The sequence below is a fragment of the Carassius auratus genome, unplaced genomic scaffold (genome assembly GCF_003368295.1).
Source record: "Carassius auratus strain Wakin unplaced genomic scaffold, ASM336829v1 scaf_tig00217539, whole genome shotgun sequence".
NCBI classification, from domain to species: domain Eukaryota; kingdom Metazoa; phylum Chordata; class Actinopteri; order Cypriniformes; family Cyprinidae; genus Carassius; species Carassius auratus.
In genome coordinates this window covers 1-62992 of record NW_020529114.1, presented here as the reverse complement: position 1 = coordinate 62992, position 62992 = coordinate 1, and the positions used below count along the sequence as shown (strand labels likewise).

General features: G+C 39.5%; 1 pseudogene; it reads right to left on the bottom strand.

The window, feature by feature from the left end:
- Positions 1-5126: 5126 nt before the first annotated feature.
- Positions 5127-60292, bottom strand: LOC113101112 (zinc finger protein 91-like; annotated as a pseudogene).
- Between the last annotated feature and the right edge of the window lie 2700 nt (positions 60293-62992).

Sequence of the window (62992 nt, the reverse complement as noted above, 5' to 3'; positions counted from 1 at the left end):
TACTTTCCGCGGGAGACAAACGGTGAGAGTAAAACACGCAAGGGTGCATCTTGTTATCTGAGGGAGACCGCTGGGAAAGAACTGCTCCTACCCCCACCTCTGACGCATCGACCTCCACCACGAACTGAAGTGAGGAATCAGGGGCAATCAGAATGGGAGCCGAAACGAAGTGACTCTTCAGTTTAGCAAATGCAGCTTCGGCTGCATCTGACCACCTGAAGGCCGTTCTGGGGGAGGTCAAGGCAGTCAGAGGTGCGGCTAGTTGGCTGAAGTTGCGAATAAAACGCCGGTAGAAATTGGCAAACCCCAGAAACCGCTGTAGGACCTTACGGGAATCTGGACTTGGCCAATCCACCACAACCTTAACCTTATCAGGATCCATGCGAATTCCCTCAGACGAGACGATGTACCCTAGGAAGGAAACAGATTGTGCATGAAATTCGCATTTCTCCGCCTTGACAAAAAGACCATTCTCTAACAGCCGCTGAAGCACATTGTCTGACATGTTGAACATGTTTCTGGAGAGACGAAGAAAATCAGGGGTGCTCCGATCGCGATCGGCCGATCGTTATTCGCATCTCGTCAGTAAAGCCGGTTCTCTAATCAGCCGTTAATTCCATCAGGTGCGTGATTGCACATAGAGCAGCTGTTACTACACAGAGCCGTTGTTAATAGAGAAGATGCGCAAATCCACTTCATTTTCAACGTTTTTTGGCGCATCTTCTCTATTAACAACGGCTCTGTGTAGTAACAGCTGCTCTATGTGCAATCACGCACCTGATGGAATTAACTGCTGATTAGAGAACCGCTTTACTGACGAGATGCGCATTAACGATCGGCCGATCGTGATCGGAGCACCCCTAAAGAAAATATCAGTATGTCATCCAGGTAGACATATATGAACTGATCAACTATGTCTGACTCTACTGTGATATACGCTCATTAAAGAGATATTAACTTGCACTTGCATCCAGTCTTCTTTTCTGTGACAGAACGATCTGACCATTATCATGGATGCAGCGAGTTCAGCGGCTTTCACCGAGTTCATCAGCCACAGCATAACTCGTATAGATCAGCAGCAGGAGAGCATCTCTTCCACCGGACGCGCCGTCCAGGCGCTGGTAACACAGGTGTCCAAGCTCTCCCAACAGATGCAACAACTTCGCGCTCCCACTGCGCCAGCCCCGCCGACTGTTTCCCCACCACCTTCAGAACCACGGGACATCTTGTTGCTTGAATTTGTTACAAGAGAAAGAAGCCGCTGCGTGTGGTTTTCAATAGTTTCAAAAATTTACTATAATACTAAGCTAACCAAGTAAAATGTCGTAACTGAACATGAACTGAACGAATGAATCAAATGTAAAATCAGCAAAATCATGTGGAATTCAGCTTCTTGATCAGTTTCAGTAGTGAAGTGAAGTGAAGTGACATTCAGCCAAGTATGGTGACCCATACTCAGAATTTGTGCTCTGCATTTAACCCATCCGAAATGCACACACACAGAGCAGTGAACACACACACACACACACACACACACACACACACACACACACACACACACACACACACACACACACACACACACTGTGAGCACACACCCGGAGCAGTGGGCAGCCATTTATGCTGCGGCGTTGGGGGTTCGATGCCTTGCTCAAGGGCACCTAAGGCGTGGTATTGAAGGTGGAGAGAGAGAGAGCTGTTCATGCACTACCCCCACCCACAATTCCGTCCGGCCCGAGACTCGAACTCACAACCCTTCGATTGGGAGTCCGACGCTCTAACCATTAGGCCACGACTTCCCCTACTGCTCTGATTCACTCCGAGATCCTACACAATGATATTTGGACTTATGGAGGAACAAAGCGCTGTGAATGAAAGGTAGAAGGAATGCAGCACAATTATCAATTCACCTCAAATATCTTCTTTTCATTATCATTGGAAGCCAAACTCAAACTCTATTAATTGCACAGATCTAAAGAGATCTCTCTTCTGCACTGTCAATAGCAGACACATAATAATGTCTTGGAAAGACAACTACTTTCCTTCATAAAAAGAGTAAACATGATAAAAAAATGAACCTCATAAAACCCAATGATATAATTAAAATCATGAAGTAAAATGACAAGAATAAAACTTGTAGATATTGTTTATTAAGGAGGAACTCCATCTTTAAGTTGATCTGAATCTGACAGATGAAACTGTAAGGTTTCTCTGCAGTGTGAATCATCTGGAGCCGCTTCAGATCTGCAGCTGTCATAAAAGTCTTCTCACACTAAAAGCACACATGATCTCTCACACCAGTGTGTATCTTCTGATGAACTTTTAAACTTTAGATGTGAAAAACTCTTTCCAGATAAAGAACATGAATGTGGTTTTTCTTTCGTATGAACTTTCAGGTAATTCTTCAGACCTGAAGCCTCATAAAATGTTACAGTTGAAACTTTGCTGGTCTTAAAGATGGACTTTATTCACTGTGACTTTAGATGATGTTTCTTTGTTAGGACAGATTTATACAGAAGATATTTTATTGCTTGATGCATTATTGCGAGGATGAGTCATCAGACCTGAAAGTGCTGGATCTGAAGATGATCTACTGACTGAGGTTGAACGACTTCTGATTTTTTTTAAGTCAACTTTTATGTGATGAAAGTCTAGTCGAAGTCGACTAGTCGCTGATCACGTCCTTAATGAACAAATAAGCTTGGAGCTGAAAAAAAAAAAAACAGATTGTACACATCTATGGCCCTCTCTACCTTACACACACCACGCCCACTTAAATCAGATATCACATCACATCAACATGTCAGCCTGAGAGGTACCGAGGGTCATCGCTTTTGTCTTCAATAGTTCGCGACTAAAAACGCGTGGAAAACACTAGTCGCGCCGCTTTCTCCTTCTTTCCAAAGCGCTCGGGCAGAAGTGCTCCTGGGGCGTCTGTCGTTGCTAAGCATCCATGACACGCTCTCTCTCAATGAAGACGTAGAAATTTCAGCAAAGGATAAATGGATTTGCAGCACTAAAAATCGCTTGCAGTAGCTCTGCTACTAAATTCATTTCAAAATGGCAATCCATATACAGCTATGAACAGCTGTTCCTTCATCTTAGCTGAGCTTTCAACGTTGATACGGGAAAGGGTGAAGCTGATTGGTTAGTTATGGTCACATGACCTGCGGTGCGCTTGCGGCATTCTGAAAAGTTTAGATGTTTTTAACTCGATGCGGTGCACGTCGTGAGCGCGTTGCTTCCATTATGAGCGCGCATACCGCGCGCCTACATTGGAAATAACGAACTTGCGCGCGAAAAAGACGTGACGTGAACGGCCCTAAAGATCCGCTAGCAGGCCGTCAAAAAAACGCATTCCGCGGGCGGCGCTAGGGCTGGGCTAAGGGGGCATAAGCCCCGAATATTTTGTTACCTTGTCTTTCTCATAGAGCAAAACAATTAATCAGAAAAACAAATGTAGCTGCCGCGATTACCCAATCATGAGAAGTGCATATTACATATATATATATATATATATATACAGTACAGACCAAAAATGGACACACCTTCTCATTCAAAGAGTTTTCTTTATTTTCATGACTATGAAAATTGTAGAGTCACACTGAAGGCATCGAGGGCTATTTGAGCAAGAAGGAGAGTGATGGGGTGCTGCACCAGATGACCTGGCCTCCACAGTCACCGGATCTGAACCCAATCCAGATGGTTTAGGGGTGAGCTGGACCGCAGACAGAAGGCAAAAGGGCCAACAAGTGCTAAGCATCTCTCGGGAACTCCTTCAAGACTGTTGGAAGACCATTTCAGGAGACTACCTCTTGAAGCTCATCAAGAGAATGCCAAGAGTGTGCAAAGCAGTAATCAAAACAAAAAGTGGCTACTTTGAAGAACCAAGAATATTACATATTTTCAGTTGTTTCACACTTTTTTGTTATGTATATAATTCCATATATAATTCCACATGTGTTAATTCATAGTTTTGATGCCTTCAGTGTGAATCTACAATTTTCATAGTCATGAAAATAAAGAAAACTCTTTGAATGAGAAGGTGTGTCCAAACTTTTGGTCTGTACTGTAAATAACAAAAAAAGTATGAAACAACTGAAAATACGTCATATTTATATTCTATACTCTGAGAGAGAGAGAGAGAGAGTGTGTGTGAGAGAGAGAGAGAGAGAGAGAGAAGAAATGTAACGGTTTAATGTTGTATGTAAACTGTGTTTGAGAGAGAGAGAGAGAGAGAGAGAGAGAGGTGTTCAGAGAGGAGTCTGTTGGATGTTAAGTTTTATGAAATCAATGTTGAAAATGTAAAACATTTCAAACACTGTTGGCAGAAGTGAAAAATAAATAATTTTAGGAAGTTACAATTTTGTTTGATTCCATGATGTATTTTACTGAACATGAGTATTTACAATGCAAATCCAAATTATTTTAATTTACTGACAGTTACTTATATTTTGTCTTTTAACTTTATTAAGATCAGATTCTGCAGGTAAAATAACAATATTAAGGTGACTTGACTTGACATAGCTTGTGACTTGACTTGACTTGCCCAAGAAAAAAATACTTGGGACTTACTTGAGACTTGAAGGTTAAGACTTGAGACTTACTTGAGACTTGCACATGTGTGACTTGGTCCCATCTCTGTCTATGGCACATGACACATCTATTGCTCCTATAACAGCTCATTTGTATCAGTTCTTTTGCCTTTGTGTTGATTTCTCACAGATTTCTGCTCGTTCTAAATCAGATATAGATAACGCAGCACAGTAAAGATTACATTTGTATGAATGCATTAGTGAGAGCGATTGTGTGTGTGAATTATTTCTACATGGCTAGGGTGACCATATGAGCCATTTTCCCAGGACGCGTCCTTGCCAGGATTTCTATATTGCCTGAAACACCCAAAGTAGTTTGACCAATAACATGCAGGTATGGTACATAATCAACCAATCGTCCAGCATCGTGGCGTGTGACAAGGTGAGATCTACAGAGAACGATCAAAGGAATGCAAATACACGTACATGTTAGGTGTTTGTTCGTTCATTCAACTTGAAGCGTCGCTGTGCACCGATCATTGTATGACACCAAAGTACCAAGAGAGTGATTTGAATTCATGAGGAGCCGTCTGCTCTGCTCTCTATAGCTCTTATGAATGTCATACAATGATCGATCTGCACAGCACAAACAGCCAAAATCTGGATATTTTAGACAATATAACAATCCTAGCAAGGACATGTCCTGGGAAAATGGCTTATATTGTCACCGTATACATGGCAGTGTCTCTCTAGTAGTAGTGACGCTGTGGGCTTTAGTTATTAAGAAATATATTATTTAAATTTTCAGTTTCTAAGCTATTTTATTGAGAAAAAACAGAACAGAGATGACAGTACATTTCCTCACTGAATGATTCTGTGCATGTGTGATGTACGAGCTACTGTCTGTAGTCTATGTGTGTGTGTGTGTGTGTGTTACAGTGCAGCAGCGCATTAGATTAGAACAGTGATTAATTTACCTGTACAATAAGCTGTTTAAAATGTGCATTCTCCCGTTCAATTTCAAGCATCCAGTATTATAATCATACATGTCTTGTGGAGCTTTCAGAGCATACATTTATTTGACATTTTAACTGTTTGGAAAAGGAGCATAAATGTGGAAGTCCTTCAAAGGTTTATTATCCTGTTGTGCCATCTATAGGACCAGCGACTAATCAACATCAAGCTTAAAGCGTCATGGCAGAACATTGATGTAGAGTAGTTGATAAGTCTGTGTATCCCCTAATACTGACTGTGAATGTTTTTGATATGCATGAGTAGATTAGATGATTGACTGAAACTCTTCCCACATACAGTGCAGTGATACGGTTTCTCTCCAGTGTGGATCCTCTCATGTGTTTCCAGGTCTCCTAACTGACTGAATCTCTTGTCACAGTGTGAACACTTGTATTCTCTTCAGTGTGGATCCTCTCATGTGTTTTCAGATGTCCTAGCCGACTGAATATCTTGTCACAGTGTGAACACTTGTAAGGTTTCTCTCCAGTGTGGATCCTCTCATGTGTTTTTAGGGATCCTAACTGACTGAATCTCTTGTCACAGTGTGAACACTTGTAAGGTTTCTCTCCAGTGTGGATCCTCTCATGTACTTTCAGGTCTCCTAAATGACTGAATCTCTTGTCACAGTGTGAACACTTGTAAGGTTTCTCTCCAGTGTGGATCCTCTCATGTATTTTCAGGGATCCTGATCGACTAAATCTCTTGTCACAGTTTGAACACTTGTAAGGTTTCTCTCCAGTGTGGATCCTCTCATGTTTTTTCAGGTCTCCTAACTGACTGAATCTCTTGTCACAGTGTGAACACTTGTAAGGTTTCTCTCCAGTGTGGATCCTCTCATGTCTTTTCAGATGTCCTAACCGACTGAATCTCTTGTCACAGTGTGAACACTTGTAAGGTTTCTCTCCAGTGTGGATCCTCTGGTGCAGTCTCAAATGTTCAGATGTAATAAAAGTCTTCTCACACTCAAAACACATATATTCTCTCACACCAGTGTGTCTCTTCTGATGAACTTGTAAACTATGCAGACGTGAAAACCTCTTTCCACACAAAGAACATGAATGTGGTTTCTCCTTTGAATGAACTTTCAGGTGATCCTTCAGGTATGAAGCCCTCAAAAATGTTTTGCCACACTGATCACATTCATACAGTTTCTCTCCAGTGTGGATGTTCATGTGTATCTTTAGGTATGTTGATTGTGTGAAACTCTTCCCGCACTGATCACATCTGTATGGTTTCTCTCCAGTGTGGATCCTCATGTGAATCTCAAGACCATGTTTGCTTCTCAAACTCTTTCCACACTGAGTGCAGGTGAAAGATTTCTTGTCTCTTCTCTTCTTTAAATCTTTCTGTTTGGTTTGAGAGCGACTCAAAGAGTTTTCTCCAGTTTTGACATTTTTATCCTCCTCTTTATTCTGTTTTTCATGCTCCTCGTTTTCTTCAATAAACTCTAAAATAAAAGTAAAAAAAAACTTTAGCAAATCACTTCAGGTTCTTCCAGTTACACTTAATAATAATAATTATTAAACATTTTAAAACATTAGATACAAATCCCACGTTTCTATAGTAAGAACCCTTAAGGCCCCCGATATACTTCAAACGAAGTTCGTTTTCATTCTTCATTTCGGTGCAAAAAGAAGTTAGAAAAGTTTAAGGGACGGTATACTGTTAACGAACTATCCGACACCCCCCGCACTGCTGGAGGCGGGGTGTAGATTAATGTAAACATGTCACGACGCTCCCGTGTATCCCCTCGTGCTTCAAGCCGGGGTTAACGACACCACGCTGCGGCAGACGGAGACGCTGAAGAGCAGCAGAGTTGGAGCAGAGCTGCTTTCTGACAACATCTCCAGGACACTTCGCTCCAAGTGACTAGTAAGACAATTCTCAAATAACTGTTATGATGACTTTTGTTCCACCCGCTTAAATGATAAAAGTATTTGGGCTGTACAATCTATTAAGACTGTGTCTGTTCCCCGAATAGTGAGGTCAAAATATAAATTTAATGTAGGATCTAGAAAAAATCTTATCGTGATTAAACCAGAAACATGTAAAGGAAACTAACAAAAGCAATCTTTAAAGTTTGGGCTCATAAATATTAGATCACTCAAACCCAAAGCAGTTATTGTAAATGAAATGATCACAGATAATAGTTTTAATGTACTCTGCTTGACTGAAACCTGGCTAAAACCAAATGATTATTTTGGTCTAAATGAGTCTACTCCACCAAACTACTGTTATAAGCATGAGCCCCGTCAGACTGGTCGTGGCGGGGGTGTTGCAACAATATATAGTGATATTCTCAATGTTACCCAGAAAACGGGATACAGGTTTAACTCATTCGAAATACTTCTGCTTAATGTTACACTGTCAGACATGCAAAAGAAATCTAATGTATCTCTTGCTCTGGCTACTGTGTATAGTCCACCAGGGCCGTATACAGAATTCCTAAAAGAATTAGCAGATTTCCTCTCAGACCTTCTAGTTACAGTTGATAAGGCGCTAATCATGGGAGATTTTAATATTCACGCTGATAATACAAATGATACATTTAGGACTTGCGTTTACTGACCTAATTAACTCTTTTAGAGTTAAGCAAAATGTCACCGGGCCCACTCATCGTTTTAATCAGAGGCGTAGATTACGTGGGGACACCCCCCGCTTTTAATATCATGGGAATTCGTCCCCCGCACCTTTCCTGCATATGATTTGATGTTTAATTCGGACACAGAATACAGCGAGATGGACATCACAGAGCGCAAACAACTCCTGTAGTGTGCGTTTCATTCATACTCGAAGCTGGAGGCTCTCTCCTAATATGGGCAAAAGCGTCCAGCTATCGCTGTATGAAAACAGTTTTTACACAGAAAAAAAGCCAAGAAACTTTTGCAAACACGAAGACATTAAACATACGATTGCAACAAAACAAAAATAATGTGAAATATTTTTACTAACCTATTTAAATTAACTGTTTTCTATTTGGATATATTTCAAAATGTAATTTATAGAGATTTCAAAGCTGAATTTTTACCATCATTACTCCAGTCACACGATCCTTCAGAAATAATTATGATATATGATAAAAAAATAATAAAAAAAAACACACTTTGATAATATTGAAACCAGTGGAGTAGATTTTTTTTTTCAGGTTTCTTTGATCAATAGAAAGTTCAGAAGAACAGCATTTAATTTGAAATAGAAATCCTTTGAAAAATTATTGCTTTATCATCACTTTTGATCAATTCAAAGTGAAGTGAAGTGACATACAGCCAAGTATGGTGACCCATACTCAGAATTCGTGCTCTGCATTTAACCCATCAAAAGTGCACACACAGTGAACACACACCCGGAGCAGTGGTCATCATTTATGCTGCGGTGCCCGGGGGGCAGTGGTGTTGCTGGCCTGAGACTCAAACCCACAAAAGAGTCCTTGCTAAATAGAAGTGTTAATTTCTATATTTTTTTTCCCAAAAAACTAAAATTATATATTGACTTATTGAGCTTTTGAATGACATAGTGTATTATGTTGCAAAAGCTTTTTATTTCACATAAATGCTGATCTTTGGATCCTTATATTTATCAAATAATACTGAAAAAAAAACTGTTTAAAAAATTATGTTTTAAATGTTTGATAATCAGTAAATCAGTATATTATGATTTCTGAAGGATGTGACTCTGAAGACTGGAGTAAAAATGCTGAAAATACAACATTACTCGCGTCAGATCAAGGCTGCATCTCATTTCTAGTTTTACTTGATCTTAGTGCAGCGTTCGACACCATAGATCATGACATACTCATAGATCGATTACAAAACTATACAGGTATTCAAGGGCAGGCTCTAAGATGGTTTAGATCCTACCTGTCCGATTGCTACCATTTTGTTTACTCAAATGGGGAGTCATCTCATTTATCATCAGTAAAATATGGAGTGCCACAAGGATCCGTACTAGGTCACCTTCTATTTTCAATATATATGTTGCCCCTTGGTTATATTATCAGAAAACACGGAATTAGCTTCCACTGTTATGCTGATGATACTCAGCTATATATCTCAACGAGACCAGATGAAACCTCTAAATTATCTAAGCTAACAGAGTGTGCTAAAATTGTAAAAGATTGGAGGACCAATACTTTTCTCCAATTAAATTCGGATAAGACACAGATATTAATTATTGGACCAAAAAACACTACACAGAATCTTGTAGATTACAATCTGCAACTAGACAAATGTACTGTTACTTCTTCTACAGTCAAAAATCTGGGTGTTATATTAGACAGTAACTTGTCTTTTGAAAATCATATTTACCATGTTACAAAAACTGCATTCTTCCATCTTAGAAACATTGCCAAGCTACGAAACATGTTGTCTGTTTCTGATGCAGAAAAGCTAGTTCATGCATTCATGACCTCTAGACTGGACTATTGTAATGCACTTCTAGGTGGTTGTCCTGCTTCTTCAATAAACAAGCTACAGGTAGTCCAAAATGCAGTGGCTAGAGTCCTTACAAGGTCAAGAAAATATGATCATATTACCCCAATTTTACAGTCTCTGCACTGGCTACCTATTAAGTTCCGTAACAGTTACAAATTATCATTACTTAAGGCCCTAAATGGTTTAGCTCCTGCGTACCTAACTAGCCTTATACCACGCTACAATCCATCACGCTCCCCAAGGTCACAAAACGCTGGACTTTTGGTAGTTCCTAGGATAGCAAAGTCCACTAAAAGTAGGTAGAGCTTTCTCATATTTGGCTTCTAAATTCTGGAATAGCCTTCCTGATAATGTTCGGGGTTCAGACACACTCTCTCTGTTTAAATCTAGATTAAAAACGCATCTCTTTCGCCAAGCATTTGAATAATTATCTTAAACTGTGAGTATAGTTGTATCTGATCAAATGTGCATTCTTATTTTTTAGCTTGGGTTAAACTAATTAATTTTACTTTGTTGGAACAGCAGCTATGCTAATGATGTCTCTATTTTCTTTCTTTGTTTTTATGTTTTATAACTAGGATTTACACAAGTTCCAGTCTGGATCCAGAACACCTGAGAAGAGATGATGCTGACCATCAGAGGACCTCAGATGATGCTAACCCTGAATCAACAACAGAACTAACAAATATTGCTACAAGTGTGAGTGAATCATATATTAAATTATTAATAATATTAATAATGTTCATCATCTGGCTGATTACGACTTGTATGAATTTTTCTACAAATCCTGTCATGCGTGCACAAACGAACAATCACCACTTATAAGCTATTACTAAATATTGTAGAAACATATTTTTCTGTAAAGTTGCTTTGTAATTATTTGTATTGTAAAAAGCGCTATACAAATAAACTTGAATTGAATTTAAAATACTGTCCCTACATCTTTAGGGTGCTTTCACACTAGCACTTTTGGTGTGCACCCGGGGTCGATTGACGCCAGAATTCGGTTCGTTTGGATGATGTGAACGCTGTCTTCCGTACTCGGATGTGCACCCCCGAACCGTACCGGAGTCTGCTTAAAAACGGTGGTCTGGGGTACACTTCATATGAACTCTGTTACGGTTCACTGCTCATGTGAACGAAATCGTACCAAATCGTGGAAGTGAACCGCTTTTAATGACAAATTATTTGATGAAAATGTGTGTTTGTGTGTGTGTTTCACTCACTTTCCTGATGAGCGTGACTGACGCACTGCAAGCAGAGAGCTGTACATCTAATTAATGTTCGCCTTCAACGTTCTTTAGAGCATTTTGTACCGAAGCTTTATCAACAAAACGAACAGTTCAAAAACGTAATACATAAAAGTGCACAGAGTAATGTTATGCATTTGCCGCCTTCTCCTGCGCTGTCATTACCAAGCAACGGGGTAAACAGCTACTGGATTGATGACGCAAACGAACCACGGTTCGGACTCAAATATTATAATATGAACACAGTCCAGCGGGGGTAGGGGGAAGCAACCGAACTCGGGTTCGGACCAGGCAAGTGAACCAAGTGTGAAAGCACCCTTAAAGTATGTCCATGAGTGATCGTACAGGTGTGGATATATTTGTGCAGCTCAGGTTTTCGACAATCAGTGTATTCAGGAGATGTTGCTCTACTTGATGACCTCTGCAGAATGAACGAACAGAGGAAAATCTGAAGAGATGAAGAGAAAAAGAAGGTGGAGTTTCAGAACACCTCCACAGATTGCGTAACCGCCAAGGACCAATAGAAACTCAAAGGTGTTTGGGAGTCAAAAAAACCTCCCCTAGAAAGTTTGCTTTGGTGAGCCATTTCGAACTGTCAAAATGAACTCAAAACGAACTTCATTTTGGCCTGATTTTGTTCGAAATTACATCATCAGTTCGTTCTTTGATTTCGTTTGAAGTATATTGGGGTCTTCACTATTTGCTGCTTCAACTATATTATTAAACAGCTCTATATATCTTTCCTATCACAACGAATCAAAATATGACAAACTGTTTGAAGCTCTATATTCTTAATGTTCATCATCACTGAAGAATCAAGAATAAACACCAACCTGTTTGTTCTTCAGTGTGTTTCATTCTGCAGGGTTCTGGATCTCTCAAGTTCTCTCTGTTCTTCAATAAACTCTGTCTCTGCAGATTTCACTTCTTCCTGATGATTTGATGCTCGTCTTCACTTGTAGACTGATGGGAATATTCCAGCATTTATTGATAAACTGCAGTGGGAGGAGCTTCACTGAAGGCGATACTGTTGTGGGAGGAGCTTCACTGAAGGTGTGCTTGTTGTGGAAGTAGCTGAAATTTAAACAGCATTGTGAACTGAGAGGGGATCCATGTTAACTGCATACACTCCTGAGTAATGGTTGCATATTATTAACACACAAGTAATTCTTTAACTGGTCAAATAACCCAGCACACAACAATGTATGCAGCTCAAACTATTTTAATTTGAGCTACTCGCTAATAATCAGACAGCCTAACTGTCAATAAGTTAATCCAAATTTCACAAAAACCTCATGGACGTAATTATAATGTAAGTCAGACATCAGACAGAGTTGCGGTTTTTGCCTCTACTGAGGAAGGTTCATTCACCTGTTTTGAGACATTTTGCTCAATTTTTTTTAAATGTTCATCTGATCTCAAGTGACTTTTCCTTCTGATTTAAAGATGTAAATATAACAATTTGTGTTTCCTGTTAGCTAAATCTCACATACATCTCTAAACCTATTTTCTTTACTCTGAGTTGATCTAAACAAGTATATGAAAACGATCCAAAGTTCTGTTCATCCCGAAGCAGTGAAAACTCCATCTCTACATTCATTATGTGTGTCGCCTTAAGGTTTTTATTTTCAGATTGTTTTGTTGTTAACTTGGAAACATATCCCTTATGAAAACTAACCCCCAAAAACATGGTTACTACAGTTAAATCATGGTAAGCACAAGTTAACCATGGTTTTGCTACACTAACCACTGTTTAACCATGGTATTTGTTGGTTATCGTGGTATCTGTGGTTACACACACACTTTTACTATAATAAGACCATGGTTCATTTTCTCATGGGATTTGTATTCGTGTATACTTTATTTCCTTTTTCTTTGTTTTGTTTTGTGTAAGTGTACTGTATTAATGATTTGAAGTTTTGTTACATAATCAGAGGTGGGTGGAGTACCCAAAAACTGTACTCAAGTAAAAGTACTTATATAAATATTTACTCAAGTAAAACTAAAAGTAATAGTCTAAATAGTTACTTGTGTAAGATTAAAAAGGTATCAGCTAAAACACATCTCGGTTACGTATGTAACCATGGTTCCCTGAATAGGGAACGAGATGCTGCGGTGACGTCACCACGTATGGGAAAACCTTCGGTGTGACGAATGTCTGAAGCCCTATACCATCCCGCCAATCCTATTGGCCAAATAGCGCTTGGCACCACCTTACGCATGCGTACGCATCGTATACCTGGGTGCCGCGCGCCATTTCGCTCAGATTTCATGACTGAAGAAGAAGAATGCTATCAAGGTACGGCACGGCCAGGACCGCAGCATCTCGTTCCCTATTCAGGGAACCATGGTTACATACGTAACCGAGATGTTCCCTTTCATAGGTCACTTCGATGCTGCGGTGACGTCACCACGTATGGGAACGCTATACCAAAACGCCTGACGTACCTGATAGCTGGGATCCGAGGAAGCATCTGCTCAGCGGAGAGAACCCGGGAGCCAGGAGCCATCCTCACATTCAGACTGTAGGACTAGATAAAAGTGCTCGGTGAGGACCATCCTGCCGCAGCACAGATATCATCCATAAAAGATCCACTGAGAAAAGCTTGAGAAGAAGCCACAGCTCTAGTTGAATGAGCTTTAACTCCTAAGGACGAAGCGAGTCTGCGCGCCTCATAGGCTAAAGATATTGCCTCCACCAGCCAATGGGACATGCACTGTTTGTAACCGCATGGCCTTACTCTTATGTCCAAACAGTCAAACAGCTGGTCAGACTCACGCCATGGGGCTGTAAGATACACATAAGTCTTTAAAGGCCTAAGGGGCAAAGACCTAGATCTTCTGACCCTGCCTCGGCAGGGGATAAAGCTTCCAGGACCATTTGCTGAGAGCGAAAGGAATTAGATGCGACCTAGGAACATAATTAGGCCTCGGTCGCAACAACACCTACATAGATCCCGGTGCAAATTCCATGCACGTGGGTGAGACAGAGAGAGCCTTTAAATCCCCAACTCTCTTGAGGGAGGATAAAGTCATAAGAAGAATTGTCTTCAGAGTCAGGATTTTAACTGGTACAGTTTCCAAGGGCTCAACAGATGCCCTGATAACCCTGTAACACAATGAATAAATCCCATGAAGGACTCGCATGGGGCGGAAAGGCCTCAGCCGTCACACACCCTGTATGAAACGAGAAACCAGTGGATAACGGCCCACTGAGGTACCGTCTATATATTTGTGGTAAGCTGAATAGCTGCCACGTAAACCTTAGAGTGACTGGCGTCACTCTATTCGAAAACGATCCTGAAGGAACTCCAGCACTGAAGCCACCGGGCAGTAAACTGGATCCACATTACGATTTTCACACCAGGTCATAAACAGTCTTCACTTGAAAGCATAAGCGTCTCGTAGAAGCTGCTCTAGAATTCAGAATAGTCTCGGTAGTTTCAACAGAAAGACCGGGACATACTAACTCACTCTGCTCAGAGACACTCTTCTCCTTGTTCCAGAGCCTGTGTGGATAGCATATCCGCTCCGAAGTTCAAACGTCCAGGGACATGAACAGCTCGGATCGACAGAAAATTTGTTCTGAGACCAAAGAAGAACATGTCTCGCCAGCCTGCACAGGGGGCGAGAGTGTAATCCTTCCTGATGATATAGGTATGACACAACCGCTGTGTTGTCTGATCTGAGCAGCACAAGACGGCCGATCAGCAGATTCGCGAATTACCGGAGAGCCAGAAAAACTGCCAGTAATTCCAACCTGTTTATATACCAACTGCGTTGTGCCGCTGTCCACACTCCGTGGGCTGGTCGCCCTTGACAAACAGCTCCCCAACCGGTCAAAGACGCATCCGTCGTGACGGTCTCTGGGAAAGCACAAATCCCCAGCCGAACCCCGGTAGGAGAAATTCGGTTGGCATCCATAGTTTAACGACATCACACAACTCCGTGTCACCGAAATCGTCTGATGCGGAAGACAACGGGGTGAAATATTTCGTCTTTTACGCCCATTTTTCCACTGAAAAGGGCGCATGTGAAGTAACCCCAGACAAATTACGGGGAATGCCGCTGCCATTAGACCTAAAAGTCTGAGGCACAATCTCGCTGTCACTGTGCGACCCGCTTTGAAGCGCCGCACGCATGACGCAATCGTCTGAGCGTGCGGGAGAGAAAGCTTGGCTGTCATCGTGCGAGAGTCCAATTCTATTCCCAGAAAGGTTATCCGTTGAGAGGAGTTTAAAACACTTCTCTGAAAATTTGTGTGTAAGCCCAGGCTCTTAAGTGATTCGGCACAAGAACCCGATGAGAATGTGCTTGAGTCTGCGATCGCGCTAAAACCTGCCAATCGTCTAAGTGTTTCAAACACGGACGCCCTGGAGCCGCAACGGGGCCAGAGCTGCATCCATGCATTTTGAGAAGTATTTTTATTTTTACAAATAACGGCTGTAAAAACCCTGCCTCAATCTGAGAGGGGTGTACGTCTTCTATAGCCCCTTTGCTCAGCATAGTTGACATCTCCTGTCGCAACTCCGCTATTTCCATCGGTTTACCACCGTGGAAAGAATTCAGCGGAAAGAGGCGGGCCTCTTAAAAAACTGAATAGAGTATCTGTGACAAATTGTGCGTAACACCCATTGAGAAAAGCCGGGCAAGCGTTCCACACGGCCCGAAACCATACTAGTGGTCTCAAAATTTCCGCTTTCTGCAATGCTGTAATACACATTAAATGTCCGTGCATGGAAAAACCTGCGGCATTCGTGCACAGGGGAAGTGTATGCATAAGAGCCATTGCGTCCTGTTGTGTATAATCCTGAAACGTGTCCACGGCAGGAATTAGGCCAATGAATTGAAACATCGGGCTCTGCCGCTAACGAAAAGCGGCGGCTGTGCGAGCCGTCATAAACGGGTCGTCTGTGTAGGACCCTTGAATCGCCCCTCGAATTCTGAAAGCTGGATTGCGCAGAGTGTCTGAGGGATTTTTTTTTTTTTTTTTTACTTTGGCGTTACAGCCTGATCCAATGCTGCTCGAAGCGCTGTTTGCTGCGAGACAGTCAATGTTAGAGCGTGGGGACTGCAGTGAGAGGGTTGGATGTGCATTAGCGGTCCAACAGCACTCTATAGTGGAGGGCACAGTCCCTGGCAAACATGAAGGAAAATGCATGCGTAAAACTCGCTGTGTTTCGTTGTGTATAATCCTGAAGCGTATCCACGGCAGGATTTAATTCACCAAGATAAAAATCGGGCCACGCCGCTAGCGAAAACGCGGGCAGCTGTGTGAGCCATCATAAACAGGCCATATTTGCCAGTCTCTTATGCCATTCCTCAAACTCTGAAGACTGAATTGTGCAGTGTCTGAGGGGGCGCTCAAATAACAGCTCAGTTCAGTGACGCTCGAAGTGCCTGTGCTGTAAGACAGTCAATGTTAGAGCGTGGGGTTAAGAACGAGAGGCTTCTCGTTAAGAACCGCCATAAAGAGAATAAAATTTGCCGAAATAGACACGACTCGATACGTCTTCGAAGAGACTTAGGTCGCGGCGGAGTTCGGTGTGATCCGTTCGGCTAGAGAGGTAGTCAAACGGCATCGCTGTATAATAGCAGTCTGCCATGTCACTTAATCGTGGCAAAACCCGCGCTGTTCGTGATATGCGCTGATTAAGGCTGCTTCCAGGACCTCGAAACCTCTTGGTGGAGGTCCGTGAGAAGGGTAGTTTATCCACCGCGCGGATAGCCACATAATAGCACACTGAGGAGGGGGAGGCGCATTTCTCCTGTCCGCTCGGAGGGAGAGAACCGCATATGAGAACCGCGTATGCCGGCCAGAGCCTACTCTGAGTTCGAAGCCGCGGTTAGACAAACATAGTATAAAAGCAAAACTGCTCTGATTAACGCGCTCGAGTGGGGAAGAGCGAGCAACTCCAGTGCATCACTGTATTCATAGTCAAGCCGCACATATCACCCCTAACCAACACCTCGTGCTGGGCCTCGGCGACCGCAGAAGCGAACGGTGGGGGTTAGACGCGAGGCGACTTAAGAAATAGACTCCAGAGCGCGGATACTTTTCTTTTATTTTACCATAGCCGTAGGCTATCACAGAGAGAACATGTAGAGAGGCTGCTAGCGAATCTCTCATGAGTGCCTCCCTGTGATAAACCCATTATACGGCTCTTACCTTTCGTTGACTCATCGCGTCCGCGAAAGAGGAGTTAAACACTGCTCGAAGAAAATCGCTGGAGAACGCGAGATGATAGGGCACAGATGATTCGCTATTCCTGAAGGAATGAAATCTGAGCGAAATGGCGCGCGGCACCCAGGTATACGATGTGTACGCATGCGTAGGGCGGTGCCAAGCGCTATTTGGCCAATAGGATTGGCAGGATGGTATAGGGCTTCAGACATTCGTCACACCGAAGGTGTTCCCATACGTGGTGACGTCACCGCAGCAACGAAGTGACCTATGAAAGGGAAACTACAACTACTAAATCCTCCAGAAACCATTCCAATATGTTGATTTACTATCAGTGTTGTTCTTCTTAGCTTTCTATACATCAGATAATCCTAAACAAATGTCACAGGGTTCCAAAAAATATTAAGCAGCAAAACGGTTTCCAGAACTGGTAATAAATCAATATATTAGAATGATTTTTTGAAAGATCATGACTGAAGGATCATTCTGATTTGCATCACTGAAATAAATTATATTTTAAAGTATATTAATTATGTCTTATATATGTATAAATAACCTCTGACACGGAGAAGAGAGAAAACTTATCACATGACGGCTGAAGTTACCGAATGTCTGAACATAACAAACCAAATGCACATTGACAGAGCTTCTTCCATCTGTTCTGCAAAATGTAAACAAATGTATATTTCTGCAAGCATAAATAGTGGAAATATCAATAATTGTGTTGTGGCAGTGGCTCAGTGGTTCATGTAGGTTGTCTACAAACCCGAAGGTTGGTGGTTCAATCCCCGGCTCCACCTGACCAAGTGACACCTGACCCCAGCTGGATGGCGCCTTCAATGGCTGACACTGCAGTCGGTGTGTGAATGAGTGTGTGAATGGGTGAATGTGAGGCAAATTGTAAAGTGCTTTGGATGGCCATGTGGTCTGTTGAAAGCGCTATATAAATGCAGTCCATTTACCATTTACCATTCATATGTAGAATTACACAAAAATGATCAAAACGTGTACCTGATATGCATGCGTGTGCACCTTCCCCTTTTAAATTTCTGACTGCAATGTTCATAATTTCCTGTCTTTTCACCTCCTCTTCCCTTTCTGCACTGTCTCTGCATTGCACACGTTCTGTTCAACTATTAAAGATATTCATCGCTAGCAAACAATAGCCTTAGCAGTTTCGATTTTAATTGACCGTAGGATCCAAAGCCACGTCTTCAACGCTCTTGATGTTCTTAAACTTTGTTACAACTCTGAGTGAACCGGTTCAAACACTCAGAGCGCACAGCAGGGAACTGAACGAATCATTCAAACTGATTCACGAACCAATTCACTGGTTTGCCAACTGGTCTGATCAAGCTTTTGAACAGAATTGACTCAAAAGAATCATTCACGAATGAGCATCGCTCATTGCCCAGAGAAAAGTAGACGATGCTTTTGAAATAAACTGAAGCATTTATAACTTCTATTACCTTAAGATTAAGTAACAAGAAGAGCGTGGCTCACAGTAACGAAGTAAAAGTACTTTTTTTTTTCACTAGAAATGTACTTAGGTAAAAGTACCCATTTTTTAAATATGCTCCAAAAGTATTAGTTACCCATAAAATGTACTTAAGTAAATGTAACTTGTAACTTGTTGTAACTTGTTGCAACTTTCAGTAAAGTCTAAGAATGACTCTTAAGTGTTGACTGAGGTGACACTTAAGTGTTGTGAACTAAGGGCTACAATGATGTCACCCCAAAATGGCTGCCTCTGAAACAGCCAACGGAGAGTCTGATCACTTGAAGACACAGCAGCACAACACCAATCATTTAATGCAACTAGGGTAAAATCACTTCATTAAGAAGCTATTTAAATGTATATTTTTAAATGCTTTGCATTGTGAAAAATTATTAAAATGAAATAAACACTGACCTCCCAAAATGTGGAAGTTAAACTGAACCACAAGGCACATCTGGGTATTTTTCTATGGACCACAGACATATGACCAATATCTCATATCTATTTGAGACATGACTTCGGCTTAGATCACAAGACCTAAGGGGCTAAAAGAGGTGTAGACACCCTCCCTTCTCAGTTCAGTTCAGTCTAGTCTATACTAGCTGACCATCTCATCTTTTCTTTTTCTTGTATTCCGGGCTCACTTGAATACTTTGACTCTTACAGGTTTATTTAACTCAGATACTTTGACTTTTGGATACTTTGGATTTGATATTTTAACTTTTGAGATACTAGGTATTCTTATATACCTTTGAAGGAGAGGATTGAGTGGATGCCGCTGATCATATCCTTTCTTCAATATATATATATTATCTCATTAATATTGTGTAATTTAGTGTTGTCAAAAGTAGGGCTGTGCGATTAATGGAAATCGAAATAAAATCGCGTTTTTTTTTTTTTTTTTTTGAGTGTGCGCGGTTTCTAAATCGCCTTATTGCACTATTTTCTGCAGCCCTGACCTCCTGCATTATGTTATCTGAACCAATCAGGATGCAGCGCACCTGAGTGGAGCGCGAGAGCAGACCACAGAGCAGACTGGGCATATGCCTAACTCCAGGTTCACACACTCTGTCTGGGATGCGTAGCCTTTTTTTTTTTTTTCGAGCCCATGTTAACGGAACAGAACGTTCACACTGCACGCAGTAAAAAGACGAGAACAGAAAAGGTTATAAATAGAAAGGTGCGAAAAGATTTAATATCTTGCCCATGAGCACAGAGAGAGTTGTGAGTGCACAGGACGCAGGTTGAATGAGAGGAGACACGTTGTAAGGCAGCATATATCTGAGCCTTATACAGTCTATGATCTGAGCACGCGCATCTGGTTTTGTTAACAGAGCAAATGAAATCTGCGTGCGAGTCAGTAATGCGCGGGTTGATCCAAAATGAGCGGGTGCCTGCGGTTATGAGTCATTCAAAAATATTTTTTATGATATTCGGGTCGCGGCCGCATTTTTGAAATACATCCCAGCAAACATTGGTCCGACGGCGACGTCGTGTGGCCGGCCAAAAATAGTCGCGGTAGGACGGCATAAATCGGTAGAAATACGTAACGCAGAATATTTCCTAAAAATGCATTCAGATATGTTTGTACACGTTTATAGTTCTATGGGGTTTCATGTATAATTGTTTCTTTGACTTTTAGATACATGTAGTTCAATATTTACCCGCGTTGTGAATCGGTTGTGAGAGGACGTCATCTAGTGACGTCATTTACACGTGCGTTACACGTCCATCATGACCCTCTGTGAAATCCTTGTGGAATATGCAAAAGCTGTGCTTACACCTTGATTAATACTGCAATATTTAATTAAAGTGCACCAAGTAGTTTTAAAGAGGTTTTAAAGAGGTTGTGAATAGACGTCCACTGACGTCTTTTAAACGTCTCGTCATGGTTTGTGAAAAGATGTCCAGGCAAGACTAGCAGGAAAAAAAAATTATATACAATGTAAATATATTCACTTTATCTTGTTTAAAAAAATTATAATCACAAAGAGCCCAGTGTGGTTAAGTGATTGCAAAGCAATGCTGCAATTTAGTCATTATTTCAACCTGTTTTATGTATTTGTTGTTATTATTTTTATTGAATCTATGCATATACATGTGAAACAGATATATACCCGGTCACAATTTCAGTCTGAGTTGAATGTAATTGCCAAAACGGTGCTGCCAAGATAGACACAAAACATACTGATGTTTTCGTGATATTACAAAATCCCGCGATAGGATAGATTATCTCGCGAGATCTCGCTTTCTTCTGGAAGTTCCCTTCCGGAAGTTCCGGTATATTGAGCAGGCAACCACGAGGAGGAGAAGACTCGAAGAGGACTGAGATGTATCGATATAAATTATATAAAATCTACTGTTGTGTAAGTACATTTTGTATTATTTGATTAACGTGCTTGAGTTTTACTTGTTTGACACGAAGGAACCGAGAGAAATGATGCCCACCTTGTCAACTGAAATTCACTGAGTATGGCTAAAATTAGCTAACGTTAGAAGGCTAAAAGTTACTTATATTGATGTAATTTTTATTGGCACGCTTTAATTAATTATTCAGGGGACATCACAGCCCTCCTGTCTTATCAGAAATGTCCTGTTCACTTTCTCACAGTTACACTGTGAGTGTTTCTCAAGGGCATCACATTAAAGCGTAACACCTTTTGTACAATAAAATAAAATCTAATGCTTGTTGATTACATTTTTTTTCTAATGTTTCATTTATGATTCATTCATCTTGATCCAAGGGTTTTTTTTTAGCTGTAGACCATAAAGATATTTTGAAAATAAGTGCATGTCATTTATCTCAAATGTTTTATTTTATTTATTTTAAAAAGAAATGTATTCTCTTGCCTCAGATGCTGTGAAAAGGTGGAGACTCTGAAGTGGATGCAGCGATGACAGAACACCTGAAGCTCGCTCCGGGAAGAGATGGGGGTGGAGGTTACAAGAAATGAGCCAAACAACAGTAGTGTGTTTAAGGGATATTTCACCCAAAAATGAAAATAGTCATAATTTTCTCACCCTCATGTTACGATCATAATATTTTTCCTACAGTGGCAGTTAATGGATTGTGAGATCTGCTTGGTTACAAACATTCTTCCAAATATCTGTGTGTTTATGAGACAACTGTGTAAGTCAATGACAAGATTAAAAAAGAATTGATAAAAAGAAACCATATTTTAACATTCTAGTAGAAAACATTCTCAGAAATGTAATATTTGAATTAATGTCTGTTCTATACAGTTTAAAATCATTTACACCACTTTGATTTCATAAATAGCAATGATTTCAAACATATTTTATGATGAGGGTCTTATGTTTTATGATATTCTTGTCACATGACAACAATGGCTCCTGCAAGGCGTTTATGCCACATGTTCAAATATTAATAATGTTCTTAATATTATATGATTAAAGTATTTTAAAATAAATGCAATTAATATTGATTTATATTATATATAAAAAACATTAATAAACAAACACTGCAAATATAAATTTTTAACAATAATAATGGACTTTAAGATTGAGTATTTCAGCACTTTTTATTCAGTGATGCCCCTCATTAAATCATATTTCTGATGAAAAAATGGTAGGCCTGTAAACTTATTTCAGGAATCCAAAATGGATACAAAGATAACATTGAAAAACACATTTTTAAATATATTATCATCTTGAAGATTCTTATTTGTCATTGTCCCAGTAAAGCAAACATGAAAACAATATGGTCAGAACACAGAAAGGTATACAGGTTTGAAACATGAGGGTGAGTAAATGAAAGAATTTTCCCTTTATATAATAATACAGTATTTTTGTAATTAGTATTTTATTTTGGTTAACAGATGCTAAACTGTTCAAAAACAATAAAATGTGCTAAATCAGAACATGCTTCTTTTTTTTTTGCATATGCCCACAAATAATGTGTTATTGTTAGTGATGTACTCTTGATTAAGATGTTTTATGGACGTTCATGTCTGACTGGACCGGTCTTGAACTTCTGTCAAGATGTGTTAAACCTCAAGACATAATTGATTGCCTTCCACGATGTTACACAGTGGGTGTGTGATTATTTTATATGCAGGCTTATATATATATATATATATATATATACACTTAAACTATGCAGCAACGCATTTAAAAATCCAGAAGACAACAACGTCCAGAAATCGGCGCATTTAGACGTCCAGAAGACGACACATTTAGACGTCCAGGGACGTGCAGAAAAGATGTGCAGTTCACGTCTAAAAGACGTCAAAGACGTCGGTTCAACTTTCATTTTGGAACTATTTTTCAACCATGACGGGACGTCTCGGATGGACGTCTTTTCAACGGTCAAAAGACGTCCGAATGTTTGCTGGGATAGGCCTACACTTTATTGGCTGAATAACTGGCATGAAGATGACGCACTAACTCAGTCTGCACGTAGAGATGGAGGCGGCAAAGAAGACTGCATGGGGAGCAACAGCGCTGTTTTTGGTAAAATATGATTTTGATGACTTCATTAAGTTTTGTTTTATAGAAAACTCTTTTTAAAATATTTTGGTTTTGTATAAATTGTATCTTAATTTTGATCAATGTTTTATCAATCAGTTGCCCGTATTTAATAAATAAGAAGCAACTATATAGCCTAGCAGACAATGTAATAAGGCGCCGGCACGATCACTTGCATTGCATGTGAACTAAACTCAGCGTGTGCCTCACAGTTTTGAGAAATATAGGCTATATATTACAGAAAGCTTGAAATGTCTTCTTTTAAACGAAAATATTCAAACCAAAATAAATGTGCTACTCTCTGATGATGTAATCCATATGAAATGTGCATTTCTCTCTGGCTTTCATGGCGAGTCTGCATCTTCAACTTCATCTTTGCAGCAACACCGAAAACACCAGTTTATTACTACTCAATTAAATGACTCCTTGCATATTTTCGAACCAGCAGGCCGTTCTGGATTGAGCGAGACCCCACGGAATGAGCGAGCGGATCGGGATATTCAGAAATGCGCTCTCTCACGAGCTCTGATCAGAACAAACCCGAGCCTCAATGTCTGCTGACCTTGCAGAAACATACAAATAGACATAGCCAGACTAGACTATTTTAGTACAAATTAAGAGCTTACTAACGACTGTTTATAATTCTTGACAAAATTATAATATATTAAGTTTTTTTTTTTTTTTGCCTGGTTAGTTTTGCCTACGTTCCTACGGCCCAGTGACGCTACGATGAGCATTTACAGCTTTTTAAAAATGCGGGTCGGCTACAATATTTAATCGTTATTTTTTTGCGGTCCGAGTTGCGGGCGGGTTAGTTGAAAACGTCGGTCGGGTGCTGGTTATTAATACATTGACCCACGAGTGAATAGATTCGCGCTTGGGCATTTTTTAATGTGCTTTTGCGTTACAACAATGCACTCTCGTTGCTGCTTCTGAACCGCTTACACACAACTTACTGTATACGCACTGCAGATGCGTACAGTGACCGTTGGGTAATAAATATATTGGGAAAAACATATAACACCTGAGACACCGCTACAGTAAGCTAGAGATAAAGCTCTCATTGGTTTTCTTTTGGAAATATGTTTAAAATTTATACTGAATGCATTTATAACTGTAAAGCATGTCTCTGTGTGTCAAAATCGAAATCGCAAAATTGATCAAAAAATCGTGATAGGTTTTTTTTTTGTCCGTATCGCACAGCCCTAGTCAAAAGACCCGGTACTTTGGTACCAAGTCGGTACTAAAAAAATGAAAATGTCACGGTAGGTTTCTGTAAGTACCGGTGGTACCGAGTACCCGCTCAACCCGGTTCTTGACGCATACAGCGCTATGATTTCCGCGAAGCAGAAAACGCGGATGGAATTTGAAATTCCAGTCATGAAAACTTACATTTTAATATGGACAGTCACGGAATTTGTCAAAGTTAACAAATTAATCAAATCAAATCTCCATATGGACCAGTATCTGTAAATGTTAAGCCGCAAAAGTTGGTTAAAATCTGAATCATGCATGTTCTGCTCATCTCTGTGTGAATGAATGAAAGGCAGAGAGATGGGTGGGTTTGTTTACTACATAGACTGAAGCGTGTGACGCTTGCAGTAATTTCAGCATCTTCCATCTCAATGAGGACATTAATACATAAACAACATCACCAGAACTGTTCTGCGTCACTTCCTAAGCATTTTACCATTGCATTTGAGTAAAACCAGTGTCAATTTAAAGGTTTATTCACGGCAACCCCTCAAAACAGCCTCTACATTGCGAGTAAATCACTCGCATATGTGAATAAATTTTATTCTGGGCGACTAAATTATGTCTATTGTTAGCCATTGGCGAATCAATTATTAGATTTTACTGGCCAGAGTGTGTTCGAGGCTATTATAAGATTGCATGGCGCAGATATATTTTCACTCGCTGAACACTGACTGAGCGCTTCAGAGTTCTCTTTCCATCAAGCGATCTGTACTTTTAAATTCATCTCAATGGACGCACAGTACACCTGTATTTGTCTCTTTACTGTCTATGATATTTGCCAAACTGTAAACTCTTTGTGAAGGCGCACGACTCTCCGTTGCTTTGCTGATAGCTCCGTTTCTCACACATGCAAAGAGAGAGAGAGCGAGAGTCTTACCACGCTGAATCGACATGCTACATGTAAACTATATTCTTTGTTGTCTTCTCCTGAGTTCATTTAGAATTATTCATATTTTTCGAACAAGCAGTAGATATGCCGGTTTCTCCGGTAGTGGGCGGAGCTAATGCGCAAATGGCAATTTCATTGGCTGGCGCTCATCTATAACCATCCCTGTTTTGATTTCAGCAAATCAGTTTGACCGAACGCAGACAACATGATTAATATTCATGAACCAGCAGCTCATTGTATACTGTTAGTATGGTAGTAGAATTAGTAGTAGTATTATCTTTTAATAATAATTAATATGATCTATTACATTTTATTACATTTTATCATTTTTTTAATACAGAAACCCTCAATGACCAAAAATAACTTAAGCATCACCACCAGTCTTAAGTTCAGTTAAAATGACAAATATACATTCATTAAAAGCTAATTTTTACATAAAGGCATTGTGCTATAAATATTACTATTATGTAGTAAAATGTATGTGATACTGCTACTACTGTTAATTAAAAATTAAATCACACAATATTTCTTCCATGTTTTAATTTTAATAGCAAATCCCCTTTATTTAACAAAAATTAAAATGTTTAAATTTCATAAATTAAAAGACAAATTAAATTTGGGTGAAACTTGTTTACTGTTTTTCATAATTATATTATATTACTATACTTAATTATATTTCTATATTTACACAATTGTAAATAAGTATAAAGAATGGCATTGGTTTTATTTTTTTAGTGATAAAAAGTTATTATTTTTTAATTAGCATATTTTTGTGTTTTGCTTTGGTACCGAAATTGGTACCAAAAACCATGGATTTTCACTGGTATCGGTACCGAATACTAAAATTTTGGTACCGTGACAACACTAGTGTAATTATTAATCAAGTGTTGATCAGTATTTAATAGGGCTGTGAATCTTTGGCAAGGCAGCGATTCGATTACGATTCATAGGTTTTCGATTCGATTCAAGAACGATTTTTGCAAAATTAGAATGATTCAATTTCAAAACAAAAACAAGAGAGGACCAACAATATATTAAAGGGATACTCCAACCCAAAATTAACATTTTGTCATTTGGTTTACTGCTAACTAGTAAAACACTCTGATAATATGACGAGTTGTACCTCAAAATAAATGTTAGATGGAAACATTGTGCATTATTATCAGGTTTGTAACTTAATTTACTATAAAACTAATATAAACACTCATTCAATAACTTCTGCAGTACAAACAAACCAATATCCTGGAGTAATTCATTTACTCAAACAGTACAATGACTGAACTGCTGTGAAGAGAGAACTGAAGATGAACACAGAGCCGAGCCAGATAACGAACAAAACGGCTCGGTGTTCATCTTCAGTTCTCTCTTCACAGCAGTTCAGTGTACTGTTTGAGTACATGAATTACTCCGGGATATTGGTTTGTTTGAACTCAGAGGGAGTGTCAGCCACATTAAAAAAAAGTTAACAGCTTAAGTCAATTGTGGATTAATGCGTATTAGAGATGCGAACCGTTTAAAACGATTCAATTCGATTTGGTGAACTGAATGATTCGTTCGCGAACCGGCTATATAGACTTTTTTGTTTTGAACTCTCTCACACAACAGTCACAGAGGAGAAGACAATGATGAATAAAGTCGTCGTTTTTGCTATTTTTGATGCTTCAAAAAATTCCAACCGACCCTCTGATATCACATGGACTACTTTGATGATGTTTTTCTTACCTTTCTGGACATGGACAGTAGACCGTACACACAGCTTCAATGGAGGGACTGAGAGCTCTCGGACAAAATCTAAAATATCTTAAACTGTGTTCCAAAGATAAAGCGAGGTTTTACGGGTTTGAAACAACATGAGGGTGAGTTATTAATTACATAATTTTGCTATCTGGGTGAACTAACCCTTTAAATAGGCGAAATGCCGTGAACAGTTAAAACTGAGCTCAGAAGACTCCACGTCTAAAGCTTCGGCAGCTCTTTGTGCCTCATCAGGCGAAGACTTAAATAACAGCGCTTTGCACAAAGGTACGTTACCTGGCATTACGGACAGACTTTGATGTGAAACCTTCTCTCTTTCCAAAAAGCTCTCGGGTTAAGGAGTTCCAGGCGCCAAAAATCAGACTTGTGTGCCGGGGCATAAAACCGAGTCCTGAGAAGTTCCGCTCATAAACCCCGCCCCCTGCATGTAAACGAATGGAACCTCTCTTTCAAAAAAAAGAAAGGGCGGCTGGCCCATAGACATCATATAAGTAGACGCCCTATTGGCCGCTGGGCGACGAGATTTGCGGCCGCCATCTTGAACCGGTCGTACTCCTAGTTTCGTTGCGTAGCAGCAGTTAAAATGCCACAGCACTGTGCAGCATTTTCCTGTTCTAATCGGCGGACCTTTGCAAGTACGGCTCGGGATTACTTTTCACAAGTAAGATTTAACATTACTATTATTACTACTATTGTTATTTGTGTTTGCGCACGTGATTTCAGGAAGTAATGTATATTAACCGATATTAACTCTCTGATGGTCTTCGTTTCCTGTCCACACTCGTGTTTTTTGACAATAACATTTAATTTTGTAACAAGATAATTTTTTTTTACAAATGTAATTTTACTCTGTTTGTTAATGTTTTAACTCAACATTTGTGCAGTTTTTGGAGGATTTATGATATCTTCTAAATTTCTATAAATTAATATTTATTTAAATAGGCTTTTTACAAAAAAAACAGCATTTTATGTAAAATTCACTTTATAAAAGACACAGATTTCTAACTTTCATTCATGGGGATAACATGGATAATCTAAAATGATTTAATGTAACATTTATACCCATTTTTTGGAAAATGCAGTTTTAAAATAAAAATAAAAATCATTTTAACCACTAGATGGCTATAGAGCTCCACTATATGCTATTTGCTATTTGACTACCTGAAAGATATCTTTTCACAAGTTGGATTCAGTTGGATTCATATCTAAATATTATAAAATCACAATTATAACAAAAATAAAATATTTTGTCAAATTTTTGTATTTTTTTTTACTGAAAAAAATCCCAGTTTTTCAATGATGTTACATTACAATGCATTGCAGGCAGTAAGCATGGTAAACTGCATGACTTCTGCAGAAGGAGTTGGAGCAGGTTTGTGTGTGTGTGTGCGTGCTAAATTGTTTTATCTCATCCTGTCATCTCTCTCTCACTCCCTCTTTGGTGGTTCTGCATTTTGCATGATTTTTTAAAAATAATTATAAGAGAGCAGTTGATTTATAACCTCACAAGTGTGTGTGTGTGTGTGTGTGTACACATTGTCGGTGTCAGTGTCACCACTTTATATTTGTGTTGGTTCTGCATTTTGGATGATTTTATTTGACAAGTGATAAGAGAACAGTTTTTATAGTTTTAAAAAATGTATTCCTCTATATACAGATATCATTCCAATTAAAAACAAATTTTTTGTAGATCTAGAAAGTGTTGAGAGCCGCAGAAGGTTTCATACCATTTGGACAAAGGGAACATTTTTTTTAATTTGAGCAAAAGTCATTTTGGGTCAAAAAGACCCCGAAGACCATCTGAGGGTTAAGGTTGCTTTGTTCATATTTTTTCTGAAAGTATATTTAAGTACTGTGTAAAGTAAATATGTATTATTTTTATAAGGTGCTGAGAGCTGCAGAGAGGGTGATCCGCCAAGCTTCAGCAATACAAGCTCCTCAGGTGTCAACAGTGCGGGAGGAGATTGGGACAGAGGATGTTTTCCTTCCTGGGGAGCACATTGAGGAGACCCAGTCTGGCATTGACAAGCATCAGTCTGATATGTTGTCATTGGTTGTGTCTGTGTTTCTAAAGATTAGGCTCCACCATGTTGCCAAACTCTCCTCTCTTGAACTACAGAAAGGGAGCAAGAGAAAGAATCTCTGCAAAACAGTTCTCTTTCAGGGGTTTTAGTGTGTGTATGAGAGTATGAGAGAGAGAGAAAAGAGTGTGTGTGTGTGTGTGAGAGAGAGAGAGAGAGAGAGGGAGGGAGAAGAGTGTGTGTGAGGGAGAAGGAGGGAGGGAGGGAGAAGTGTGTGTGTGAGATGGAGAGAGAGGGAGGGAGAAGTGTGTGTGTGTGTGTGAGAGAGAGAGAGAGAGAGAGAACCAGAGAGAGTGTAGGCCTATATGTCACAAATTATAATACATTGTTTCTTCAACTTATTAAAATATCTTATTTTACTGCAACTATCGGTTTCTGCTTCTTTATCATATTTATAGTGTGTGATTTATAAATATCCTACCTCACATATTTAGATTTTGGGCGTCTGATCACTTATATATTATATCAGAATATAATATGTCACTGTATGCCTATTATGAATATTAAAATATTCTGAATCATGTGTCCTGTATCATAGCTGCATGAATGACCTTTGCAGCAAAAAAACCCGCGTCAAAATCAGTTAGGTATTCAGTGAGATATGTTTAATTTAATGCGCTAACAGCTCATTGCACCTGGCAAACAAGTTACACTGAGTGGAGCTGGCGACCGGTCCAAGATGGCGGCTCCACGGCTCGTTCGTGCCAATAGGCAGTAGCGTTCGATGGGGCGTCTACCTATATATATGTCTATGGGCTGGCCCATAGACATATAAATACCTAGACGCCTCATTGGCCGCTTTGAGCCGTTGCCGCTATACGTCAACGCGTCCGCCATGTTGGTGAGGGCAAGACTGCCTTAAAACAAATCAAAGGAAACGGGGGAGCTGCGGTTTTTACTGAATAAAAACACGATAACTTTCACATTTATCAACCGATTTCAGATTTGTGATCTACGTGCAGTTAAAAAAAACTTTGCCTCCAGTTATTTAGTTAGGTTTGGAAAATTATTAATTGAAAGCTCACATTTGTCTCACTTGTTGATTTCGTTGATTTTTTTTCGGTTTACAAATCTGTTAATTTAGTATAACTGTGACATATTCATGTAATGTAATTTGAATGTACATTACATGATATGTAGTTGTTTTATTGCTTTCTCTGTGTTGGGTCCCAACATTTTTCTTTCTTTTTTTTCTCTCTCTTTCTTGTGTCTCGGGTCAGCTCATTCCCTTTGAAATACTGGGATAAAATCTAAATAATACATCTTTAAACACTAATAATTTACTATCGTTGTGAAAATTAATAAAACAAGTAAATACAAATCAAAAAGTGACACACTTGTAGTCTGCTTTTCATTTTGATAGCACTATAGCCTACAGATGAACTCCACAACAAATAATAACATGTAACTGATGAGGCTATGGATCCAGTGCACAGTAGAAATATAGTAAAAGTGATATTTTATATTAAAAAGTATGTAGAACAACTTAAAGTGAATTATATGAAAAGCGAGTACAACGGTACAATAACATACCAGTATGTGATATAATAGATTTATAATAGCATAAAATGATATGTAAAATATGAATAATACCATAATAAATAACTGAACAATAATAGGTTCAGTCAGCTCCTTAGCATGATATCATAGATTTCATTTTTAAACAGCATTTATATACATTTATGTATGTTTCACGAAATTGATTCTGAATAATTCAGATTGCTTTCATTTATTTATTTCAAAATGTTTTGTGTTATGTTGTCCATTGTTGATAGTTTTCATACTTAAGCTGTGAAAGGAACATTGTTAAGGGCTCAACACAACAGCTTTTATGATGCAGAAGCCACTTTAGTTTTTGATTCTGAATATATTATTCAGGTGTTTTGTTATTTATTTCAGAAATCCTTGTTATATACAATATTCAGTTTGTGCTGCTCTGACTTAATCAAAATAGTGTTTAAAAATTACCTTCTGTTTTACTTTGTGTTTGTATAGACCATAACGCATAAAAGCACATTAACAGGAACATTAAAGAATGTTCTTTAAAAAAGTAACTAAACAGTAAAACAGTAATGCATTACTTTTTTGGTGTAAGTAATCAACAAAGTAATTGAGTTACTTTTTGAATTAAGTAACTACTGTAACTAGTTACTGATATGAATGTTTGAGTGTGAGTATGTGAGGTTTACCTTGCACAAAAAAATCTCAAAGTATAGTTATGTTCATCACAGACCAGAATATGAGATGGTCCCCTCAAAAAACTTTATATTAATCAAAATTAATAATCATTATAACAACATCACAATGAGTTTATTATGATATTGCAGCTGGACTCACTATGAGTTCCTATGTTTTTCATTTATAGGCTATTAACATCATGTAGTTTTTGTGTAAAGACACACGCAGTACATTATCAGCATTAAACAGCCTGTGCAAAGCTTTTTAATTGCAGTCTATAGTATTAGAATATGAGCTGGGTCATTCTGTCGATTCATTCAGGGCTGCTCTGGGTTTAGTACAAACACAACACTAGTCTAGGGAGGTATAGTCTTGTCTCTTGGAAATGTAGAGAACAGGTTTCCTCAGCTTTCCTTAAGGTTGTCCTTGTCCTGTTTGCAAATGGCTAAAAGGGAAGAAAAAAAGAATACATAGAATCAGTTCACAGTTTTATGAAAAGCAATGAAATCCTTATAATCAAGTGATGATAAACTTAATCGATAACACTTTTGAATAATGGTCCATTAGTTAATTTTATTTAACTACTTTAGTTAACATGATCTAAGCAAGAACAATCCTTCTACAGCATTTATTAATCTTAGTTGATGTTCATTTCAACATTGTCATGGAAAAGAAGACTGGATGCAAGTGCAAGTTAATATCTCTTTAATGAGCGTATATCACAGTAGAGTCAGATATGCAGGAGATGACAAGACAAACTAGCAGCAGGAGAGATGGCAACACAGGGACCTTGATGGGCGTTGGTGCTTGTGATGAGAGGAGTCCGTGAAGTGCCCGTGGCTGAAGTGATGAACGATGTAATCCAGAACGAATATCCAAGGAACAAACAGGCAACAGGAAACTGAGACGAGAGATCCAGAGCAGGAACAACTACACGGGGGACAACACAACACCAGGACTCCAAACAACGATCTGACAAACATCAGATGAAAGACAAGGCGTTAATATAGGCCAGATGGAATAAGCCGCAGCTGCCGCTGATCAGTAATCAGTGACGATGCCCACACAGAACAATCAGGTGATACATCCCGCAACCTACACACAGACAACAAGACTACACTATGTATCAATGAACCGTGACAGTACCCCTCCTCCTAGGAGCACCTCTCGGCGTTCCCACCACCCCTTACCTGTCGATTGTAATCATCGATAAGGGAGTGATCCAGAATGTCCCGGGCAGGTACCCAACTTCTCTCCTCTGGACCGTAACCTTCCCAGTCCACCAAGTACTGGAATCCACGTCCCCTCCGCCTCGAGTCCAGAATACTGTTAACCGAATAGGTGGGTTCCCCATCTACGAGTCGCGGCGGTGGAGGAACCGGGACAGGCGGATTAAGCGGTGAGTGAAAAACTGGTTTAATTTTGGAAACATGAAAGGCGGGATGAATCCTCCTGTACGCTGGAGGCAATTTGAGGCGGACTTCCACCGGACTAATGATTTTGGTGACAGTAAACGGGCCAATGAATTTGGGAGCAAGTTTATTAGCAACGGAGCGGAGCGGAATATTCTTAGTAGAAAGCCACACTTTTTGACCGACGACGTATACCGGTGGCTTTGACCGGTGGCGATCGGTCTTAGCCTTGGTGCACGCCCTCACCTGCAAGAGAGTCTCACGGGCTCTGTTCCAGGTGTGGCGGCACCTCTGGACAAAGGCGTGGGCAGAGGGGACCGCGACTTCGGATTCCAGACTGGGAAAAACAGGTGGCTGGTAACCTAAGCTAGATTAAAACGGGGAGAGGCCCGTAGAAGACACTGGTAACAAATTATGTGCGTACTCAATCATAGAGAGTTGTTGGCTCCAGGAGGAAGGATTCTTGGACGCCAAACATCGCAACATGCGTTCTAAATCCTGGTTGGCTCTCTCGGTCTGACCATTGGTCTGGGGATGGAACCCAGAGGAAAGACTAACCGTTGCCCCCAGCAACTTAAAAAACTCCTGCCAGAATTTGGACACAAACTAGGGCCCCCTGTCAGAAACCACATCCACCGGGAGGCCATGTATCCGGAAGATGTGGTCAATGACAGTGACCGCTGTCTCCTTGGCAGAAGGTAATTTGGCCAAGGGTATGAAATGGGTCGCCTTCGAGAACCGGTCCACAACGGTCAAAACAACCGTATACCCTTGGGAGGGTGGTGACAAAATCTAGCGCGATGTGGGACCAGGGTCTCGAAGGGACAGACAGCGGTTGAAGTAACCTATCTGGAAGACGGTTGGAAGTCTTACCAGTGGCGCAAACCGAGCAAGCCAAAACAAAATGGCGGATGTCGCGAGCCATACCTGGCCACCAGAACCATTGCTTGACCAAACATCTTGTTCGATTAACCCCTGGATGACAAGCTATGTTAGAGCAATGACCCCACTTAATGACGCAGGACTTTAACTCATCCGGCACAAATAAACGGTTCGGTGGGCACGCGGGCGGAGGCGTTACCCTTTCTAAGGCCGCTAGGACCTTCGACTCGACCTCCCATGTTAGAGTGGAGACCACTAATGTCTCAGGAAAAATACACTCGGGAGTGGATGGGCGTTCGGATGGACCAAAAGTGCATCGGGCTTGATGTTTTTGGAGCCCGGACGGTACGATAGAGTAAAATCAAAACGACCGAAAAAAAGTGCCCACCGAGCCTGCCTGGAATTGAGCCTTTTAGCTGATCGTATATACTCTAGTTATTGTGATCAGTCCAAACGATAAAGGGCACCCCCGAACCCTCTAACCAGTGACGCCACTCCTCTAACGCTAATTTGACCACCAACAACTCTCTGTTACCAATATCATAATTACTTTCCGCGGGAGACAAACGGTGAGAGTAAAATGCGCAAGGGTGCATCTTGTTATCTGAGGGAGACCGCTGGGAAAGAACTGCTCCTACCCCCACCTCTGACGCATCGACCTCCACCACGAACTGACGTGAGGAATCAGGGGCAATCAGAATGGGAGCCGAAATGAAGTGACTCTTCAGTTTAGCAAATGCAGCTTCGGCTGCATCTGACCACCTGAAGGCCGTTCTGGGGGAGGTCAAGGCAGTCAGAGGTGCGGCTAGTTGGCTGAAGTTGCGAATAAAACGCCGGTAGAAATTGGCAAACCCCAGAAACCGCTGTAGGGCCTTACGGGAATCTGGACTTGGCCAATCCACCACAACCTTAACCTTGTCAGGATCCATGCGAATTCCCTCAGACGAGACGATGTACCCTAGGAAGGAAACAGATTGTGCATGAAATTCGCATTTCTCCGCCTTGACAAAAAGACCATTCTCTAACAGCCGCTGAAGCACATTGTCTGACATGTTGAACATGTTTCTGGAGAGATGAAGAAAATATCAGTATGTCATCTAGGTAGACATATATGAACTGATCAACCATGTCTGACTCTACTGTGATATACGCTCATTAAAGAGATATTAACTTGCACTTGCATCCAGTCTTCTTTTCTGTGACAGAACGAATAACTCGTATGGATCAGCAGCAGGAGAGCATCTCTTCCACCGGACGCGCCGTCCAGGCGCTGGTAACACAGGTGTCCAAGCTCTCCCAACAGATGCAACAACTTCGCGTTCCCACTGCGCCAGCCCCGCCGACCGTTACCCCACCACCTTCAGAACCACGGGACATCTTGTTGCTTGAATTTGTTACAAGAGAGAGAAGCCGCTGCGTGTGGTTTTCAATAGTTTCAAAAAATTACTATAATACTAAGCTAACCAAGTAAAATGTCGTAACTGAACATGAACTGAACGAATGAATCAAATGTAAAATCAGCAAAATCATGTGGAATTCAGCTTTTTGATCAGTTTCAGTACTGCTCTGATTCACTCCGAGATCCTACACGATGATATTTGGACTTTATGGAGGAACAAAGCGCTGTGAATGAAAGGTAGAAGGAATGCAGCACAATTATCAATTCACCTCAAATATCTTCTTTTCATTATCATTGGAAGCCAAACTCAAACTTTATTAATTGCACAGATCTAAAGAGATCACAATAAAAATTATAAAAAATTATTAAATAAAGTGTATTTTCTTATTTCCTGTAGTACCCAGAGCAGATTCTACTTGGTTCTGGAACCCATCCCTACTTACAGGAGAAGGAGGATTGGTTGCAATGCTACAGTACATCTTGCATCTGGATTTTCTAAACACATCATAAATGGAAGAATATCTACTTGATTTTAAAACAACAATGAAGTAAAGCAGTTTAAAAGTTAGACACTTCTTCAGCTTAAATATAAGTATATAATAAAAACGTTTTCCACATGTAAAATATAAAAAATAAACAACTACTTTCCTTCATAAAAAGAGTAAACATGATAAAAATGAACCTCATAAAACCCAATGATATTAATAAAATCATGAAGTAAAATGACAAGAATAAAACTTGTAGATATTGTTTATTAAGGAGGAACTCCATCTTTGAGTTGATCTGAATCTGACAGATGAAACCGTAAGGTTTCTCTCCAGTGTGAATCCTCTGGAGCTGCTTCAGATCTGCAGCTGTAATAAAAGTCTTCTCACACTAAAAGCACACGATCTCTCACACCAGTGTGGATCTTCTGATGAACGTTTAAACTTTAGATGTGGAAAACTCTTTCCAGATAAAGAACATGAATGTGGTTTTTCTTTCGTATGAACTTTCAGGTAATTCTTCAGACCTGAAGCCTCATAAATATTTTACAGTTGAATCTGTGCTGGTCTTGAAGATGAACTTTATTCACTGTGACTTTAGATGATGTTTCTTTGTTAGGACAGATTTATACAGAAGATATTTTATTGCTTGATGCATTATTGTGAGGATGAGTCATCAGACCTGAAAGTGCTGGATCTGAAGATGATCTACTGACTAGGGGTTGAACGACTTCTGATTTTTTTAAAGTCAACTTTTATGTGATGAAAGTCTAGTCGAAGTCGACTAGTCGCTGATCACGTCCTTAATGAACAAATAAGCCTGGAGCTGTAAAAAACACATTGTACACATCTATGGCACATGACACATGGCTATTGCTCCTATAACAGCTCATTTATCAGTTCTATTGCCTTTGTGTTGATTTATTTCTCACAGATTTCTGCTCGTTCTAAATCAGATATAGATAACGTAGCACAGTAAAGATTACATTTATATGAATGCATTAGTGAGAGTGATTGTGTGTGTGAATTATTTCTACATGGCTAGGGTGACCATATGAGCCATTTTCCCAGGACGCGTCCTTGCCAGGATTTCTATATTGCCTGAAACACCCAAAGTAGTTTGACCAATAACATGCAGGTATGGTACATAATCAACCAATCGTCCAGCATCGTGGCGTGTGACAAGGTGAGATCTACAGAGAACGATCAAAGGAATGCAAATACACGTACATGTTAGGTGTTTGTTTGTTCATTCAACTTGAAGCGTCGCTGTGCACCGATCATTGTATGACACCAATGTACCAAGAGAGTGATTTGAATTCATAAGGAGCCGTCTGCTCTGCTCTCTATAGCTCTTATGAATGTCATACAATGATCGATCTGCACAGCACAAACAGCCAAAATCTGGATATTTTAGACAATATAACAATCCTGGCAAGGACACGTCCTGGGAAAATGGCTTATATTGTCACTGTATACATGGCAGTGTCTCTCTAGTAGTAGTGACGCTGTGGGCTTTAGTTATTAAGAAATATATGATTTCAATTTTCAGTTTCTAAGCTATTTTATTGAGAAACAACAGAACAAAGATGACAGTACATTTCCTCACTGAATGATTCTGTGCATGTGTGATGTACGAGCTACTGTCTGTAGTCTATGTGTGTATGTGTGTGTGTGTGTGTGTGTGTGTGTGTTACAGTGCAGCAGCGCATTAGATTAGAACAGTGATTAATTTACCTGTACAATAAGCTGTTTAAAATGTGCATTCTCCCGTTCAATTTCAAGCATCCAGTAATATAATCATACATGTCTTGTGGAGCTTTCAGAGCATACATTTATTTGATATTTTAACTGTTTGGAAAAGGAGCATAAATGTGGAAGTCCTTCAAAGGTTTATTATCCTGTTGTGCCATCTATAGGACCAGCGACTAATCAACATCAAGCTTAAAGCGTCATGGCAGAACATTGATGTAGAGTAGTCGATTAGTCTGTGTATCCCCTACGACTGACGGTGAATGTTCTTTGTTATGCTTAAGTAGAGAAGATGAATAACGGAAACTCTTCCCACATACAGTGCAGTGATACGGTTTCTCTCCAGTGTGGATCCTCTCATGTGTTTTCAGAGTTGCTACCTGACTGAATCTCTTGTCACAGTGTGAACACTTGTAAGGTTTCTCTCCAGTGTGGATCCTCTCATGTGTTTTCAGGGATCCTAACCGACTGAATCTCATGTCACAGTGTGAACACTTGTAAGGTTTCTCTCCAGTGTGGATCCACTGGTGCTGTTTCAAACTTTCAGCTCTAATAAAAGTCTTCTCACACTCAAAGCACATATATTCTCTCACACCAGTGTGTATCTTCTGATGAACTTTTAAATTTTGCAAAAGTGAAAACCTCTTTCCACATGAACATGAATGTGGTTTCTCCTTTGAATGAACTCTCAGGTGACTGTTCAGGTTTGTAGCCGTCAAAAATGTTTTTCCACATTGATCACATTCATAAAGTTTCTCTCCAGTGTGGATGTTCATGTGTCTCTTAAGGTTTGATGATGCTGTAAAACTCTTCTCACACTGATCACATCTGTATGGTTTCTCTCCAGTGTGGATCCTCATGTGAACCTCAAGACTCTGTTTGCTTGTCAAACTCTTTCCACACTGAGTGCAGGTGAAAGATTTCTCGTCTCTTCTCTTCTTTAAATCTTTCTGTTTGGTTGGAGGGCAACTCAAAGAGTTTTCTCCAGTTTTGACATGTTGCTTCTGCTCCTCTTTATTCAGTTCTTCATGCTCCTCGTTTTCTTCAATCAACTCTAAAATAAAAGTAAAAAATAAATAAAAATTTTACTACAAAATTTTGATACAAATCCCACGTTTCTATAGTAAGAACCCTTAAGTCCCTCGATATACTTCAAACAAAGTTCGTTTTCATTCTTCTTTTCAGGGCAAAAAAAAGTTAGAAAAGTTTAAGGGACGGTATACTGTTAACGAACTATCCGACACCCCCGCACTGCTGGAGGCGGGGTGTAGATTCATGTAAACGTGTCACAACGCTCCCGTGTATCCCCTAAACAAAACAACAATGAAATTAAGAAGTGTAGGCAAACTAGGTGTGAGACGGGCACCAATGGTCAGATTATAGACAAAAGAATAATGATTAGCAGCAGTTCAGAGTCAAGTATCATGTTTGCAATACAAAAGAACCATTCCATAATCAGTCCTTCATGAGATGTGTGAATGTCTCGGGTCTAAAACTTTAGCATGATGTGGGAAAAAAAATCAATTTTAAACACCATTTCCGTTTATATAACGTGTGAATATATCCTCTATTGTATTCTACAACAAAAACAATCAGAGCGCCTCGTTATCACTTGTTTTATTTTGATCTCCCGGGTCCACTATTAGCTTATAGCCCGTTAGCATCAGCGGCGTGGTTGCTGCTAACTGCGCTTACATTGCTAAAACTCTATTCACACACAGTACCACTGCTGTACTCACTGTTACTTGCTTTAATGGCGGATGAATGTCTACCTTTGATTGCAGGCGAGGACACGTTCGAGTGATCAGCATACAAGTGTGAGTGAATTATATATTAAATTATTAATAACATTAATAATGTTCATCATCTGGCTGACTACGGTTTGTATAAATTTTTCTACAAATCAGTGTTAATTTTGACACGAAATTTTAATTTAGTTTTAGTCTTAGTCTTTTGACTATAATTCTTTTTAGTTTTAGTCAAGTTTTAGTCATCTAATTTGTTTTAATTTTAGTCTTATTTTAGTCGACTAAAATTGCTTGGTATTACATTTCTGAAATTTAAACAGCATTGTGAACTGAGAGGGGATCCATGTTAACTGCATACACTCCTGAGTAATGGTTGCATATTATTAACACACAAGTAATTCTTTAACTGGTCAAATAACCCAGCACACAACAATGTATGCAGCTCAAACTATTTGTAATTTGAGCTACTCGCTAATAATCAGACAGCCTAACTGTCATTAAGTTGATCCAAATTTCACAAAAAGCTCATGGACGTAATTATAATGTACAGTCTTGTTCAAAATAATAGCAGTACAATGTGACTAACCAGAATAATCAAGGTTTTTAGTATATTTTTTATTGCTACGTGGCAAACAAGTTACCAGTAGGTTCAGTAGATTGTCAGAAAACAAACAAGACCCAGCATTCATGATATGCACGCTCTTAAGGCTGTGCAATTGGGCAATTAGTTGAAAGGGGTGTGTTCAAAAAAATAGCAGTGTCTACCTTTGACTGTACAAACTCAAAACTATTCTGTACAAACATTTTTTTTTTCTGGGATTTAGCAATCCTGTGAATCACTAAACTAATATTTAGTTGTATGACCACAGTTTTTTAAAACTGCTTGACATCTGTGTGGCATGGAGTCAACCAACTTGTGGCACCTCTCAGCTGTTATTCCACTCCATGATTCTTTAACAACATTCCACAATTCATTCACATTTCTTGGTTTTGCTTCAGAAACAGCATTTTTGATATCACCCCACAAGTTCTCAATTGGATTAAGGTCTGGAGATTGGGCTGGCCACTCCATAACATTAATTTTGTTGGTTTGGAACCAAGACTTTGCCCGTTTACTAGTGTGTTTTGGGTCATTGTCTTGTTGAAACAACCATTTCAAGGGCATGTCCTCTTCAGCATAGGGCAACATGACCTCTTCAAGTATTTTAACATATGCAAACTGATCCATGATCCCTGGTATGCGATAAATAGGCCCAACACCATAGTAGGAGAAACATGCCCATATCATGATGCTTGCACCTCCATGCTTCACTGTCTTCACTGTGTACTGTGGCTTGAATTCAGAGTTTGGGGGTCGTCTCACAAACTGCCTGTGGCCCTTGGACCCAAAAAGAACAATTTTACTTTCATCAGTCCACAAAATGTTCCTCCATTTCTCTTTAGGCCAGTTGATGTGTTCTTTGGCAAATTGTAACCTCTTCTGCACATGCCTTTTTTTTAACAGAGGGACTTTGCGGGGGATTCTTGAAAATAGATTAGCTTCACACAGACGTCTTCTAACTGTCACAGTACTTACAGGTAACTCCAGACTGTCTTTGATCATCCTGGAGGTGATCATTGGCTGAGCCTTTGCCATTCTGGTTATTCTTCTATCCATTTTGATGGTTGTCTTCCGTTTTCTTCCACGTCTCTCTGGTTTTGCTCTCCATTTTAAGGCATTGGAGATCATTTTAGCTGAACAGCCTATCATTTTTTGCACCTCTTTATAGGTTTTCCCCTCTCTAATCAACTTTTTAATCAAAGTACGCTGTTCTTCTGAACAATGTCTTGAACGACCCATTTTCCTCAGCTTTCAAATGCATGTTCAACAAGTGTTGGCTTCATCCTTAAATAGGGGCCACCTGATTCACACCCGTTTCTTCACAAAATTGATGACCTCAGTGATTGAATGCCACACTGCTATTTTTTTGAACACACACCTTTCAACTAATTCAACTAATTGCCCAATTGCACAGCCTTAAGAGCGTGCATATCATGAATGCTGGGTCTTGTTTGTTTTCTGACAATCTACTGAACCTACTGGTAACTTGTTTGCCACGTAGCAATAAAAAATATACTAAAAACCTTGATTATTCTGGTTAGTCACATTGTACTGCTATTATTTTGAACAATACTGTAAGTCAGACATCTGACAGAGTTGCGGTTTTTGCCTCTACTGAGGAAGGTTCATTCACCTGTTTTGAGACATTTTGCTCAATTTTTTTTAAAATGTTCATCTGATCTCAAGTGACTTTTCCTTCTGATTTAAAGATGTAAATATAACAATTTGTGTTTCCTGTTAGCTAAATCTCACATACATCTCTAAACCTCTTTTCTTTACTCTGAGTTGATCTAAACAAGTATATGAAAACGATCCAAAGTTCTTCAACGCTCGTGATGTTCTTAAACTTTGTTACAACTCTTGAGTGAACCGGTTCAAACGCTCAGAGCGCACAGCAGGGAACTGAACGAATCATTCAAACTGATTCACGAACCAATTCACTGGTTTGCCAACTGGTCTGATCAAGCTTTTGAACAGAATTGACTCAAAAGAATCATTCACAAATGAGCATCGCTCATTGCCCAGAGAAAAGTAGACGATGCTTTTGGAATAAACTGAAGCATTTATAACTTCTATTACCTTAAGGTAAAGTAACGAGAAGAGCGTGGCTCACAGTAACGAAGTAAAAGTACCCATTTTTTAAATATACTCCAAAAGTATTAGTTACCCATAAAATGTACTTAAGTAAATGTAATGAAGTAAATGTAACTTGTTACTACCAACCTCTGTACATAATAATATAAAAAGAAATCTGCAAAAAGAAAAAAAAAAAATTTACAAACCTGCATGACTTGATTTACATTATGCAATCCAATCGGAGCACTTCGAAACGTAAGGGTTCAACTGATTCAGATTTTCAAAAAAATTCAGTTTCAGCCATTTCTACATGTGCTTTTTAAAATCATCATAGGCGATGTTGAAATTTGAAAATGAACAGCTCTTTTGATTCGGGCCCGTATGCATAAACCGTCTCAGAAATGCTCTTAAGAATAGCCTTAAGCTTTGACTTAAGTGTCAAAATTCTTCGTAAAAGCAGGACTTTTCTAACAGTAGGATACTTTTGTAAAGAAGCTAAAAGCAACTTTCAGTAAAGTCTAAGACTGACTCTTAAGTGTTGACTGAGGTGACACTTAAAGGTGGGGGTGAAATGCTATTTCATGCATACTGAGTTTTTTACACTGTTAAAGAATTGGATTCCCATGCTAAACATGGACAAAGTTTCAAAAATTAAGTTGTACGTTTGAAGGAGTATTTCTGTTCCAAAAATACTCATTCCGGTTTGTCACAAGTTTCGGAAAGTTTTTTTCAAGTATGGCTCTGTGTGACGTTAGATGGAGCGGAATTTCCTTATATGGGTCCTAGGGCACGTCTGCTGGAAAAGCGCGCTCCCGTATAGCAGAGCACTGAGAGCAGAGGCATTCAGTGATCAGAGCGAGAGCGTCACGAAATGTCACAAAAGAAGTGTATTTTTGGTTGCCAGGGCAAGACAACCCTGCACAGATGAATTCATTAAGGGACCAGTGGATGGAGTTTATTTTTACAGAGCATCAACGGAGTTGTGCAAGTGTTTGTGTTTGTTCCCTGCATTTCGTAGATGCTTGTTTTACAAACATGCCCCAGTTTGACGACGGATTTGCGTATCATTTATTTCTTAAGGATGATGCAAAACCAATGAAAAAGGGCCACGATCGTGTGTTGGAACCGCAGGCGGTGAGTAAAACTGCTTCAAATATCTCTGCCTTCTTGTTAGTGCGTCCGCCTCCCAATGCCGAGACCCGGGTTCGAGCCCCGCTCGGAGCGAGTCGTTGCTGCTCCTGCTCTCATTCAGTTTCAGCCTCGGGATCTGATTCTGGATCATAAATATATGCTGAATCTGACTGTAAGCCATGGTTTGTTTTAGTTGGTTTTTTCCTCACGGTGTCACAGCTTCCAAACGCTCTCAACGCAAAAGCCTACTCGCGCTCGTGATTCTTTAGCTCCGCCCACACGTCACGCCTCCAGCCGGTCGTGTTTTTCCAGGAAAAATCGGTACAGACTATCTTTCTCTTATGAATATAATAAAACTAAAGACTTTTTGGAGTTATGAAGGATGCAGTACTACTCTATAGGTACTCAAGATTAACAGAATATTGAGTGAAAACTAACATTTCACCCCCCCTTTAAGTGTTGTGAACTAAGGGCTACAATGATGTCAACCCAAAATGGCTGCCTCTGAAACAGCCAACGGAGAGTCTGAACACGTGAAGACACAGCAGCACAACACCAATCATTTAATGCAACTAAAATAAAATTACTTCATTAAGACGCTATTTAAATGTATTTTTTAAAATGCTTTGCATCGTGCAAAATTATTAAAATGAAATAAACAAAAAAAAAACTGATGTTTTCTATTGGTATGTCTCCTCATTTACAGTTGGAGCAATGATTTGAAAATGAGTTTCATCAACGGCTCAAACAACTCCAGGAAAGCCCACAATTCTCATAAAAGTGACTAGTTTTTGCAGCATGGTTTGACGGTCGGTTGGACAGTCAGTGAACAGCCATATAGTAGTGGCAAAAATAAATAAATAAATGAAATTATTCATAAAAATTAATGATTTTTGTAAACATATTGCATAGCTGCTTAGAGTAAGTTGTTTTAATTATGATAATAATGCAATAAACATGCCAAATTGTGCAGTCATAATTTTTAGACTTGCTGTCATACAAAGAAATTATGAACAATAGTGCATCGAAACTCTGATTTCTGCCAAGTGTAAACTTGCTACGTGCTCAACAGCACAAAAACAGTCTGTTCCAGAGGCCTTAGAAGACTTCTGCAGCCATATAGAGACAGAAATAGATAATGCAGTGGCTTTTCATTTAGTTCCACAATGTTGTTATTAGGACTGGGTATCGATTCAGATGTTCAAGATCAATTCGATTTCAATTCACAAGCTCTCAAATCGATTTGATTTCGATTCTCGATTTCGATTCTCGATTCGATTTTCTATTAGAGTTGTAATCGGGCCTAACTTTCGGCCCGAGCCCGACAAGTACATTTTGATTGACAGCTTTTTAAAACCCGGGACCCATTTACAACCCGACATTATTCAAATGTACCAAGCAAGCAGCTCTTTTGCCTTTTGTCAGGAATTAGTAATTTATACATGTTTTAACATAATTTATACATGGCTAACGTAATTGGCCACTTGGAAGTTTGAACAAAGAAATAAAATAAGTCCTCTGTAACATCGTAATATCTCTGCTGAGGTCGGGTTTGTTCTGATCAGAGCTCGTGAGCGGAGATCGCATTTCCCGATCCGCTCGCTCATTCCGTGGGGTCTTCCTCAACCCAGAATGGCCTGCTGGTTTGAAAATATGCAAGGAGTCATTTTATTGTTTAGTAATAAACTGGTGTTTTCTGTGTTGCTGCAAAGATGAAATTGACGATGCGGACTCGCCATGAACGCCAGAGAGAAATGCACATTTCATATGGATTACATCAGAGTAGCCCGTTTATTTTGGTTTGAATATTTTCGTTTAAAAGACGACATTTCAAGCTGTCTGTAATATATCTCAAATCTTATCGCACAAGGCAGATAAGAGGGTGACATCTAGTGGAGAAGATTTGTAATTAGATTAAAGCTAATCTTGCGTTCAATGTCTGTGGAAATAAATATGGAAAAAATAGATTCATGGCCTTTGAGAATCGATTTTGAATCGACCACATTTTAAAAAACGATTAATCGAAAAATCAAATTAGTTGTTATCTTGAGCTATTTTGATTCTACATGTCTGGGTGTTAATTGAGAAGAGACAGCATATGGGTTATAATGATCTGGGTTTTTAATGAGAGATTTGATATATTTGGAACTATGCATTCAACTGAGCCTAGGCAGTAAAATCTAAATATTGGTGATCATAGGACTAGTAATTATAGGACGTTCTGACCTCCCAAAATGTGGAAGTTAAACTGAACCACAAGGCACATCTGGGTATTTTTATATGGACCACAGACATATGACCAATATCTCATATCTATTTGAGACATGACTTCGGCTTAGATCACAAGACCTAAGGGGCTAAAAGAGGTGTAGACACCCTCCATTCTCAGTTCAGTTCAGTCTAGTCTATACTATCTGACTATCTCATCTTTTCTTTTTCTTGTATTCTGGGCTCACTTGAATACTTTGACTCTTACAGGTTTATTTAACTCAGATACTTTGACTTTTGGATACTTTGGATTTGATATTTTAACTTTTGACTTTTGAGATACTAGGTATTCTTATATGCCACTGAAGGAGACGATTGAGTGGATGCCGCTGATCATATCCTTTCTTCAATATATATATATATTATCTCATTAATATTGTGTAATTTAGTGTTGTCAAAAGACCCGGTACTTCGGTACCAAGTCGGTACTAAAAAAATGAAAATGTCACGGTACTAGGTTTCTGTAAGTACCGGTGGTACAGAGTACCCGCTCAACCCGGTTCTTGACGCATACAGCGCTATACGGAATTTCAAAATCCAGTCATGAAAATGAAATTTACATTTTAATATGGACAGTCACGGAATATGTCAAAGTGAGCATAAATTAATCAAATCAAATCTCCATACGGACCAGTATCTGTAAATGTTAAGCCGCAAAAGTTGGTTGAAATCTGAATCATGCATGTTCTGCGCGTCTCTGTGTGAATGAATGAAAGACTGAAGCGCGTGACGCTTGCAGTAATTTCAGCATCTGCCATCTCATTGAGGACATTAATACATAAACAACATCACCAGAACTGTTCTGCGTCACTTCCTAAGCATTTTACCATTGCATTTGAGTAAAACCAGTGTCAATTTAAAGGTTTATTCACGGCAACCCCTCAAAACAGCCTCTACATTGTGAGTAAATCACTCGCATATGTGAATAAATTTTACTCTGGGCGACTAAATTATGTCTATTGTTAGCCATTGGCGAATCAATTCTTAGATTTTACTCGCCAGTGTGTGTTCGAGGCTATTATAAGATCGCATGGCGCAGATATATTTTCACTCGCTGAACACTGACCATAACCATCCCTGTTTTGATTTCAGCAAATCAGTTTGACTGAACGCAGACAACATGATTAATATTCATGAACCAGCAGCTCATCAATCCATAGTGCATTGTATACTGTTAGTATGGTAGTAGAATTAGTAGTAGTATTATCTTTTAATAATAATTAATATGATCTATTACATTTTATCATTTTTTTTTATACAGAAACCCTCAATGACCAAAAATATCTTAAGCATCACCACCAGTCTTAAGTTCAGTTAAAATGACAAATATGCATTCATTAAAAGCTAATTTTTACATAAAGGCATTGTGCTATAAATATTACTATTATTTAGTAAAATGTATGTGATACTGCTACTACTGTTAATTAAAAATTAAATCACACAATATTTCTTCCATGTTTTAATTTTAATAGCAAATCCCCTTTATTTAACAAAAATTAAAATGTTTAAAATTCATAAATTAAAAGACAAATTAAATTTGGGTGAAACTTGTTTACGGTTTTCCATAATTATATTATATTACTATATTTAATTATATTTCTATATTTACACAATTGTAAATAAGTATAAAGAATGGCATTGGTTTTACAACACTAGTGTAATTATTAATGAAGTGTTGATCAGTATTTAATAGGGCTGTGAATCTTTGGCAAGGCAGCGATTCGATTACGATTCATAGGTTTTCGATTCGATTCAAGAACTATTTTTTGCAAAATTAGAACGATTCAATTTGATTCGATTCGAGTATAACGATTTGATTCTGCATTCTTTAAGTGCATTCACGGGATTATTTAAATGCTTCTATTAAATTCTTTAAATGCTTAGACAGGGGGCAAATTACAGTAGCATTTATGGTTAGAGAACCATAGGTTAAAAAAAAAAAACTTTTGTCCATTGTTAAATGCTAGTTTAATGATGCGACATGGCATACGTAAAAATGTATGTAAGCCAAGTTTTTAAAAAAGAGCTTAAAGAGTATTATGTATAAGCTAACATTTTGTCACACCAGGGGCGTAGCCATAATTTCAGAAGTGACAGAAATGTCAAATACAATCATTTTATGTATGTAGCCTATATAATAATAATTATTATTATTATTTACAAGGAATTATCTTCTTTATTAATTACTTTTAATTAGCTGTAATAAATCAAATACACTGCTGGACAATAATCAATCATTTGTAATCGATATTTTTTTCCTAATGGCAATTTTATGATTTTTTTATATACTAGGCTACATTTAATTAGCAATTATTTACATTTTCTGCACAGAATAAGGTATAAAATATTTTATAATCTGTTGATAATCTGCAAATGATCATTTGAATTCTCACATTTTATATTCTTTGAATAAATTTGCATACTAAAATTTGGATTGACTGACTTGGATTGAAATTTTTTGCATCAAACAAAAACAAGAGAGGACCAACAATATATTAAAGGGATACTCCAACCCAAAATTAACATTTTGTCATTCGGTCTACTGCTAACTAGTAAAACACTCTGATAATATGACGAGTTGTACCTCAAAATAAATGTTAGATGGAAACATTGTGCATTATTATCAGGTTTGTAACTTAATTTACTATAAAACTAATATAAACACTCATTCAATAACTTCTGCAGTACAAACAAACCAATATCCTGGAGTAATTCATTTACTCAAACAGTACAATGACTGAACTGCTGTGAAGAGAGAACTGAAGATGAACACAGAGCCGAGCCAGATAACGAACAAAACGGCTCAGTGTTCATATTCAGTTCTCTCTTCACAGCAGTTCAGTGTACTGTTTGAGTACATGAATTACTCCGGGATATTGGTTTGTTTGAACTCAGAGGGAGTGTCAGCCACATTAAAAAAGTTAACAGCTTAAGTAATTTGTGGATTAATGCGTATTGGAGATGCGAACTGTTTAAAACGATTCAGTTCGATTTGGTGAACTGAATGATTCGTTCGCGAACCGGCTATATAGACTTTTTTGTATTGAACTTTCTCACACAACAGTCACGGAGGAGAAGACAATGATGAATGAAGTCGTCGTTTTTGCTATTTTTGGACCAAAATGTATTTTCGATGCTTCAAAAATTCTAACCGACCCTCTGATGTCACATGGACTACTTTGATGATGTTTTTCTTACCTTTCTGGACATGGACAGTATACCGTACACACAGCTTCAATGGAGGGACTGAGAGCTCTCAGACTAAAATCTAAAATATCTTAAACTGTGTTCCAAAGATAAACGGAGGTTTTACGGGTTTGAAACAACATGAGGGTGAGTTATTAATTACATAATTTTGCTATCTGGGTGAACTAACCCTTTAAATAGGCGAAATGCCGTGAACAGTTAAAACAGTAAAAAAGAAAGCTTCGGCAGCTCTTTGTGCCTCATCAGGCGAAGACTTAAATAACAGCGCTTTGCACAAAGGTACGTTACCTGGCATTACGGACAGACTTTGATGTAAAACCTTCTCTCTTTCCAAAAAGCTCTCGGGTTAAGGAGTTCCAGGCGCCAAAAATCAGACTTGTGTGCCGGAGCATAAAACCGAGTCCTGAGAAGTCCTGAGAAGTTCCGCTCATAAACCCCGCCCCCTGCATGTAAACGAATGGAACCTCTTTCAAAAAAAGAAAGGGCGGCTGGCCCATAGACATATAAATACCTGCCTCATTGGCAACTTTGAGCCGTTGCCGCTATACGTCAACGCGTCCGCCATGTTGGTGAGGGCAAGACTGCCTTAAAACAAATCAAAGTAAACGGGGGAGCTGCGGTTTTTACTGAATAAAAACACGATAACGTTCACATTTATCAACCGATTTCAGAGGTTTCTGATCTACGTGCAGTTAAAAAAAAACTTTGCCTCTGCAGTTATTTAGTTAGGTTTGGAAAGTTATTAATTGAAAGCTCACATTTGTCTCACTTGTTGATTTCGTTGATTTTTTTCGGTTTACAAATCTGTTAATTTAGTATAACTGTGACATATTCATGTAATGTAATTTGAATGTACATTAGTTGTTTTATTGCTTTCTCTGTGTTCAGTCCCAACATTTTTCTTTCTTTTTTTCTCTCTCTCTCTTTCTTGTGTCTCAGGTCAGAACACAGCTCATTCCCTTTGAAATACTAGGATAAAATCTAAATAATTCATCTTTAAACACTAATAATTTACTATCGTTGAGAAAATTAATAAAACAAGTAAATACAAATCAAAAAGTGACACACTTGTCGTCCGCTTTTCATTTTGATAGCACTATAGCCTACAGATGAACTCCACAACAAATAATAACATGTAACTGATGAGGCTATGGATCCAGTGAAACTGAAAATATCACTGATACAGTGCACAGTAGAAATATAGTAAAAGTGATATTTTATATTAAAAAGTATATGTAGTACAACTTAAAGTGAATAATATGAAAAGCGAGTACAACGGTACAATAACATACCAGTATGTGATATAATAGATTTATAATAGCATAAAATGATATGTAAAATATGAATAATACCATAATAAATAACTGAACAACAATAGGTTCAGTCAGAACATAGATTTCATTTTTAAACAGCATTTATATACATATGTATGTGTCACGAAATGTATTCTGAATAATTCAGATTGCTTTCATTTATTTATTTCAAAATGTTCTGTGTTATGATGTCCATTGTTGATAGTTTTCATACTTAAGCTGTGAAGGGCTCAACACAACAGCTTTTATGATGCAGAAGCCACTTTAGTTTTTGATTCTGAATATATTATTCAGGTGTTTTGTTATTTATTTCAGAAATCCTTGTGATATATAATATTCAGTTTGTGCTGGTCTGACTTAAAAACACTCAAAATAGTTTTTAAACACTCAAAATAGTGTTTAAAAATTACCTTCTGTTTTACTTTGTGTTTGTATAGACCATAACGCATAAAAGCGCATTAACAGGAACATTAAAGAATGTTCTTTAAAAAAGTAACTAAACAGTAAAACAGTAATGCATTACTTTTTTGGTGTAAGTAATCAACAAAGTAATTGAGTTACTTTTTGAATTAAGTAACTACTGTAACTAGTTACTGATATGAATGTTTGAGTGTGAGTATGTGAGGTTTACCTTGCACAACAAAATCTCAAAGTATAGTTATGTTTATCACAGACCAGAATATGAGATGGTCCCCTCAAAAAACTTTATATTAATCAAAATTAATAATCATTATAACAACATCACACTGAGTTTTTCATGATATTGCAGCTGGACTCACTATGAGTTCCTATGTTTTTCATTTAGAGGCTATTAACATCATGTAGTTTTTGTGTAAAGACACACGCAGTACATTATCAGCATTAAAAAGCCCGTGCAAAGCTTTTTAATTGCAGTCTATAGTATTAGAATATGAGCTTGGTCATTCTGTCGATTCATTCAGGGCTGCTCTGGGTTTAGTACAAACACAACACTAGTCTAGGGAGGTATAGTCTTGTCTCTTGGAAATGTAGAGAACAGGTTTCCTCAGCTTTCCTTAAGGTTGTCCTTGTCCTGTTTGCAAATGGCTAAAAGGGAAGAAAAAAAGAATACATAGAATCAGTTCACAGTTTTATGAAAAGCAATGAAATCCTTATAATCAAGTGATGATAAACTTAATCGAGAACACTTTTGAATAACGGTCCATTAGTTAATTTTATTTAACTACTTTAGTTAACATGATCTAAGCAAGAACAATCCTTCTACAGCATTTATTAATCTTAGTTGATGTTCATTTCAACATTGTCACGGAAAAGAAGACTGGATGCAAGTGCAAGTTAATATCTCTTTAATGAGCGTATATCACAGTAGAGTCAGATATGCAGGAGATGACAAGACAAACTAGCAGCAGGAGAGATGGCAACACAGGGACCTTGATGGGCGTTGGTGCTTGTGATGAGAGGAGTACGTGAAGTGCCCGTGGCTGAAGTGATGAACGATGTAATCCAGAACGAATATCCAAGGAACAAACAGGCAACAGGAAACTGAGACGAGAGATCCAGAGCAGGAACAACTACACGGGGGACAACACAACACCAGGACTCCAAACAACGATCTGACAAACATCAGATGAAAGACAAGGCGTTAATATAGGCCAGATGGAATAAGCCGCAGCTGCAGCTGATCAGTAATCAGCGACGACGCCCACACAGAACAATCAGGTGATACATCCCGCAACCTACACACAGACAACAAGACTACACTATGTATCAATGAACCGTGACAGTACCCCTGCTCCTAGGAACGCCTCTCGGCGTTCCCACCACCCCTTACCTGTCGATTGTAATCATCGATAAGGGAGTGATCCAGAATGTCCCGGGCAGGTACCCAACTTCTCTCCTCTGGACCGTAACCTTCCCAGTCCACCAAGTACTTGAATCCACGTCCCCTCCGCCTCGAGTCCAGAATACTGTTAACCGAATAGGTGGGTTCCCCGTCTACGAGTCGCGGCGGTGGAGGAACCGGGACAGGCGGATTAAGCGGTGAGTGAAAAACTGGTTTAATTTTGGAAACATGAAAGGCGGGATGAATCCTCCTGTACGCTGGAGGCAATTTGAGGCGGACTGCCGCTGGACTAATGATTTTGGTGACAGTAAACGGGCCAATGAATTTGGGAGCAAGTTTATTAGCAACGGAGCGGAGCGGAATATTCTTAGTAGAAAGCCACACTTTTTGACCGACGATGTATACGGGTGGCTTTGACCGGTGGCGATCGGTCTTAGCCTTGGAGCACGCCCTCACCTGCAAGAGAGTCTCACGGGCTCTGTTCCAGGTGTGGCGGCACCTCTGGACAAAGGCGTGGGCAGAGGGGACCGCGACTTCTGATTCCAGACTGGGAAAAACAGGTGGCTGGTAACCTAAGCTAGATTCAAACGGGGAGAGGCCCGTAGAAGACACTGGTAACGAATTATGTGCGTACTCAATCATAGAGAGTTGTTGGCTCCAGGAGGAAGGATTCTTGGACGCCAAACATCGCAACATGCGTTCTAAATCCTGGTTGGCTCTCTCGGTCTGACCATTGGTCTGGGGATGGAACCCAGAGGAAAGACTAACCGTTGCCCCCAGCAACTTACAAAACTCCTGCCAGAATTTGGACACAAACTGGGGCCCCCTGTCAGAAACCACATCCACCGGGAGGCCATGTATCCGGAAGATGTGGTCAATGACAGCGACCGCTGTCTCCTTGGCAGAAGGTAATTTGGCCAAGGGTATGAAATGGGTCGCCTTCGAAAACCGGTCCACAACGGTCAAAACAACCGTATACCCTTGGGAGGGTGTTAGGGCGGTGACAAAATCTAGCGCGATGTGGGACCAGGGTCTCGAAGGGACAGACAGCGGTTGGAGTAACCCATCTGGAGGACGGTTGGAAGTCTTACCAGTGGCGCAAACCAAGCAAGTCAAAACAAAATCGCGGATGTCGCGAGCCATACCTGGCCACCAGAACCGTTGCTTGACCAAACATCTGGTTCGATTAACCCCTGGATGACAAGCTATGTTAGAGCAATGACCCCACTTAATGACGCAGGACTTTAACTCATCCGGCACAAATAAACGGTTCGGTGGGCACGCGGGCGGAGGCGTTACCCCCTCTAAGGCCGCTAGGACCTTCGACTCGACCTCCCATGTTAGAGTGGAGACCACTAATGTCTCAGGAAAAATACACTCGGGAGTGGATGGGCGTTCGGACGGACCAAAAGTGCAACGGGCTTGATGATTTTGGAGCCCGGGCGGTACGATAGAGTAAAATCAAAACGACCGAAAAAAAGTGCCCACTGAGCCTGCCTGGAATTGAGCCTTTTAGCTGATCGTATATACTCCAAGTTCTTGTGATCAGTCCAAACGATAAAGGGCACCCCCGAACCCTCTAACCAGTGATGCCACTCCTCTAACGCTAATTTGACCACCAACAACTCTGTTACCAATATCATAATTACTTTCCGCGGGAGACAAACGGTGAGAGTAAAACACGCAAGGGTGCATCTTGTTATCTGAGGGAGACCGCTGGGAAAGAACTGCTCCTACCCCCACCTCTGACGCATCGACCTCCACCACGAACTGAAGTGAGGAATCAGGGGCAATCAGAATGGGAGCCGAAACGAAGTGACTCTTCAGTTTAGCAAATGCAGCTTCGGCTGCATCTGACCACCTGAAGGCCGTTCTGGGGGAGGTCAAGGCAGTCAGAGGTGCGGCTAGTTGGCTGAAGTTGCGAATAAAACGCCGGTAGAAATTGGCAAACCCCAGAAACCGCTGTAGGACCTTACGGGAATCTGGACTTGGCCAATCCACCACAACCTTAACCTTATCAGGATCCATGCGAATTCCCTCAGACGAGACGATGTACCCTAGGAAGGAAACAGATTGTGCATGAAATTCGCATTTCTCCGCCTTGACAAAAAGACCATTCTCTAACAGCCGCTGAAGCACATTGTCTGACATGTTGAACATGTTTCTGGAGAGACGAAGAAAATCAGGGGTGCTCCGATCGCGATCGGCCGATCGTTATTCGCATCTCGTCAGTAAAGCCGGTTCTCTAATCAGCCGTTAATTCCATCAGGTGCGTGATTGCACATAGAGCAGCTGTTACTACACAGAGCCGTTGTTAATAGAGAAGATGCGCAAATCCACTTCATTTTCAACGTTTTTTTGGCGCATCTTCTCTATTAACAACGGCTCTGTGTAGTAACAGCTGCTCTATGTGCAATCACGCACCTGATGGAATTAACTGCTGATTAGAGAACCGGCTTTACTGACGAGATGCGCATTAACGATCGGCCGATCGTGATCGGAGCACCCCTAAAGAAAATATCAGTATGTCATCCAGGTAGACATATATGAACTGATCAACTATGTCTGACTCTACTGTGATATACGCTCATTAAAGAGATATTAACTTGCACTTGCATCCAGTCTTCTTTTCTGTGACAGAACGATCTGACCATTATCATGGATGCAGCGAGTTCAGCGGCTTTCACCGAGTTCATCAGCCACAGCATAACTCGTATAGATCAGCAGCAGGAGAGCATCTCTTCCACCGGACGCGCCGTCCAGGCGCTGGTAACACAGGTGTCCAAGCTCTCCCAACAGATGCAACAACTTCGCGCTCCCACTGCGCCAGCCCCGCCGACTGTTTCCCCACCACCTTCAGAACCACGGGACATCTTGTTGCTTGAATTTGTTACAAGAGAAAGAAGCCGCTGCGTGTGGTTTTCAATAGTTTCAAAAATTTACTATAATACTAAGCTAACCAAGTAAAATGTCGTAACTGAACATGAACTGAACGAATGAATCAAATGTAAAATCAGCAAAATCATGTGGAATTCAGCTTCTTGATCAGTTTCAGTAGTGAAGTGAAGTGAAGTGACATTCAGCCAAGTATGGTGACCCATACTCAGAATTTGTGCTCTGCATTTAACCCATCCGAAATGCACACACACAGAGCAGTGAACACACACACACACACACACACACACACACACACACACACACACACACACACACACACACACACACACACACACTGTGAGCACACACCCGGAGCAGTGGGCAGCCATTTATGCTGCGGCGTTGGGGGTTCGATGCCTTGCTCAAGGGCACCTAAGGCGTGGTATTGAAGGTGGAGAGAGAGAGAGCTGTTCATGCACTACCCCCACCCACAATTCCGTCCGGCCCGAGACTCGAACTCACAACCCTTCGATTGGGAGTCCGACGCTCTAACCATTAGGCCACGACTTCCCCTACTGCTCTGATTCACTCCGAGATCCTACACAATGATATTTGGACTTTATGGAGGAACAAAGCGCTGTGAATGAAAGGTAGAAGGAATGCAGCACAATTATCAATTCACCTCAAATATCTTCTTTTCATTATCATTGGAAGCCAAACTCAAACTCTATTAATTGCACAGATCTAAAGAGATCTCTCTTCTGCACTGTCAATAGCAGACACATAATAATGTCTTGGAAAGACAACTACTTTCCTTCATAAAAAGAGTAAACATGATAAAAAAATGAACCTCATAAAACCCAATGATATAATTAAAATCATGAAGTAAAATGACAAGAATAAAACTTGTAGATATTGTTTATTAAGGAGGAACTCCATCTTTAAGTTGATCTGAATCTGACAGATGAAACTGTAAGGTTTCTCTGCAGTGTGAATCATCTGGAGCCGCTTCAGATCTGCAGCTGTCATAAAAGTCTTCTCACACTAAAAGCACACATGATCTCTCACACCAGTGTGTATCTTCTGATGAACTTTTAAACTTTAGATGTGAAAAACTCTTTCCAGATAAAGAACATGAATGTGGTTTTTCTTTCGTATGAACTTTCAGGTAATTCTTCAGACCTGAAGCCTCATAAAAATGTTACAGTTGAAACTTTGCTGGTCTTAAAGATGGACTTTATTCACTGTGACTTTAGATGATGTTTCTTTGTTAGGACAGATTTATACAGAAGATATTTTATTGCTTGATGCATTATTGCGAGGATGAGTCATCAGACCTGAAAGTGCTGGATCTGAAGATGATCTACTGACTGAGGTTGAACGACTTCTGATTTTTTTTAAGTCAACTTTTATGTGATGAAAGTCTAGTCGAAGTCGACTAGTCGCTGATCACGTCCTTAATGAACAAATAAGCTTGGAGCTGAAAAAAAAAAAAACAGATTGTACACATCTATGGCCCTCTCTACCTTACACACACCACGCCCACTTAAATCAGATATCACATCACATCAACATGTCAGCCTGAGAGGTACCGAGGGTCATCGCTTTTGTCTTCAATAGTTCGCGACTAAAAACGCGTGGAAAACACTAGTCGCGCCGCTTTCTCCTTCTTTCCAAAGCGCTCGGGCAGAAGTGCTCCTGGGGCGTCTGTCGTTGCTAAGCATCCATGACACGCTCTCTCTCAATGAAGACGTAGAAATTTCAGCAAAGGATAAATGGATTTGCAGCACTAAAAATCGCTTGCAGTAGCTCTGCTACTAAATTCATTTCAAAATGGCAATCCATATACAGCTATGAACAGCTGTTCCTTCATCTTAGCTGAGCTTTCAACGTTGATACGGGAAAGGGTGAAGCTGATTGGTTAGTTATGGTCACATGACCTGCGGTGCGCTTGCGGCATTCTGAAAAGTTTAGATGTTTTTAACTCGATGCGGTGCACGTCGTGAGCGCGTTGCTTCCATTATGAGCGCGCATACCGCGCGCCTACATTGGAAATAACGAACTTGCGCGCGAAAAAGACGTGACGTGAACGGCCCCTAAAGATCCGCTAGCAGGCCGTCAAAAAAACGCATTCCGCGGGCGGCGCTAGGGCTGGGCTAAGGGGGCATAAGCCCCGAATATTTTGTTACCTTGTCTTTCTCATAGAGCAAAACAATTAATCAGAAAAACAAATGTAGCTGCCGCGATTACCCAATCATGAGAAGTGCATATTACATATATATATATATATATATATATACAGTACAGACCAAAAATGGACACACCTTCTCATTCAAAGAGTTTTCTTTATTTTCATGACTATGAAAATTGTAGAGTCACACTGAAGGCATCGAGGGCTATTTGAGCAAGAAGGAGAGTGATGGGGTGCTGCACCAGATGACCTGGCCTCCACAGTCACCGGATCTGAACCCAATCCAGATGGTTTAGGGGTGAGCTGGACCGCAGACAGAAGGCAAAAGGGCCAACAAGTGCTAAGCATCTCTCGGGGAACTCCTTCAAGACTGTTGGAAGACCATTTCAGGAGACTACCTCTTGAAGCTCATCAAGAGAATGCCAAGAGTGTGCAAAGCAGTAATCAAAACAAAAAGTGGCTACTTTGAAGAACCAAGAATATTACATATTTTCAGTTGTTTCACACTTTTTTGTTATGTATATAATTCCATATATAATTCCACATGTGTTAATTCATAGTTTTGATGCCTTCAGTGTGAATCTACAATTTTCATAGTCATGAAAATAAAGAAAACTCTTTGAATGAGAAGGTGTGTCCAAACTTTTGGTCTGTACTGTAAATAACAAAAAAAGTATGAAACAACTGAAAATACGTCATATTTATATTCTATACTCTGAGAGAGAGAGAGAGAGAGTGTGTGTGAGAGAGAGAGAGAGAGAGAGAGAAGAAATGTAACGGTTTAATGTTGTATGTAAACTGTGTTTGAGAGAGAGAGAGAGAGAGAGAGAGAGAGGTGTTCAGAGAGGAGTCTGTTGGATGTTAAGTTTTATGAAATCAATGTTGAAAATGTAAAACATTTCAAACACTGTTGGCAGAAGTGAAAAATAAATAATTTTAGGAAGTTACAATTTTGTTTGATTCCATGATGTATTTTACTGAACATGAGTATTTACAATGCAAATCCAAATTATTTTAATTTACTGACAGTTACTTATATTTTGTCTTTTAACTTTATTAAGATCAGATTCTGCAGGTAAAATAACAATATTAAGGTGACTTGACTTGACATAGCTTGTGACTTGACTTGACTTGCCCAAGAAAAAAATACTTGGGACTTACTTGAGACTTGAAGGTTAAGACTTGAGACTTACTTGAGACTTGCACATGTGTGACTTGGTCCCATCTCTGTCTATGGCACATGACACATCTATTGCTCCTATAACAGCTCATTTGTATCAGTTCTTTTGCCTTTGTGTTGATTTCTCACAGATTTCTGCTCGTTCTAAATCAGATATAGATAACGCAGCACAGTAAAGATTACATTTGTATGAATGCATTAGTGAGAGCGATTGTGTGTGTGAATTATTTCTACATGGCTAGGGTGACCATATGAGCCATTTTCCCAGGACGCGTCCTTGCCAGGATTTCTATATTGCCTGAAACACCCAAAGTAGTTTGACCAATAACATGCAGGTATGGTACATAATCAACCAATCGTCCAGCATCGTGGCGTGTGACAAGGTGAGATCTACAGAGAACGATCAAAGGAATGCAAATACACGTACATGTTAGGTGTTTGTTCGTTCATTCAACTTGAAGCGTCGCTGTGCACCGATCATTGTATGACACCAAAGTACCAAGAGAGTGATTTGAATTCATGAGGAGCCGTCTGCTCTGCTCTCTATAGCTCTTATGAATGTCATACAATGATCGATCTGCACAGCACAAACAGCCAAAATCTGGATATTTTAGACAATATAACAATCCTAGCAAGGACATGTCCTGGGAAAATGGCTTATATTGTCACCGTATACATGGCAGTGTCTCTCTAGTAGTAGTGACGCTGTGGGCTTTAGTTATTAAGAAATATATTATTTAAATTTTCAGTTTCTAAGCTATTTTATTGAGAAAAAACAGAACAGAGATGACAGTACATTTCCTCACTGAATGATTCTGTGCATGTGTGATGTACGAGCTACTGTCTGTAGTCTATGTGTGTGTGTGTGTGTGTGTGTTACAGTGCAGCAGCGCATTAGATTAGAACAGTGATTAATTTACCTGTACAATAAGCTGTTTAAAATGTGCATTCTCCCGTTCAATTTCAAGCATCCAGTATTATAATCATACATGTCTTGTGGAGCTTTCAGAGCATACATTTATTTGACATTTTAACTGTTTGGAAAAGGAGCATAAATGTGGAAGTCCTTCAAAGGTTTATTATCCTGTTGTGCCATCTATAGGACCAGCGACTAATCAACATCAAGCTTAAAGCGTCATGGCAGAACATTGATGTAGAGTAGTTGATAAGTCTGTGTATCCCCTAATACTGACTGTGAATGTTTTTGATATGCATGAGTAGATTAGATGATTGACTGAAACTCTTCCCACATACAGTGCAGTGATACGGTTTCTCTCCAGTGTGGATCCTCTCATGTGTTTCCAGGTCTCCTAACTGACTGAATCTCTTGTCACAGTGTGAACACTTGTATTCTCTTCAGTGTGGATCCTCTCATGTGTTTTCAGATGTCCTAGCCGACTGAATATCTTGTCACAGTGTGAACACTTGTAAGGTTTCTCTCCAGTGTGGATCCTCTCATGTGTTTTTAGGGATCCTAACTGACTGAATCTCTTGTCACAGTGTGAACACTTGTAAGGTTTCTCTCCAGTGTGGATCCTCTCATGTACTTTCAGGTCTCCTAAATGACTGAATCTCTTGTCACAGTGTGAACACTTGTAAGGTTTCTCTCCAGTGTGGATCCTCTCATGTATTTTCAGGGATCCTGATCGACTAAATCTCTTGTCACAGTTTGAACACTTGTAAGGTTTCTCTCCAGTGTGGATCCTCTCATGTTTTTTCAGGTCTCCTAACTGACTGAATCTCTTGTCACAGTGTGAACACTTGTAAGGTTTCTCTCCAGTGTGGATCCTCTCATGTCTTTTCAGATGTCCTAACCGACTGAATCTCTTGTCACAGTGTGAACACTTGTAAGGTTTCTCTCCAGTGTGGATCCTCTGGTGCAGTCTCAAATGTTCAGATGTAATAAAAGTCTTCTCACACTCAAAACACATATATTCTCTCACACCAGTGTGTCTCTTCTGATGAACTTGTAAACTATGCAGACGTGAAAACCTCTTTCCACACAAAGAACATGAATGTGGTTTCTCCTTTGAATGAACTTTCAGGTGATCCTTCAGGTATGAAGCCCTCAAAAATGTTTTGCCACACTGATCACATTCATACAGTTTCTCTCCAGTGTGGATGTTCATGTGTATCTTTAGGTATGTTGATTGTGTGAAACTCTTCCCGCACTGATCACATCTGTATGGTTTCTCTCCAGTGTGGATCCTCATGTGAATCTCAAGACCATGTTTGCTTCTCAAACTCTTTCCACACTGAGTGCAGGTGAAAGATTTCTTGTCTCTTCTCTTCTTTAAATCTTTCTGTTTGGTTTGAGAGCGACTCAAAGAGTTTTCTCCAGTTTTGACATTTTTATCCTCCTCTTTATTCTGTTTTTCATGCTCCTCGTTTTCTTCAATAAACTCTAAAATAAAAGTAAAAAAAAACTTTAGCAAATCACTTCAGGTTCTTCCAGTTACACTTAATAATAATAATTATTAAACATTTTAAAACATTAGATACAAATCCCACGTTTCTATAGTAAGAACCCTTAAGGCCCCCGATATACTTCAAACGAAGTTCGTTTTCATTCTTCATTTCGGTGCAAAAAGAAGTTAGAAAAGTTTAAGGGACGGTATACTGTTAACGAACTATCCGACACCCCCCGCACTGCTGGAGGCGGGGTGTAGATTAATGTAAACATGTCACGACGCTCCCGTGTATCCCCTCGTGCTTCAAGCCGGGGTTAACGACACCACGCTGCGGCAGACGGAGACGCTGAAGAGCAGCAGAGTTGGAGCAGAGCTGCTTTCTGACAACATCTCCAGGACACTTCGCTCCAAGTGACTAGTAAGACAATTCTCAAATAACTGTTATGATGACTTTTGTTCCACCCGCTTAAATGATAAAAGTATTTGGGCTGTACAATCTATTAAGACTGTGTCTGTTCCCCGAATAGTGAGGTCAAAATATAAATTTAATGTAGGATCTAGAAAAAATCTTATCGTGATTAAACCAGAAACATGTAAAGGAAACTAACAAAAGCAATCTTTAAAGTTTGGGCTCATAAATATTAGATCACTCAAACCCAAAGCAGTTATTGTAAATGAAATGATCACAGATAATAGTTTTAATGTACTCTGCTTGACTGAAACCTGGCTAAAACCAAATGATTATTTTGGTCTAAATGAGTCTACTCCACCAAACTACTGTTATAAGCATGAGCCCCGTCAGACTGGTCGTGGCGGGGGTGTTGCAACAATATATAGTGATATTCTCAATGTTACCCAGAAAACGGGATACAGGTTTAACTCATTCGAAATACTTCTGCTTAATGTTACACTGTCAGACATGCAAAAGAAATCTAATGTATCTCTTGCTCTGGCTACTGTGTATAGTCCACCAGGGCCGTATACAGAATTCCTAAAAGAATTAGCAGATTTCCTCTCAGACCTTCTAGTTACAGTTGATAAGGCGCTAATCATGGGAGATTTTAATATTCACGCTGATAATACAAATGATACATTTAGGACTTGCGTTTACTGACCTAATTAACTCTTTTAGAGTTAAGCAAAATGTCACCGGGCCCACTCATCGTTTTAATCAGAGGCGTAGATTACGTGGGGGACACCCCCCGCTTTTAATATCATGGGAATTCGTCCCCCGCACCTTTCCTGCATATGATTTGATGTTTAATTCGGACACAGAATACAGCGAGATGGACATCACAGAGCGCAAACAACTCCTGTAGTGTGCGTTTCATTCATACTCGAAGCTGGAGGCTCTCTCCTAATATGGGCAAAAGCGTCCAGCTATCGCTGTATGAAAACAGTTTTACACAGAAAAAAAGCCAAGAAACTTTTGCAAACACGAAGACATTAAACATACGATTGCAACAAAACAAAAATAATGTGAAATATTTTTACTAACCTATTTAAATTAACTGTTTTCTATTTGGATATATTTCAAAATGTAATTTATAGAGATTTCAAAGCTGAATTTTTACCATCATTACTCCAGTCACACGATCCTTCAGAAATAATTATGATATATGATAAAAAAATAATAAAAAAAAAACACACTTTGATAATATTGAAACCAGTGGAGTAGATTTTTTTTTTCAGGTTTCTTTGATCAATAGAAAGTTCAGAAGAACAGCATTTAATTTGAAATAGAAATCCTTTGAAAAATTATTGCTTTATCATCACTTTTGATCAATTCAAAGTGAAGTGAAGTGACATACAGCCAAGTATGGTGACCCATACTCAGAATTCGTGCTCTGCATTTAACCCATCAAAAGTGCACACACAGTGAACACACACCCGGAGCAGTGGTCATCATTTATGCTGCGGTGCCCGGGGGCAGTGGTGTTGCTGGCCTGAGACTCAAACCCACAAAAGAGTCCTTGCTAAATAGAAGTGTTAATTTCTATATTTTTTTCCCAAAAAACTAAAATTATATATTGACTTATTGAGCTTTTGAATGACATAGTGTATTATGTTGCAAAAGCTTTTTATTTCACATAAATGCTGATCTTTGGATCCTTATATTTATCAAATAATACTGAAAAAAAAAACTGTTTAAAAAATTATGTTTTAAATGTTTGATAATCAGTAAATCAGTATATTATGATTTCTGAAGGATGTGACTCTGAAGACTGGAGTAAAAATGCTGAAAATACAACATTACTCGCGTCAGATCAAGGCTGCATCTCATTTCTAGTTTTACTTGATCTTAGTGCAGCGTTCGACACCATAGATCATGACCATACTCATAGATCGATTACAAAACTATACAGGGTATTCAAGGGCAGGCTCTAAGATGGTTTAGATCCTACCTGTCCGATTGCTACCATTTTGTTTACTCAAATGGGGAGTCATCTCATTTATCATCAGTAAATATGGAGTGCCACAAGGATCCGTACTAGGTCACCTTCTATTTTCAATATATATGTTGCCCCTTGGTATATTATCAGAAAACACGGAATTAGCTTCCACTGTTATGCTGATGATACTCAGCTATATATCTCAACGAGACCAGATGAAACCTCTAAATTATCTAAGCTAACAGAGTGTGCTAAATTGTAAAAGATTGGAGGACCAATACTTTT